Below are 72,089 nucleotides of genomic sequence, written 5' to 3' on the forward strand. Positions count from 1 at the left end.
GTCATGGCTGGACTGCTCTCAGCCTTTTGCTCGGTTTTCTTTGTGAGTTTCCCCTCTGCAAGCTCTCTCTTGTACTTCCTGCACTCGCTCTTTATGTGTCCCGGATTGCCACAATGAAAGTAAGTAATATATTTTCTCTGTTTTGACTTTGATCTCCCCCTGGGTTTGCTTTTGCCTTGCTAAAATCTTGTATTGCTGCATCCACAATTCTCATTCTTCCCATCGGTTTCAGCCACATACGCATCAGAAGAAGAGGCATCACCCTTTTCCTTCTTTCTGGCTTCTTCATTCAGCATACTGTTCTTCACCATCTCCAAAGTCAGCTTCCCATCCGGAGCTGAATTTCTAAGTGACACAACAAGCGTGTTCCAACTATCAGGCATGGAACTCAACAGCAACAATGCTTGCACCTCATCATCAAAGTTGATCTTCATGGCTGAAAGTTGATTTATATGGCATTGGAAGACATTTAAGTGCTCAATCACACTTGTGCCATCTTGGTACTCAAGCTTTGCAAGTCTTTTGATCACCAAGGCCTTGTTCATTGATGTCTTCCTCTCATACATAGACTCCAACTTCTGCCGCATCTCATAAGCATTTGTGTCATTTGCAACATGGTGGAAAATATTGTGGTTGATGTACAACCGAATCATACCTACTGCCTTTCTGTGCAACACTCTCCATTCTTCTTCCGTGACATCTGTGGGTATCTTGTCTTTCACAATTGGCTCATACAAATCCTTACAATAAAGGATGTCTTCCATCATGGGCTTCCATAATGAGTAATTGGAAGAATCAAGTTTTATCATGCCACTTGTAGTAGCGCTTTCTTCCAAAGCCATTGTGAGCAGCACTTCCAGCAACAATCAAGCAACTGGGATTTGCAACCTTCTAAGCAACCAAGGCTCTGATGCCACTCTGTTGGGAATTAGCACACAAATGCACTTGTGGTTAACTGAAAACTGCAGCGAAAATAAGTAATCTCAGCACCACATCATGTACTAATTCAACGATCGTTGCTTAGCACGGAAGGAAACATATGCAGCAGCATATATGGAGGCAGAAAATGTTACTCAGCAGGCAAGACACTCCTCAGCCTAGTGTCTTGTGGTAGGAGTAAGTTTCTGGACAGCACCAAGCATCAACAAGGGAGACACCAGATTTTTACGTGGAAAACCCCTCAACTTGAGGGGGAAAATCACGGGCCGAAGCCACCCAAATCCTCTTCCACTATTATCAAATGTGGGATACAACAAGTTCTTCTCTAGACAGCACTAGAGGATCTCATACATCAAGATTTCTGAATCTTGGATGAACACAACAAGATTTGGGGCTCAAGAACTAGGGGTTGGAACAATCTCACCAAAGATGGTGGAACGAAGCTTGAAGGAGACAAGGTAGTGGATCTGGACCATCACAACCTTGGGGAGGAGCTCCCTTGCTTCTTCCTTAAAGCTTCCTCTTCTTCCCTTGCTCTCTTGGTTTTCTCTCTTCTTCTCTCTTGGAGGATGAACTGATTTCCGTCACTCTTGGTGGTGGCTGCTAGATGGAGGGTAAAGCATCCTCATCCACACATGTGCAAAGTCCAAAATGACCCTAGGTCATAACCCTAATGGGTAGTGGGCTTATGCACCTCTTTGGGCTGCCTAAATGGCCTCAAATGGTCATCTCCTCACAGCCCACATGAGGAGGATATCCCAACAAAGCCCTTGTTCTATTAAAGAACTCTCTCTCTCTCTCTCTCTCTCTCTCTCGGCAAAAACTGAATGATCTGCACAACTTGAACAATCTTAGGAACATACAACTTGGGACAAACGACTTTAGCGGCCTAATACCAAATCAATTGTTCAACAACACGCCTCTGTTAGTTGTTCTTGGCTTTGGGAACAACAGCCTAACAGGTCCGATACCACACCCGGTATTGCCTCGTGTCCCATGCTTGAGTACCTCAACTTGCAAGCAAATCAACTATCTGTCTGGTACGTCTGATCATGCTCAACATGTCAAGATTACAGGTAACGAGCCTCGCGGCGAACTATTACTTGACGGGATCCTTCCCTGGGAACCAAAGCTTTAGTCTGCCCATGTTGCAAAAGTTCATTATTGGTGGCAACAATTTCACAGGTCGAATTCCAACAGGTCTTGCATCATGCAAACACCTCCAACAAGTTTCTCTGGCCATAAATTCCTTTGTGGACTTTATCCCAACATGGCTTGGTGAATTGCCACATCCCACTCTTCTTAGTTTAGGGGGAAATGACCTCTTTGGTTCAATTTCAAGCGAGCTCAGTAATCTTACTATGCTCAGTGTGCTTCACCTCTCATTTTGCAGTCTAAGTAGAAAGACTCCGGATGAGTTAGGAAAAATGAGTCAGCTCACGTTTTTACATCTTTCATTTAATCAAGAGAAAAGTATACTTTTCATCCCTCAACTCTTCGCTGAGTTTAGTTTTCGTCCCTCAACTCTAAAACCAGACAGAGTGCACCCCGAACTCTCGAAACCGGTCATTTTTCGTCCCTGCGACTGAGTCAATCCGGTTTTGATCACGTGTGAACAGTTGAGGATACTCAGGTGCGTCACGTGCATGCAAATTTTATGACATCGAAGATACTCAGGTGTGCCACGTGCATGCAAATTTTCGTCATGTTTGGAAGTTCGAGGAGCTCGCAGCAAAAAAACAAAAGTGAATCTACTCTGAAGTGAACAGTAAATTCAAAAAAATAGCAAAAAAACAAAAAATTCTGCAGTTTTTTGGTATCAAAGATGCTCGGGTGTGCAAGGTGCGTACATATTTTCGTGGTCAAATGACATCCGAGAAGGTCGTGCCAATAAAAACAAAATAGCATACGTGTGCATGCTGCTTCGGGACGTTTCCAAACCCTCGGATCTTATTTTACCACGGAAAATTTCCACGCACCTTCCCCCCCCCCCCCCCCGAGCATCTTCGATGCCAAAAAATTTCAAAAGTTTTTGGCTTGTTGTCTATTTTTTTTTGAATTTACTGTTCACTTCAGAGTAGATTACTTTTGCTTATTTTGCTGGGAGCTCCTCGAACTTCCAAACATGACAAAAGTTTGCACGCACGTGGCGTACCTGAGTATCTTCGATGTCATAAAATTTCAGATTTTTTTGTTTTTTTTCTATTTTTTCGAATTTACTGTTCATCGTTTCATGCGTGGTCAAAACTGGGTTGACTCAGTCGCAGGGACGAAAAATGATCGGTTTCGAGAGTTTGGGGTGCACTCTGTCCGGTTTTTGGAGTTGAGGGACGAAAAGTATACTTTTCTCTTTAATCAACTAACAAGGTCATTTCCAGCTTTTTTATTGGTAACCTATCCCAACTGTCTAGGCTATTACTAGAATCGAACCATTTTACTGGACCAGTCCCAAAAGCTATTGGAACCTTAGAGCCCCTGAGATGCTTAATATTGGAAGCAATCCTCTTGAGGGTACACTTGATTTCTTGGCCACTTTCTCCAACTGTAGACAAGTGTTCTTTCACAGGGACACTTGCACTCTGCAAATAGTGAACCACTGGGATTCATCAAGAGTCTGCACATTATGCTTGGCGTGTTAGAGGCAATGGAATATCTGCACCATCATCACGGTCAAATGGTCCTGCACTGCGACCTGAAGCCTAGCAATGTTTTATTCGATGAGGACATGACGGTGCATCTCACCGACTTCGGAATCGTCAAGTTACTTCTAGGCGATGACAGCTCCATGGTCTCGGCGAGTATGCCAGGGACTACACTGCCCCAGGTACTTGCTTTCTATGGCCATGCTTGAGCAAATGTTTTTGCCAATACATTAATTAGCTTCTACTTGAGTGTGGCGATAGAGCTCCCGGGCTCGCCTGCTCATGCTACGTGTTCCAATGGAAGAACGAGTAGTTGGTACAGGTATTGAATGCGATGGTAGATAGGAGAGGAAAAGCTACCTAGCGTCCAGCACTGTAGTGACTTCGCCGTCCGATATGACGACGCCGGTGCATAACGGCTCGCGGCCGTGAGGTTAGCTACACACTTTCTCGAAACAGAAAAGGTTAGGAACACACTTCGTAAAAAAATACTCCCTTCGTTTGGAATTACTTGTCACAAAAATGAATGTATCTACAACTAAAATACATCTAGATACATTTAATTCTTGGACGAGTAATTCCGAACGGAGGAATTACTAGTGGAGCGAACACTCTAGCATTGTTATTTTTCTTTTCTTTTCCGGTTTTATTTACATTTTAATTTCTTTTTTTCTTTTCGGTAAATACACATGCTAAAAAATAAAACATTCACACACATCAAAGAAATGTTCGTGGATATACAAAACTTTCAAGTGTACGTCAAAAATATTTTTATGTGTGTGTTAAAAAATATCCATCACGTTAAAAAAATCAACGCATATCTTTAAATAAATTCATGATGTATATTGCAAACTTGTTTGTCATGCAGTAAAAATTATTCATAGTGTAATTCATACATGTTCGTCGTGTAATCTCAAAATATTCATCGTGCGTTAACACGTTTTATAGTTACATCAACATTAAGAATCATGGTGTTTCCAAAATTGCTCATACTGTAATTCAAAACCATTAAACATATATTTGAAAGTGTTCATCGTGTACAAAAATATACTCAAATGTAATTAAAAAATATTCACCTTGTATTAGAAAATGTACATGGTATATCTTTTAAATACATCATTACTAAAAAAACCACTCTGCTTGCATATGTTTTGTTTGCATACATTAGAACATAGTCTACACAGGTGGGTACAGGACCCACAATGCCATGTTTCAAGAAACGTCGTTTGCTAGCACGGTTGAAATAAGAACCCTACACGGTTGAAATAAGTATACAATCCGGAAGGTGGCCCATATCCTGACGCGAACAAGTGCCCGCTGATTCCAGTTTTTTGTTTTTTCAAGAATTTGATATTTCATAATTAACACTGAAATTATTTGGTCTTATCGGTTCTTCTCTATTCAGTCTTCGGCTTCTATAGGGTGGTGTTCGGTCCCGACCAAATAGACCAAATGTCATACTACAACTAAAATTCATGTGCATTACAGTACATATGTATGCAAACAAAATTGAGATAATGGGTATGTGTAACAGGTATATGCAACCAAAATTTTAGAGTTGAAACAACGTGTGTGTAGTAGGTGTATTCAGCCGAACTGTGTCATAAACATCAAGAGATAACCACGGATTGTGCTAATTGTCCCATATACTTTCAGAGAATTGTGGTAATTCAATCTATCTGGTTTATGTGGTCATCCAGATAAGAAGCCCGATCCTGCCAAATTTTAATTGGGCCTTCAGTTTTGACGACCGATTTTAGTTCGGTCTTTTATACTTGGACCTTTATGGGTTTGGACTTAGTCTTTCCGGATTCGATCTTCGGTCTTCAATTTTTATGTCCGGGCTTAGGTCCAATAGTAAAAATCCTTAATAGAGGGCTGATAAAGTGATTAGGCGAGGATGGACGCTTCTATGAATTTTCGCATGGCGAAAGCTTTTGGGATCATACTAGCTTTGGCCTAAAAATACAGGGGTTCCTTCTTTGGAATGTTTACATTATTCTTGCTTGAACTGTAAAAAAAAGTTATTGCTTGATGCAAGGAAAATTTGCAAACATCAAATCTGCAGCTTTTTTGAGTAATAAACAAAAATTGTTCTTGCTTGATAGAAGGAAAAATTGCAAGTATCAAATCTGCAGCTTTTTTATACTCCCTCCATCCAAAAATACTTGTCATCAAAATGAATAGAAAAACATGTATCTAGAACTAAAATACATCTAGATACACTTCCTTTTATCCATTTTGATGACAAGTATTTCCGGACGGAGGGAGTCGTATAGTATATTCTAATCATGTATAGTGGATTCTTTTTGTAGTATGAGTATAATCTAATCACACCCCGCAAAAAAGAAATATAATGTAATCACGTAGTGACCCCACCTAGGTGCTGGCGTGCATACATATATCAATGTTACGTGCCGTTTTGCGTTCGAAGTCGCGTGCCGTTTTGACCCTGACGCCGTCGTTCCCTTAACGGCCGTCCAGCATGCACGTGGGACCAGCCATGTGCTATACGGATGAATTAACTGCTTCATGGCATATCCCGAGGAGAACGTGTGCTTGGCGATTCCGTAAGCAGGCGCGCTCGTGCACTCCTGTGGATATTCGGCTTCTACTTCCGTAAGTTAACTCGAGTGAAATTTTTTCTTTAGTAGAGCTTTCTTATATGGGGAAGGCGTCAAGGAAGAGCGACGTGTTCAGCTTCGGGATCATGCTGCTCGAAGTCTTTACCGGTAAGAGGCCCACAGACCCCCATGTTCATCGGGGAATCCAGCCTCAGGTAGTGGGTTTCCCAAGCATTTCGTGCAAGGCTTGCCGATGCCGTCGATGAGAAGCTGCTGCAGATTGAAGAGATAAGCAACTATGGCTTTGATCACCAGGTGAATGCCACTCCATCGGCATTGCCTCTCATCACCTGCAACACTGGCTTTCTCATGTCGACATTCGGGCTAGGTCTGGACTGTTCGAACGGCTCTCCTGACCAGAGGCCGTGCATGAGTGAGGTGGTTACGAGGCTGAATAACATCAACAAGGATTGCTCTGTTTCCATGGCAGCAAAGCAAGGGGCTAAGCAGCGTTGATCGATATATCGTTTTTTTACTCCATCCATAGCAAATGGAGCATCTATATTTTTACTGGAAGATTAGTTGTAAGAAAGCAATCAACAAATAGTCAGCAGCACCTAAAGGCTCTTGATTGCAGTCAGCTGTAATCAACAAACAGACATTCAGCAAGAATCTATTGACTTCTTGTAAGTGCAGTTCACACAGTTCATTGTCTTGGAAAACAGCAAGAGAAATCACTGTAGGTAGTACAATTCATGAGACCAACACTCATATCAAATGCATGCAGAATGATGTGGCTGGTGAAGTATATTTACTGGGACATAACTGCAGATAAATGCCTGGTCTATGGGATTTTAGCACTTATCCTCCAGCCATGAAACTGGCCGATGGTCCTAGATCAGTCACACCTTCAAAGTGACGGGGGAGGTTGAGCCAATGCACCACCCAAAGCGCTCTGGGGAGAAGAACCCATCCTCCAAGGTCAGGTATCTGACAAAACAAACTTTACCCCAAATGCTTCCCCATGTCTGATATCTCCAAATCTGTGCCCGTGAAACTGTAACCCCGTCGAGTATGATGATTGTGTGCTGCTAAATCTTTGAATCTTTCAAGAGCACCTGAATATTTCTTACTGAATTTAGTTGTAAGCAAGAGATGGTCAACCGGGTGGCAGACCCGGTTAGCAATGTCAAACCTTGATATATGCAAAAAAAAAAAGAAGAAGAAGCAAGAGATGGTCAGCACCGCCTGAATCCTTGTAATTGCAGTCAGCTTCTTGAAAACGAAAACAGACAGTGAGCGGCAGCAACCCTCATATGCATTGCAACTGTGAGCAGCAGCAGCAGCAACAACCCTCACAAAAAGTAGAGAGTAAGCAGACACCCTCGAGTTCTTGTAACTGTAGTTAGATATAATGGACACACCAGTGTATTGAGTTCTTTTAAATGCAGCGCACACAGTTCATAAGACAGTTCTCATTGTCTTGGGAAACAGCAATGCAAATCACTGTAAGTAATATCATTCATGAGACTAACACTCATGATGCAATGCCGGCATGGTGATGTGGCTGATGAAGTGCATATAGTGGGACATAGCAGTGCAGAAACATAAGAGCATACAAATGCCTGTCCTATGGGACTGTAGCACCTCCCTGTGCCATGAACACATGCCTAGCCTAGATCAATCACAATTTCAAAGTGCTGGCAGAGTTGGAGCCAATGCACTACCCAAAGCACGCTAGTGTGAATCAACCATCTGCAGTAAAGTATATATCCTGTTTGATATTGGGGAAAACAAACTTGATCCCCAATGCTCTTACCCCCTGTTTGATATTCAATAGCTATGCCCGTGAAAATATGCAAGTGATATTCTTTGCTAATAAATGTTGACAAAAAATGTTCAAGTAATAAGATGACATATTGCCCAATAATTCGCAAACATAAGAAAATATAATAATATCTGGTGTAGTTTCAACATCAACGTCCGAAAACAACTCAATATGAACGTGGAAAAATGACAATTGTGCAGTTTGGATGTTGGAACAGGAGCACGCAGACTGATTCAGCTGAGCCCTTGAGGCTATCCAGGGGCGGACTTACATATAGGCCAGTGGGGGCTATGCGCCTATGCCCCCACTCCATTTTCAAACTTCAGTAAAGTTTGCTTTTATTTCACTGAAAATTACTTCAGATATTGTTCAAGAAGTGATAAAACGCTGATTTGCCCCCCACTCCAATTTTTTTCTGGGTCCGCTCCTGAGGCTATCTATTTGTCCAGGTCCGCCCCTGAGGCTATCTTGTTTTCTGGGTCCGCCCCTGAGGCTATCTGTTTCTTGAGCTGACCAAATGACAGAATTACGTCAGTGGCTTCATTTCCAGGAGCAAAGATAGGTTTATTTAAGCTTCGACAACTACCTCTTACCTGTGCTCTTCGTAGCATATCGCGATACCGCATTAATGAATCTATCCTCTGCTGCTTCAACTGACCAAACAACACAATTAGGTGGTTTCTAGATAAATACAATCTTTGCAAAATTATTTGAATCCACAAAAGCAGGTGTACACAGTAAGCTGCTGGTACTACACTATCACTCTTTCGTTATGTAGGCAGGGAAAAAATTACAATTCGTTTATCATGCATGTTGTTCTTTCCTTCCCTGGGTGAGGTGAGACCCCTTGCATGCTTATAACAAAATGCAAATGACATGCGTGTTGTGACAATTCCCATATCGGCTAATTAAAATTTATCGGTTGCTAGGCAACTACTGTTACAATAGCAAGCCTCTACAATTAATTGAGAGGCTATGTTCAAGCTTTCAGGAAGTTTTTCTGGCACATATAAGGCTAGCCATGTACGATTAGCATTCTTCAATAATTAAGGAATTTCAAATATAAAAATAGAGCTAGCCATAAAAGGCCAACAAAAGCCTACTCTCCGTGCGTGGGGTTACAAGTGTTTTGCCCTGTATTTGATCAGAAAGACTTTATTTTGAATAGAAAAGCAGAAAAGCATCTTCTCCATTAGAATACAATATAACTGGCTTGATTTGGATGTAATGCTTTGAGAGGTTGTTGAGTTGTACCTGATCTCTGGCCTTATTGATGAAATCATCAGCTCGTGCCTATCATAAAAAAAAGAAACATTATAATGTTTTGTAGTGTCTATGTTTTAGTGTGATTAGCAGAAAACATTTCAGCATGCAATCAACAACATATCATGACAGTCTGGTTACGCATGTGTACTTGGTTACAGTAGATGTGTCAATCTTATGTGACAAGTAAGAACTTAACAAAGCTCTATGATACCCTTCATACCTCCTCAGGCGAATGATGAGCACTTAATCTTAATCATGCATTGATCCAGGACAATTTAGCCATGTAAGCACACAAAGTATAACATGTTTTAAAAAGAATGCAAACAAATTTAATTATGTCATCATAGTGTATATGAACGACTTCTCCGGTATCCCTTATATGCTATATCTAGAAATATGTTTTTCTTCACTTAAACGTAGACCAAGCTTCAATGGTACAGTGACTTTGGCAGGTCCCCAAGAGAGAAACACTGGGGACGCGTCATCTCAGTGGTATCCAATCTAGCAGCAGCGTGTCTCCGAGCTTGTGATTGTGCTTCAGGGACCAGATATCAGGCAATAACAGCAGATCGAGCCCACAGCCAAGCTGTCTTGAAATCCATGTCTAGTGGTTTTATTGTTGCATTGTGATCTCCCTATCTCGCATAGGTATCAATCATGGTTGTACTCATAACTGACAGGGATGTTCTAACAGTCGTGAAATCCGTCAGAGATAGAGGGTACTTCACCCATCACTAAAAGGTGTAAGTGTACCAGTGGTAATCACATGTTGCCTTAATATGCAGCAAAAAATGCACGATATAAGCATTATTTTATAAGTTATTTCCTTGTAACAAATCTCACGTAATAGAATTATTGTTTTTCTGTCTGATTAAAAAGAAAAATTTTGCGCAACAAAAACAAGTCAGAAAATAACTTCCTTGTTAGGACGATGTGCAAAGTCTAGTTAATAGTGAATAGGCTCTTATCCATAAGATATAACACTAGAATCATATTATCTCATTACAAAACATGTTATAGTGGGAATTTGCTAGTTGCTACCATATGGGCTTACAAAGGGTGGTCTGACTTCATTCTGGGTAGTTCACCACCCATTGTGCAACCAAGTCGATTCCAGTACAGTTTATTATTGTGGTATCATAGTGGATCACATATGATAAGAACAAATTGCATAGATAAAAAATAGAACACCAAGCTAAATTTATAGTGAACTTATAATGTAAATGATAGAAATATTAACTTATGAAAAAACACTAGATGACAATGTTTCAAATGCATAAATAAGTACCGTAATACAATAAAATTATGTAAGGTTAAAAAGAATAGAAGCAAGCGTATACTTCCACTAATTGCATATAAGGTTTAGAAATATACACAAATGTAAAGAAATATTTTACATGTTGTTCAAAAATGTGAACAACTATACTTACATATTCGTCACTGCCTGCTTCTGTGAATGTTAGTATGGGCATGTTTTGATTCATCTCGACCTCTTTCTGAATAGCATTTCTCACCTTTTGAGTCTCAGTGTCTTCTCCGTGGAAGGGTAGCTCAACAACAATATGCTCAAGCAAAGAGAGATTATTTAAACCAAATACAAGATCTCCAAGCTGAAGCATTGTGTCATGCACATTCTCTAAACCGAACAGGAGGGTATTTAGACTTTGCATGGTTCCTTGTGCAAACTTCAACTCCATGGTGTCACCCTTGACACTAAACCTCTTTAGACACCGAAATGGATAAGCATTGTCAATGACCAACCGTTTGTCTCTACCCTGTGTAGGTTTCTTCACTTGTATGTACAGTTCACTGAGAAATGGTACATTCCCAAGTACATGAAGGTCCTCCTCTCCAAGTGTTTCAAGTGTGATACTTAGAGAGAAGAGGAAAGACATGGAGCACATCCACCTAGGCACTGCACAAGAGATGCTATCAGGCATGCAGAATAACAACAGTTGTGTTAGTTGAATCAAGGTTGACGGCAGCTCTTCTTCTATTTCAGTGCACCTGATATCCAGCACTTGCAGAAATTGCAGATTTCCAATCTCTTTCGGGATCCGAGTGATACAAGTTCCCTTTAAACTCAAATATCTCAGGTGAAACAAATTGCAGATATCCTTCCAACTATTATTATCCACCTGCCAGCAGTCAGTTAAGTCCAACACACATAGGACTGGAAAACCCGACAGTGTTGGCAATAAACTAAAAGCTGGACTAGACACACTAAGTGACCTCACATGGGCCAAGCCCATGGTTGACAACTGATTAGCTACTTCTTGAATGCAGGGCTGGATGGACAGTCGGCGGATCTTACTTGGTAGATACTCTGATTGCGGACCACCTATTGTTGTTAGGAAATTTTCCTCATTTGACAAGGAAATGATGAGGTCACGCACCATATCGTGCACACGACAGGAGCGCACTTTATTTGCATTGTCAAATTTTACAGGTTGGACCAAACTTTTATTAATGAGCTCATCCAAATAATCCCCTCCTACTTCATACAAGCTCCTCCCCTGTTCTTTTTTCACAAAACCTTCACCCACCCATTTCCATATCAGTTGTTCTGTTGCAATCTTATAATCCTCTGGGTATAGACTAAGATGCAGTAAACAAGTCTTTAGGTGTGGAGGTAGGTTAGAGTAACTGACTGATAATATCCTTCTCATGTTCTTCACATCATTATGATTATTGTCTAGCCCTGAACTGATAGATTTCTGCACCTTGGACCAATACTCAAGTGTATGTGCTCTTCCCTTTTTGTTGCACAGCAAGCTACCTATTGTAAGGATAGCTAGCGGCACACCCCCACATCTTTTTAAAATGTTCTCAGATACTTCAACCAATTGACTAGGTGGTGACTTGTTCTCCATATCATATATTCTATGATAGAACAACTTTCTTGAGTCCACAACAGAAAGGGGATTCAGCCGATAGACACCACCAGCTTGCTGGGCAACATCAAGGATGCGAGTTGTTGTGATTACTCTACTTCCATATTCATTGTCAACCAACGCATATTTGATGTTTTCCCAGACGGACTTATCCCATACGTCGTCAATAACAATCAAGTACCTTCATTTAGTACCAAAACACACATATTATAAGGCTATTTAAGTTCTCATACATTAAGCAGAATTGAGATACATAATAAAGCTTAACTTTAATGGCAAAGCAAATAGAAAACTTGAGAGTTCTGCACTATTGTAGTTTTTATGCCGGCGACACATATGCACATACTTACCTCTTGTTTTCAAGAAATGTTCTTATTTCACGGATGAGTTGTTCTTCGCCCCACAATGCCTCATTGGTGTTCTGGATCCTATGCTTGTCAAGTTGATGGAGCAAGCTCTTGAAAATCTGCTCCATGTTAGGATTAAGAGACATGGAAATAAAAGCTGAACAATCGAATTGCATTTCTTGATTATCGTCTTGCACTTTCAGCTTCTCATAGACTGCATTAGCAAGGGTGGTCTTGCCTAATCCACCAAATCCAACAATAGAGACCACCTTCAGCTGTTTCTTGGAAACCTCGTCTCCCTCAGTCAGCATCTTGATTACCTCAACGCTCTTCTCGTCAGTCCCAACGAGCTCCGTGGCCTTTCTATACAAGGCTGATAGGCGAAGGGTATCAGTAGTTGGACCAACGGGCTTGGCAGCGGCCACACCGTCAACCTTGTACCTATCACGCCGCTCACTGACCTCCTTGATGCGGCTCTTGATGTCTTTGATATCAATGCCAATCTTGTGGCGAATCTTGCCCTTGGTCAGCAGGCTGAGGCTCTTATCAATGAAATCCCTGAAACCATGGGACTTCTCTGGCCGGCCATGGGTTTCAATGCGCACCATGAACTTGTCGATGCTATCTTCCAGATCGTATGACAAGTCTCTCACAGCCTTGGCCCAAAGCTTGACTTGGATGTCCGGTGGCTGGTCGATTGGCGCCTCAGAAATCCTGAGGAGAGCTGTCTCCATGCTCTCCATCTCGGCTTTGAGGAACATGATCTCGCCCCTGACACCCCTCTGAAGGTTGTACTCCTTGGTTATTAGGTCGGCCAGCTTGGGCAGGAGGGTACCCATCGCTCCAATCACGGCCTGGGCCATGCTCTGCTTGCGCTGTAGCTCGGCCTCTCAGCCTGCTGCAGGTGTTTGCGGAAGCAGCAGAAGGGAGCTTCGTCAGAGCAATCTGCTGCGTGGATGAAACTTCGTCTTGCACTACACCACCTAAAGAATCACAGCATGAGTAATCAGGACTAGCTAACAAGTCAAAAGTTCTGAATGAATTCAAACAGACCGACATCTTGCCTGAGAGAGGTGGAGAGTGAGTGCACTGATGGAAAAAAAAATTGGGGAATCTAAAGCTCGGCCTTAGATTCAGAGAAGAGATAGAGCAATCTGAAAGAAAAGAAAAAGGTTGCAACTGAATCGGTTGCGAAAGCAATGATTTCAAGACATTCATCATATGACAAACTAACAACACTTGGGATCTTTCCTGGGTAACATGATGGAACTTAACAGCATCCTGAACATGATTAAGCAGCAGCAGCAGCAGCAGTTTCTTAAGTTAACAAGCTACAATCATGCAACAAGAGCATATGCAAGGGCACCCAACTTAGTTTATCCTGAGAGTTTTTCTCAAAGGGAAGATTACCTAGAGAACCCTGCAGCGTGTGAGCTCGGAGATAAGAGAAGGGGCACTGTTAGAGGATGATGAAGCTGAGATCTGGATCTCGCGGGTAGCTCAGCCTCTCAGCCGGTTGCAGGTGCGTCAGAAAGTATCATTGGGAAGATGGCGTGTGGAAGAAGCGCGACCTTGGGGATGTACACCACACCACCTGAAGAATTGCGGCATAATCAATTGGTCAGCATGATAAATTAGTCAGGTTGGTAGCAACTAAGTCAAAACCTCTGTAAGAAATTCAGAACAAACGTCCCCCGATGGGGAAATTTTGGGGAACTTGCAGCAGATAGATACTCAGCAATCATTCTGTTTCTTTTTTTTTAATATATACTAGTTGGTAACTGAAAGAAAATTGTGAGAAAGCAGTGATACTAAAGACATTTTGCTTTGCTTACCACGCCTGATTGGCAACAATTTGGAACTTGACTGCATCCGAAATAGTAGCAACAGATCTGGAGGAAATTTTGCAAGGGGAAGAACAAGAAGAAGAAAAATGGTGCAATTACCTAGAGAAGGCCTGCTGCGTCTCTGTACTACAGGTACAGGTACAGCGCACCGCCTGAAGAATCGAATCGCAGCAGATTAACTTGTCAGGACTGTCGCCAGGCAAGTCAGAAGAACATGGATAAACTTGAGAAGGAACGTCAAGCAGATTAGGGGACCGACCACTCTTTGCCGCCATTGGATCGAGCGAGAGAAGCGCGCTGACCGGCGGCGGCGACCTCGAGGGGCAAGGAGAAGGAGGCGGACGGCGGCGGGGACGGAGACCTCCGCTGGATCTCGCACCGAGGAAGCGAGCTGGAGAGTGAAGCAGTGGCTGACTGGAAGTTGCAATGATTGATTGGGGGAAGAGCAGAGACTCTCTTCTTCCCTTATCTTTCACCTGTAGCTACAGTATCTGTGTGAGCTGTAGCAAAATCTGGTCTTGGTTGGTTGGCAAATCAATCGCCTGAGAAAGCTATGGTGTCTTCCATGACGGCAATCTGCGAGGAGAACGATTTCAGCTCTGCCGCCGCCGCCATTGCTCTCCGGCGCTTGAAGTGTCGGCACGCGGCTGTGCCTAGGCGGACGACGGACGTCGAGATTAATTTCCCTCTCCTCTCCTCTGGCTCTGTCTGGGCTCAATCTATCACTGATCCTCCAGACCACCTAAAACCAGCCCGGCCCAGTGCCATTGTGCCAACTCCACCTGCTTCCATCACACCAACGGAAGTGCTGCCTCAGATAAAAAAAGACAAAATTTACTACAGAAAGATAACAAAACAAAGACCAGCGTTTTTCCCTATGAAAAATGCACCCGGCTTATTGTTTTGGTTTCTGTTAAAAAAAAGCATGTGTTCGTTCTTCAAGTAAAAACTTCCGATCTATTCATCGATAGTTATGATAGTATAAAGAACATCAGAAGTAACAGAAATTACGTCGAGGTCTGTAGACTACCTAGCGACGGTTACAAGCCGAAGACACGTTGTCGTCATCGCCCCTTCCTTATTTATAGTAGATGGCCGGAAAGTCGCCGTACTAAGTCTCTACAGGACCAACACATCAAAACAGCAACCGCCGCTAGTGAAGAGAAGGGTAGATCAGAAATAACCAACATGTAGACATATGAACGCCGATAAACAAAGATCGGATGCAAATAGATTGAAGGCAGACACAGACCGAATCCTACCAGATCTTGCAGAGAAACGTTTCCGCACGTCCTTCAATGATGTTAAACATGTTGCTGGGACACGGGCTAGCCGTCTCCACTTGAGAGATAGCATGCCCATACGCATGGCTTCTTTGAATGATAACCTCGATATATGCATGCACTAGCTTGACGACATCTTGTCAATGCCATGGTATCGTATTGTTCAGCTACTTTAGCGCGGCCCAAGCGCTGTGAACAGGTCATGACTTTGATTTCTCATCTATAATTTATAATACCTAAATAGTTCATTTCCACTATATTATTTTTCTTGACATGCAGCCTATCCACCTCAGCACAATCGTCATATCAACATTTTTTGATTGACCTACATATAGGACCAACCACTACAACACCCCTATCACATAAGCATCAGTTACTTGCTAAGGACCCACCGCAACCAGCCGACAAATCCTGTTTATGGCCTGTGGAGAGGATTCCCCATCTCATCGTTTTTTTTCTGTATATAGTACAACTCCACTCAATTGATCCCGACGACAGTGGATTTCGTTTGCTCTTCACCTCCCCATCAAATCCCACTACTACTAATTTGCAACAGAGACTGATCGATTTCCTACTTTGACGATTCGGTTGCACTTCCGGTCGTAATTTCCGGGGTTCCTTTTGATGATCCAGCGTGATCGGAAAACTATAGCTCCGTCTGATAAATACTAGCAGTGCTGTTATATTAGATCCCATCTCACAGAAAAACACTATGAGATGTCTCCCGGCGTCCGTCCCCGCCCTGACACCGGCCTCCCCGGCGCAGGCGCCCTGGAAGAAGAGCGCCTCGCGGAGGATGCTGCCGCCGGCATCGCCCCCGTTACTCTTGGTGATTACCTTGCGGTCGAGCGCTGGGTGCCTTGGCAGAAGGCCGGGAAGGCTCCGTGCGGCGGCGGCGAACCCTGCTCGGAGCCGGCGCGTCCTCCGCTCATCTTCCCTATCCCGCAGCAGGCGGTAGCGTCTCGGCTGATTGCAGCCCGTGTTGGCGCTCCCGTCCCATGGGCCCTAGGCATGGCTCCCATCCACTATTGGCCTTCTTCTATGAATCCAGGTGGACGCCTTGACAAGAATGGCGAGGCTGTGAGGATGCCAAGGAGAGCATTGATCTGAGTCCGCATTGCAAAGGAATTCTGTCTAGACCTAACCAAGAATCCAGTACGGTGCTCATTTAATGATTTATACTTGATATTTCCAGGGCAAGAAATACAACGACTACTTAATTCGTTTACACATCAGACCAGTATAGTTTGATTTGATACTATGTACACACCTACAGTTTACTAAGCAGAAGCTAAGAGGAGACTGTGTCTGGTAGTAAACTTTAAAACATTGATATGGGATAGAGCATTATAGCTGGATAGTTTGATTGACTGTAGTCAATTTGCTTTATTATTGTAGCCTTAAACTCTGCTTCCACGTTTTATGAGATCATTGCGGTGTTCATGTACAAGGGATTTGTTCCTCTATTATTCATGTCAGCACCGTTGACATCCTACTTTGTACACAATATCTCATTTCTTTTCGGTTTGTTTCCTCCAATTAGGAAACGTTAGCATATCCTTTTCTAAAAAAGGAAACATCAGCATATACACCGCCGGCTATCTTACAATGATTTTTTGCACCTTTTCTGGACATCCATGAGGGGCGACTCCCGCCACATTTGAGCTGCCTAATATGCACAAAAGATGCAAAAGGTGTCTTGGTTTCCATCATGCTACAATTATGAGTAGTATGCAAATGATATGGCTCCACGCTTTGAATAGAAAACAAGCAAGATGGATATGACGATGCTAGCACACGCTCAGATGCATAATAACTTTCGCCATCTCATGATCTACATACACATACAGTTAGATGAAACAGTAAACATAGTTTAGGTTATACTTTAAGGTTCCTAAATGAAAATTTCTATGAAACTAGCTAATACCTTCTACACTCTATAGTATACCAAATGCTAGGTACAACAAGGCAGTATGCCACTTATGTACTCCCTCCGTTCCAAAATAGATGACCCAACTTTGTACTAACTTTGTATTAGTATAAAGTTGAGTCATCTATTTTGAAACGGAGGGAGTAGTAGTTGTGCCATATCAAATTGGGGGTGATTCAGTCCTCAAGCAGCATGTGTACCTTCACTTTATTATTGTCTTCCCTTGATTTACTTAGTGTTGGACATTGTTCCGGTAAAACAAGTGATCTGTTCCACAGTGTTTATGTTCTTTCTAAACCTATCTTAATATGGTAGTGACATTCTTATGCAAGTATGGGTTAGACGTTAGCCATATATTTTGTTTCTAAAACATCCAATACCATAATATTTAACTCCATAGTTTTACAGTTATATTCGTAACATCATGTCATAGAAAATTCACACAGCAACACGCGTGGCATTATCTAGTTTTCAATAAAATGAGGGCGGGGTGACCCCTTTTATTTAGAAATCATAAGTTTGGTAGGTAAATACTGTTTAGTACTAAATCAGGAAGACATTGCATTCACCATAGTAAAAATAGCGAAAAATTAGCTGAGAAGACAGAGCTCACATGCATCACCGGCTGGATATTTCAGTCAGGGATGCCTCGGCTAGGAAACGGTATGACATCACATGGTGTCGAGCGGCCATGCGAGCGCAACGGAGATGTGGAAGCCTTTTCCTGTTGGCCGGAGAGGATAGGGGAGGTGCTAATGGCGGACGGCAGCGGTGATGATAGCGAGGTCTCGGAGAGAATGGAGGTCGAAGTGTAGGTTTTTTTTTGTCTCGTGGTAGTAAATCACAAACCCACTGTAATTTACGGCTAATGTTGCACAACTAATTAAAACAGGCTTCAAGCATAGATTAGCGATTCTCGTACGTATGGATTAACTTTTGCTGAAATTTAAGAACCGAATAGGTGGCGATCATCCGCCACGGGGAGCAGCTCCCATCGAATGATTCGTTTGCCGCAGCTCCTAGTGATCATTTCTAACTGTTCGCTGAGGTGACGGGCCACGGGGAGCAGCTCCCATCGAATGATTACATTACAAGTTTATTTATACCCGTGCGTTGGTTCTGCCTAGAAAAAAAGGATGGTTTGATCTTCCCAACAAAAAAAAATGATTCAATCTTGCCACTAATAGAAAAAGGGTCAAATGTGAAGCACAATAATGCAAGTTTAAATTTGAGCCGGCACTAATGTGTACATTAGTGTCGGTTCGTGGCGGCGATCAATAGTACCGGTTTATGCCACGAACCAGTACTAAAGAGGCTGTGTCAGCCTGCGGTCAGGCTATGGCCCCACCATCACCATTTTAGTGCCGCTTCGTACCACGAACCGGAACTAATGAGGTTACGGCAAACTGTTTTTAGTCCCACCTTGCTCCCCTAACAAGCCTTTTACCACACCTTAAATATGTTATTTCTCAAACTATCACAAGCACTTGGTCTTTATTGAACTCTATGTGTAGAATTTGTGGCCGCAATATGAGTCTTCATCGGTTTATAAATCGTTGATGATTCATATGAACAATTCAGATTGTACACACAAAGATCATTGATGATCAAAGTATTTTTTTGATGTATAAGATCATATTGACAATTTAGACTGTAAAGAAATATAAGATCATGATCTAAATGCTCTTATATTTTTTGCGTTCAGTATGCACCATTGAAAGCGACGCCATCAACTTTCAACCGTTTATGCCTTCATTTGCTATTTTTCATGCATTTAATAATTTGTTTTGAGAACTAAATGACCTGGAAATTGAAAAGCACTATAAATGAACTTTGAAAAAGTTGAAACTTGGCATGGTATCATCATTTCATCCACATATCATGTTCAAAAAAGTAGAGAGGGTTACGGCAAAAACTGGATGCACTTCGTTTACAAACTGGACAATCTCTTTCGAAGTATTCGGGTTACTGACGAAATTAAACTCATATGTTACAAAGGCATTTCATTTTTTTAAATTTATTACAACTCCAGACTTTTTGTACATTCAGTATGCACCATTCAACTGCTAGGCGGGAGGAGCTCTTTAGTACCGGTTCCAACTGCTAGGCGGGAGGAGCTCTTTAGTACCGGTTCGTGGCGAACCTTTAGCACCGATTCGTGCCACGAACTGGTACTAATGAGGTTGTGTCAGGTAAGGCTGGGGCCCCACGAGCACCTTTAGTACCGGTTCATGGCATGAACTAGTACTACAGTTTCTTAGTAAGCTGTTTTTTAGTCCCACCTCGCGAAGAGAGAGGGACTAGGAGCGGTTTATAAGCCCTGAGTGCAGAGACGATGAAGAAGAGGCTCAATGCTCACGTTGCTTAGCTTCAAGCCTTCAGGAATATGGTAGACTGCACGGAGCTATGTGCAGTGCAGTTTACACTATTCCAAAAGGCTTGAAGCTAATTAACGAGCATTGCACCTCTTTTTTATTTTTAATAATTTATTACAACTTCGGACTTCTTCTGTTATGGCAAAAACTAGTTGCACGTTGGCATTTCATTTTTTTAAACTTTGGTTATAACTCCAGACTTTGACCATCAAGTTTTAACCATCAACTTGGCATGGTATACAAAAATAAATGAATAGAAAAAAATAAATAAATCAGAAAAGAAAAAAACTATAGCAGAAAAGAAAAAAACTATATAAAAACTACTCAGAAATAAATAGAAGAAAAATAAATATAGCAGAAAAGAAAAAACTACTCAGAAATAAATAGAAGAAAAAATAAAGCAGAAAAGAAAAAAAATTATTTTTGCTATTTTTCATTTGTTTACAAAATGACCGTAAAATTGAAAATCACTACAAAATAAACTCTGAAAATGTTGAATTTTGGCAAACTAGATGAAAAACAACTCACAAATAAATAGAAGAAAATAAATATAACAGAAAAGAAAAAAAACTATACAAAAAACTACGCAGAAATAAATAGAAGAAAATAAAGCAGAAAAGAAAAAAACTATAAAAAAATTGGGGCGTTGCCCTGTGGGCCTGCTAGGCCACGGGCGTGCAATTACAGGTCCTAAAGTCCCAGCAGACTCACAAGGCAGCGCGCAGAAGTTAGGCCCATAAGCCTGTTATATAGAGGAGTTCAAAGAGGCAGCCGCGACTGGGTTTATAAACCAGTGCGGCTGCCCTTCACCCGGTGAGGTGGGACTAAACTTTGCGCACTGCGGGGTGGCAGCGCGAAGCCTTTAGTACCGGTTGGAGTACCGGTTGGAGTACCGGTTGGTGGCCCCAACCGGTACTAAAGGCTCATCCTATATATACAGCACTTATGAAAATTTCAGTTACATCTCCCCACTTCGTCTCCAACCTCTCGCGACATAGCTGCGCGCCGCTCGATCCCGTCGTCGCCGCCCGTCGCCCGTCGTTCGTCGTCGTCATCACTGTCCCCGCCGCCGCCCGTCGTCGTTGTCGTCTCGCGCCGCCGCCCCGAAAGCCGTGCGCCGCCGTCCGTCGTCGTCGCGCTGCGGTCCAGTACGTCTCTCGCTCTCGCATACCCGCGCCGCGCGCGCACCCGGCCCGTACGTACGCCGCTGCCCCCGCCCCGTACGCCGGCGCCCCCGCTCGTACGTATGGGGCGGCGGCATACGGGGCCGCACTGCAGTGTATACATACACAGACACACACATACACACATACACACACACATACACACACACACACATTTTTTTTACTTATTTTCTGTTTTTCTGTTTTTTATAAAAGTTAATTAGATGATCGAATGTTAGATTAATGTCGAATGTTAGATGAATTAGCTAGATAGAAAAGTTAAATATATATTAATGTCAATTGTTAGAGATGAATATAGCTAGATATTAATTAGCTAGGTATATGAGATTTGAACTAGTTGAATAATTAATATAACTAGTTTATTTTTAGTAAGAAAATTGTCGAACTAGTTTATTTAGGTATATGAGATTTGAACTAGTTGAATAATTAATATAACTTGTTTATTTTTAGTACTCAAAACGTGCGATCAATGGTGATCGTATTGAACTACGGTCACATCTATAATCGAAAGATGGTAAATTTTTTACTATTTGTCCTTAATTAGTGCATCTTTTGCATACATTATTTTTGAAGCTAAACTTTCATTGCTAAGTATATTAATTACTATACGATGTTCTTCAACAGGGACTTCCGATGACAGTTGTGCCTCAGTGGATCGAGACAAAAGGTCGCATGTCAATGGTTAGCTTACGACCAAGATTTCCTACATTGCACATGAGTGCATTCAGGATTTTTGAAAGCGAAGAATGCTTAATAGTGAAAGATTGAAGCAAAATTGTTAACGATCGCAGAGAAGTACTAGGGGGCAACAAGGAGAAGCGCAATCCAAGATTAGGAGACAGATTCATCTGCATGCTCCAGTATGATGAATCGGGAGAGCTATACATGTTCTATGCTATTCTACCTGAGAGGGAGCAGCAGGAGTGATTTAGCTAGTTCATGCTCTTAGTACTTGGGGTGATTTGATAATTTGCCACCCCTTACTTCCCCCTTTCACAATTTGTCACCCATTGTCTCAATGACGGGCGGGCCCGGGCTCCACCTGTCATTCTCGGGGGGGGGGGGGCAAATTATGAAAGGGGGAGGTAAGGGGTGGCAAATTATCAAATTTGCCTAGTACTTGTCCTCTCTCATGTCCGTATAGTCCTGAACTTCGATGTTGGTGATGATTATGTTGAACTCGATGATATCTTTGCTTCTGTTACAAAGTGAATGTTTCTTCTTTAAGCTAGCCAGTGTTGGTGATGATTAGATAGCGGTAATGACTATGATGATTAAATAGTGGTAATTAATGACGACTACGATGATTTTTAGCTAGCTAGACTTTATTTATTTATTAATATGTGATGATGATGATGATGATGATGATGAGTTATTAATATTATATATATTATTTATGAAAGAAACCGCAAATTTGTTTGAACTGGATGGATCCTAGCTAAGTGATATATATATATATATATATGTGTGTGTGTGTGTGTGTGTGTGTGTGTGTGTGTGTGTGTGTGTGTGTGTGTGTGTGTGTGCCATATCCATATCCATATCAAGTATAACAACTCATTATAACGTAAAACAATCCTAAATTAAATTGATAATATAAATTTAAATGAAAAAGAAAAAATAAAACAAAACCCACAAACATTTAGTACTGATTGGTGTTACCAACCGGTACTAAAGGGCTCCCGGCCCCCGGAGCTGGCTCGTGCCACGTGGTTGCCCTTTAGCACCGGTTCGTGCTGAACCGGTACTAAGGGGGAGGACCTTTAGTGCCCACACTTTAGTGCCGGTTACGGAACCGGCACTAAAGGGCCTTACGAACCGGTGCTATTGCCCGGTTCTGCACTAGTGTACCAGTGAAAGAAAAAAACATGGTTCAGTCGGCGGTGTGCCTTCATCCCTTTTGGGACCAATCTCCCCGCCTGTATGACAAACCGACGTGATCCAGGCAAATCATGTGTGCTTGTAAATTGATTGCGGTATTACAGATCCAGGTAATTAACCATCAAGTAACAACTGTGATAGCTAGGTACAGTATATATATGATGAACAAAAATGTAGCAGCGCACAAAGCCTCATGCTTCACTTCGTATGGGAATAAGGAAAGAGGAAACTGGTGTACTACACACATACATAACACTGATATGTAGTAGGGCCGAACACATGCCAGTATCAATGACGAGGCTGCTGAGCTCCTCGTGCTGCTACCATGGAAGCAGAGTAATCCTTCTTGATATTCTTCAGCCTCACAACCACGTCGCTCATGCTTGCTCTCTGATCAGGGGAATCACTTGAACACTCAAGACCCAGCTCAAATATCGACACAAGGAAGTCCCCGTTGCAGGCAGTGGAGGACGATGCTGATTCAGCAGTATTTAGTTGGTGATGGAAAACATGACTACTTATCTCATCATCTTGCAGCAGCTTTGCGTCAATGATATCGACAAGCTTAGCCAGAAATGATAGTAAAACCCACTGCCTAAGGCTGGATTCTCTGATGAACATGTGGTCCGTGGGCCTCTTCCCGGTGAAGACTTCAAGCAGCATGATGCCAAAGCTGAACACGTCGCTCTTCCGTGATGCCTTCCCCATGTAAGCAAGCTCTGCTCAAAAGAAAAATTCAACAGTCAGATAACCAAACTACTAGCTAACCTCTTGGCAAAGGAATTACAAGAGCACGGTCGTAGCAAGTGCATACCTGGGGCCATGTACCCAATTGTCCCTGGCATACTCGCTGAAACCATGGAGTTGTCATCACCTAGAAGTAACTTTGCAATGCCAAAGTCTGCAACATGCACCGTCATGTCCTCGTCGAATAACACATTGCTAGGCTTTAGGTCGCAATGTAGGATAACTTGATGGTGACGGTGGTGGAGATATTCCATTGCCTCCGACACACCAAGCATAATGTCCATTCTCTTGATGAATCCTAGTGGTTCACTATTTCCAGTGTGCAAGTATGCTTCCAAGCTACCATTGGGCATGTATTGAAGCAGCAGTGCTCTGAAATCCAAATTGGAACAGGTATTCAATATCTGTATCAAGTTGCGATGCCGAGCCAACCGCAACACCTGACATTCAACATCAAAGCTCCTCACAGCTTGCTCAAATTGCATATTGAGCACTTTTATTGCAACCATCAAACCATCATCTAATTGGCCCTTGAAAACTTTGCCGAAACTTCCAACTCCAAGTAGGTTGTCCTCGTTGAAATTTCCAGTGGCACGAGCAATCTCATTGTAGGATACCAACCTATGGCTGATCGGATCAGCCATGTCAGTAGGAGTCATAACATTTGGTTGCTTCTTTTTCTTTCCCAACATTAGGTATAAAAAGGCAGCAAAGGCAACAACTGTTATGGTGACAGCAGGAAGTATAAACTTGAGGAAGTGTTGACCATGAGTCTCGTCTAGACATGGTGAGAACCCTAGATGAGGAGCACCACACAACCCAACATTCCCAATCAAAGATTGCAGTGTGAGGTTTGTGAAAACACCTCCATCTGGTATTTGCCCTTCTAATTTATTAAAGGATAGGTTCAGATAGGTAAGGTATGTGAAGTTGGCCAGGAACTTTGGTATTGAGCCTGAAAGATTGTTTGATGATAGGTCCAATGTGGCTAAGTTGGTTAAGTGTCTGAAAGAGTCTGGGACTAAATCCTCGAAAGAGTTGTATGAAAGATTTAGGTAGGTTAATGGAACTGCAGCTTGTCCAAATGAGCTTGGGAGCCTACCAGCTATGAGGTTACTAGAAAGATCTATTCGGTCCATACTTTGCATATGGCTAAGATCAGAAGGTAATGTACCGGTTAGTGAGTTATGGGACAGATCAAGTTCGATAAGTTTATTAAGGTAAAACAAGCTTGATGGTATGGTCGACGATAGTTGATTATAAGATAGATAAAGGTGCTCCAACATGGTCAGGTTGCCAATGCCATCTGGTATGGAGCCAGACAATCTATTGTCGTGCAGGGATAGCCATAAAATACTCCTTAACATGACAAATCGTGTCGGAATTGGGCCAATCAAGCTATTTCCATGGAGATCAAGGGCCTCGAGACTCTCCAACTCAGAGATGGATTCTGGGATTTCCTTGGTTAGATGGTTGTGTGCAAAGCTTAACAAAAAAATATTACTTAGATTTGATAGCGTAGCTGGAAGCCCTCCAGTCAACTGGATGTTGACTCCTTCAAATTGTAAGAGATTAGTAGAGAGGTTCCCAACGTAGTTGGGGAGACTCCCAGAGAAATGATTATCAGATATGGCAAGGGTTTGGAGTTGTTGGCAATTGCAAAGGTTGGCTAAGAAACTAAGATCCCCCTGGAGATTATTATCTCGAATATCAAGTTTAAAAAGAGGCATGTTATTTCCGAGTGTTGATGGTACTGGTCCAGTCAGCTGATTTGAACGCAAATTTATGTAAGACATTCCTGACAAATTTCCAAGAAAAGCTGGGAAGGGACCAGCTAGTTGATTTTTTGCAAGATGCAACTTAGTGAGCTGTGTCAGTTTCCCCAATTCCACCGGAATCTCTCCGCTTAGATTGGAGTATGAGATGTCAATAGTGTTCAGCATGGTGAGATTACTGAGCACAGCAGGGATTGGACCAACAATGGCGTTGCGACCCATAGAAATTCCCGTAAGCTGTGGTAGCTTAGCCAACCATGTCGGCACGACATCTGCAAAGAGGTTTCCCGCTATATTAAGTATCCGAAGGTGCTTGCATCTTGCAAGGCCCAATGGAATTTGACCCGTCAATTTGTTCTTGAAGACATCAAATTCTTCCAACATGGGGATACTAAAGCTTCCGTTGCTAGGTATAGGACCTATAAGATTATTGTGTCCTAGGCGCATCTCCACAAGCCTAGACATGTTGAAGATGGTAAGAGGTATTGGACCTGATAGCTGGTTATATTTCAAACCAAGAAACTGAAGCATGAGCAACGAGCCAATACCATCTGGTATTGGCCCAGACAGAGTGTTGTTCCCAATGTCTATGTGGCACAGTGAAGGTGTGGTGTCAAATGAGAAATTCGGTGTGAGGCCTGTCATGTAATTTTTTTTCATGGAGAGGTACCTAAGGCTACCTAGGTTGCGTAGCTCATCTGGGATTTGTCCAGAGAGTTGGTTGAAATCTAGGACGAGAAATTGGAGCCCTGAGAGGTTTCCAATTGAATGAGGGATGATATCTGATAAACTATTTTGGCCAAGATCTAGATATCTGAGGCGAGGTAATCTGCCAAGATCAGCTGGGATGGAGCCGGTGAGGGTTGTGTTGGTGAGGTTGAGCACATGGAGGAAAGAGAGGTTACCGAGGTGAGGGCTGAGCTCTCCTTGGAGGGGCACGTTCGGCAGCTCCAAAGCAGTGACACGCTGGTGGTGGCGGCGGCTGCATGAGACGCCGGTCCAGTGGCAGAAGGACACATCACTTGTCCAGTTATTTGCAAGGATGCTCAAAGGATCGGATAACTGGGATCTGAAAGCGAGCAGCGCGACAAGGTCAGTGTTGTTGGTCGGAGCCGGAGATGAAACAACCATGGACGGGATCAGCAACAAGCTGGTGGCCATCATCAGCATGACCAGAGTGTATGACGGGGCCGCCATTTCACTCGAGTGTCGCGTGTGTGCTAAGGTCATTTGTGTATGTTCGTTGGCTCAGTACGGGCGGCGTCGGTCTATTTATGCCATGCAGCAACGTCTGGAGCTGTGGCCAATATTAACCAGGACTGGTTCCTGCCCCTGCCCCTGGGTCACCGGCACAGGGACATCGCCATGCCTAACCTCAAGTGAGACAAGTGTATCTTTGTTTGGTTCTACCTGGACGCAAGACCTTGACCATGACCTTGATTTAAACTCAAGTGAGACAAGTATGTCTTTAATTTGCTTGGTGACTGTAGGCAGCACGCATCAGGAAATGGCAGCCACATGTCTGCTTGCCAACGTTCTTCCAGGGGCAAAGAATTTTCTACAGCGATAAGGGCCACCCAACGATGAGTTCTGTTTGGCCGGAATTTTCTTTTTCCACCATGATTCCAAATCACGCAGTAGGATATTTCATCGCCACTTTGCCATTAAAATGATGATTACAAAGTAAAGCAAAATGTGTTGTTAGATTTTAGTATCAAACTGATCTCAACTTTAAAACCAACTTCTAGAGACTAAAACTGAACCGACTACCAAAATGTGTTGTTAGATTTTACTAGTACCATACAGTAGGATATCACTCATATGCTTTCTATATATTTAGCATATGTCGGCCAGTGATATTCTACCTGTAACATAAGTATTCCGTAACCATTTAGCAACCACATCTTATGGCGTAGCTCTGCAAGTTTTGGCCCTGAGCCTGAATGCCGCTCTGTTTGAGAACCGACGTGAATTTTTAGAGCATCTGCACCCTGGCCCTGCTATCCTAACTCTCCAATATTGATTTAAGATCCATGCGACACAACTAACTTTCTATATACATTTTTTTCTTTTTTGTTTCTCTCGTATAAAACATATCTTGAAGTTTAAACCTTTGCAGCATGCTAAAGCTTTCTAACTAGAATTTAGGATAAATCTTTCAAATTTTTTTGTCCGACATAAATACTAAAAATATGATTTTTTTAATCATACAAAACATATTTTATATATTTATGTTTGACAGAAAAATTTGAAAGATTTATCCTAGATTCTACTTAGAAAGCTTTGCCACCCTTTATAGGTTTGAACTTCAAGATATGTTCTGTGTGGGAGAAACAAAAAAGAGAAATGTACTTGCACGAATCGCGATGCGAAAAATGGATGGCTAGATGGAAAAGGCCTGCTCTATTATATATTTTTCATTTGAGAACTTCAATGTTTTATGAATTCAGTAACTGAAAATCGATTTTGATAGAGGTTCAGGTGTTGACCACCCAAATATGTTCATAGAGACGATCACAAAACGATCCTAACCTCAAGCTTTTCGTCTCCTAGCGGTGAGGACGAGAAGGGGATCAGAGCTCAGAGGGAGAAGGATCATACCAGGAGATTGGACAGTCAGGCAGTCCCGACACTACATCGACATGAGGTGGTCGATACGTCGAGCGGCAGCAGCCCCATGATACCTCCACTTCATACTTAGGCCGAGACGAGGCGCGAGAGGGAGGAGATAGCTCCGCCGTCGCGGGTCCCTCCGTCCTCCTTTCCCCGGGTGTCGCTTCCTCGGCGGCCTCTGCACCGCACACCCAGCCGACAACGCACTCTTCAAGGGAAAATCCTATTGGCCGCTCATTGCGGCAAATTGCTGGCGCTTAGCACAGGGGCGAGCGCCGAGCGATGCTTTTGGGCCGGCCCACTTATGAACTGCCCACTCCGGTTTTATGAACCTTCAAGAAAGTTCCATGAATCGTTTTTTTCTTTTATTGGTTTTCCACTTTTCTGTTTATTTTCTTTTCATTTTTTCTTTTTTATTTTTCATTTTTTCGTTTTTTGTTTCCTTTTCTTTTTGAAGTTTATTTTTATTTTCCAGAACATGTTCGCAGTTTCACAAAATGTTTCGGATTTTCTTTTTTATTTATTTTTTCTTTTCTTCTCTTTTTAAAAAATCGAAAATTTCAGATTTTGTTCGTGTTTCCAAAAAATGTTCTCAAAATAAAAAATTGTTCTCGTCACAAAAAACAGTTCAAAACTTTCGGAATTCAGAAAATGTACTGGATTTCAATTTTTTGTTCACATATTCAACAAATGTCCGCGCTTCCAAATTTGTTCGGAATTTTTCAAAATTGTTCTCCATTTCAAAATTTGTTCTCAAGATTCAATATATATTCGTTCTTTAAAAAATTGTTCGCGCTTCCAAATTTGTTCGGAATTTTTCAAAATTTGTTCTCAAGATTCAAAAAATGTCCATGCTTTAAAAAATAGTTCACGCTTCCAAATTTGTTCTCAAGATTCAAAAAATTGTTTGTTTTCATAGAATTTGTTTGCATTTTTTGAAAGAAAAAAAACGTACGTTCATAAAATTACTCAAATTTGGAAAAAAATTGGGATATTGTCAAACTGTGTTCACAATTTTAAACAATGTTAATAATTTACACTGCTTCATGTTCAAATACGTTTGGTAGCTCAACCGGTAGAAGCGCATGATCCTTTGTTCGATCCTGTCGGAGGGCGCCTTTCTTTTTTATGCGCGCTGCCGATTTGTTTCCATCATGGGCGGGCCCAGGCAGAGAAACAGTGAAAATACGCACGTCGCGGCCCAGAAAGCCCGCCAATCAGCTGCTCTGTGCGAAGGGACCTCCTATTTGACGCCGGCCCATGGAGTTCTACTGCAGGACGCAAAAATACAGTAGGAGAATGAAACGCGCGTGACCCAGGGATCGAACCTCAGACCAGCTGCGTAAATGTAAAACAGTGCTGTTTCAATAAAGCAGTGCATAGCTTAAAGAACTAACCATAAATGTAAAACACAAACGGTATCCTGTAGCGAACTGGAACCAGTACTGTAGCAAATTAGCTATTGTAGCGAATCTGAATTAGTTACTGGGGTGAACGTTTTTTAATGTATATTTTGAAAAAGTATCGACATTTCTTGAATTCCTGAAGGAAAAAAAACGGAGACAGGAACATTTTCTGAATATGTGAACAAAAAAAATTGAAAAAGCTATGCACTGCTTTATTCAGTTTCCATGCGTGCTAATAATTCCAAGTTTTCAATTGTCCGATTTACAACACTAATATCTAAGAATAAAAACAGTGCCAGAACAAATCTTGGAAATTATGAACAATTTTAAGGTAAGTAATGTGCCAAAGTTTGAACATTTGTCAAACAACACGAACAAATTTTGAAACTCCAAACAAATATTTTGAATACGTGAACAATTTTAAAAACAGGAACATTTTTTAAAATTTCTGAACAAAAAGTTGAAAAGCTGACCATTTATTGAATCTGTGAACAATTTTTTGAAAATGCGAACAAATTTTTGAAAAACACGATTTTTTTGTGAAAAATGGGAACAAATGTGAAATCCAATAAAAATTAAAAAAATGAACAAATTTGGAAATGCGAACATTTTTTGAAAATCACGAACAAAATTTGAAACTACGAACAAATTTTGGAAACACAAACAAAATTTTGTACATTTTTTGAAAAGAATGATTTTTTTTTTGAAACCTGAAAAAAAAATTCGAACATCTTTTTTAAAACCGAACAAAGTATTGAATATACTAAACTTTTTTTAAAATTGAGATTTTTATAAAAAAATAAAGAAAGAAAGAAACAGAAAAACAAAACCGAAAAAACGCGAAAAAAAAGAAACAGATAATAGACGCCCTCTGGCATGGTATGACACTAGCGTTGTTAAGCTGCAGTGGCTAGCAACCCACCTCCACGAGTGGGGGGAGGTCTGAGGTTTGATTCCTCGCTCTCTTCGTTTTTTGGGGGATTTTCTCTATAGGAACCATCCGTCATGGGCCGGCCCACGAACGATCGATGGTGTGCGGCAGGTCGACACTTTGCCGCATAATGCGGCGAATAGGGATTTCCCTGTGCGAAGCCCCACCTACTTGACGCAGAATGCGTCACATAGGACGTCCCCTCTTCGAGGACGACGGCCGGTCCAAGAAAAGAGAAGGCTGGGCTACGTGCGATGGGCTCAGAAGATGACTGGGCCTGGACAATAACAAATGAGGCTAGTAGATGGGTTGTGCTTAACTAACAATAGGTTTCCCCTCGAGTTAGGGTGTTTCGTTCCTCTCAGGCGACAGCGGCGGCGGTCGTCTATCATAGAGATCTTACCTCCCCTTTGACCCCCTCCTCGCCGGTGAGAGTCGGGGCTCCTTAGTCTCGGCTGAGGGGCGGAGTAGGGGGTGGGATTGGGACTACACCGCCCGCGGATCGTCAACACTTTCGGGCGAGAGATATCATGGAGAAGACGGCGTCGAGTTCAGGGTTTGCAACCAGCGATCTCGAAGCCATGATGGATGAACTGGGTCTGAAGGAAGGGGACCTGCAGGATGTGATTGTTGAGGATGATGAGCTATTGGAGGAGGCAAATCGCTGGATGGCTATCGCTAGGGTTCACACGGATAAGGACTACAGCCAATATTGGTTCTATCGGACCATGAGGGTCGCGTGGGACTTGGCGAAGGAGGTAAAGATCCGGCCCCTTGAGGACAATCTTTACACGCTGCAGTTCTCGTGCTTGGGGGACTGGGAAAGAGTAATGGAAGAGGGGCCATGGAGTTTCAAGGGGAAAGCTGTGGTTCTGCGCCCTACGACGGTTTCACGAAGCCTTCGACGATAGAGCTCAAAAAACTTGAGATATGGATGCAGATCCATGACCTGCCAGATGGCTTTTTCAATAAGATAAAAGCGTTGTCAGCAACAGTAGGCGAATTCATCTATGCCGAACCAAAATCTCAGGACTTTGAGGGAAACTTTGCCCGTGTCCGGGTGAGGATTGATGTAACCAAGCCGCTAAAGAACGCTGTGTCACTAGTTGTCAAGAAAAAGGAGAAACTCGAGAGGGTCATCTTCAGAGCAAATATGAAAGGTTGCCTGACTGGTGTGCTGTTTGTGGCAATCTAGGCCATCTGTTCAAAGAGTGCGGCGACGGGGTTCATCCTCCCAAGGCACTTGTGTTCAAAGATTTAAAGGCAAGCTGGTTTAGAGGGCCTGGCAGCGGACCGAGAGCAGGAAGCGGGACTAGAGGAGGACGCGGCAGAGGCCGGTCAGGTAGAGGAGGTGGACGGGCTAATGCACAACACCACACGGATGACAGCCAGGCCTTTGAGGACCCAGGAAGCAATGTGATTGATGTTGTGATGGAGGATGCAGAAAGGAACAGAAAAAGGGTAGCCACTGTTGTGGCTGTTGCCGACCCCACGACAGGCAAGGGTGGCGTTGGAAATACAAACCAACCCTTGTTGCTACCCCCACCGGTTACTCCACCTAGCCCAACATCTAAACAAGAGCCGAAAAGGAATAAACCAAGCACTTCTGCTAATGATGCAACTCTGGCAATGACTACAGTACCAAGAAAAAACCCTGATGCGCGTTTGGCGGGCCCCAATGGTGGGTCGCGCCTAGCGCAATGAGTCTCCTGTGTTGGAACTGCCGCGGAGTTGGCAAGGCCGCGACAGTTCGAGAGCTTCGCGATTTGGCGAGGCAGTTTGCCCCCTCTATTCTTTGCATTTTAGAAACACAAATTGAGGGTACGAGGGTTGAAAGATTGGTAGAGACTCTAGGTTTTAATAAAAGTTTCGCTGTAAGCAGTACTGGTAGAAGTGGTGGTCTCGGAATTTTTTGGAACGATGAAATAAAAGTTGAGGTTATTGGCTATTCGAAGTATCATATTGATGTTCTAGTTGATGAATTGGTTGATTTTCAGTTCAGAGTTACCTTTGTATATGGGGAAGCACAGGTTCCAGAGAGGTACAAACCCTGGGATACTCTCCGAGGGATAGCAGAAACACAAATCAGGCCATGGGCTGTTTTGGGCGACTTCAATGAAGTGTTGCACATCCATGAACATGATGGAATCGGGAACCGAAGTCAAGCCCAGATAGATGCGTTCCGAGACGCGATTGACATCTGCGGTCTATCTGGTATAGGGTATTCAGGTACGGACTGGACATTCGAGAAAAGAGTTGCAGGGGGCACTTATACACGGGTGAGGCTAGACAGATGCCTAGTTAATCCGGAGTGGTCCATGTCGATGCCATTTGCAGCTCTAAGTCACAAAAACGCAGCAGGTTCAGATCATATCCCTATACTACTCACACTACGTGAGATGCATGCATGCAAAGCGGGGCCCAGGCCTTTTAAATATGAAACAATGTGGGAGAGGGAAGATTCTCTTTTTACGACATTGAGCAACAGGTGGAGCATGCAGGAAACAAATACTGTCGCTGGTTTGAGCGCCAAACTGGGCGACCTGACGGGGGACTTGACACACTGGGACCGCACCCAGTTTGGTTCAGTTAAAGCGGAGATCCGCCAGTTGAAAATGGCGCTGGAGCACCTGCGCTCTGTCCCGGGCAGATCAGGGCCAATGCGGGAGGAGACGAAAATTGCAGATAGATTAATCGAACTCTTTCATCGAGAGGAAATGCTCTGGTGTCAGAGGGCGCGCCTGAACTGGTTAGTCCATGGAGACAAAAATACTTATTTTTTTCATCTGAGAGCAAGCCGCCGTCGCCGTAAAAACCAAATTAAATCTCTTCAGCGGGAGGATGGGCAGATCACAGAGGATAATAATGAGATGGAGGCTATGGCGACAGAATTTTATAAAAGCTTGTACACCTCTGAAGGGACCAATGACATGGACCAAGTTCTGGATACGGTGCCAACGAAAGTAACTCCGGCTATGAATAATATCCTCAACGCAACGTATACTCAGCAAGAGGTCAAGAAGCATTGTTTCAGATGTTTCCCATCAAGGCCCCGGGTCCGGACGGCTTCCCAGCCCATTTTTTCTAGCGACATTGGGATGTTTGTGGGGATGATGTGACGAACGTGGTTCTTAAAATTGTAGATGGAACGGAATCAGCAGTTTGCATAAATAATACCATTCTAGTTCTAATTCCAAAGGTAAAGAATCCCACACTGCTTTCACAGTTCCGTCCAATTAGTTTGTGCAATGTACTCTATAAGATTGCCTCGAAAGTCATCTCCAACAGACTGAAACAAATACTGCCAGATATAATTTCTGAGGAGCAGTCAGCTTTTGTCCCAGACAGATTAATTACTGATAACATAATTACTGCTTATGAATGTTTACATTTCATGAAGAGGAACAGGGCAAAAAAGCATCAATCCTGTGCCTTGAAGCTGGACATGACTAAGGCATATGACAGGGTTGAGTGGACGTACCTCCAGGCCATAATGCTTAAATTGGGGTTCAATAGCAGATGGGTGGATATTGTGATGGGCCTGATTACTTCGGTACAATTCTCAGTCATGTTTAATGGGAAAAAGCTTCAGCAGTTCTCTCCTTCACGTGGTATACGACAAGGGGACCCGCTATCTCCATACTTGTTCTTGTTAGCAGCAGAGGGCCTTTCGTGCCTCCTAAAATCAAAAAGTGAGTCATCCAACTTGAGTGGAGTACAGGTGGCACCTATGGCACCACAAGTGAACCATCTCCTATTCGCTGATGACAGCCTGCTGTTTTTCAAGGCAAACGGTGTGGGTGCTACCGAGGTGAATCAACTGTTAGAGGTTTATAGCCAGGCGACAGGTCAGCGCATTAATTATGAAAAATCTTCCATATTTTTCAGCAAAGGGGTTCCTGACAATATTAGGGTCGAGATAAAAGGCATCCTCAATGTCCCGAACGAAACTTTAAGTGAGAAATATTTGGGTATCCCATCTGACGTTGGAAGCTCAAAAAATGGTGCATTCGGATACTTGAAAGACAGGTTGTGGAGCAAAATCCAGGGCTGGATAGAGAGGACTATGTCAACAGCAGGGAAGGAAGTTCTTGTCAAATCAGTAGCGCAGGCCGTTCCGGTGTTTTCCATGTCTTGCTTTAAGCTACCCAGGGGTCTTTGTGAACACCTAAATATGCTTATAAGAAAATTTTGGTGGGGGAGCACAAATGGGCAACGTAAGCCACATTGGGTGTCGTGGAAGGCAATGACACAGCCCAAGAGTATGGGAGGACTGGGATTCAAAGATTTCGAGCTTTTTAATTTGGCAATGTTGGCTAGACAAGCATGGCGCTTGCTACAGGATCCAGGTTCGCTGAGTGCAAGAATATTGAAAAGTGTTTATTTCCCAGACACATCAATCTTGTTGGCGACGTTAGGTAATCACCCAAGCCAGATTTGGAGGTCCATCATTGAAGGTCGGGACACTTTGAAACAAGGGTTGATCGCCTCAAGGTAATGCCATTCAACTCTATCGTAGGCCTTCATGATGTCTAATTTGACAGCGCACGAGTAGTTCTTTACCTTCTTCCTTCGTCTCATTGTGTGAACACTTTCAAATTCCACCACCACGTTATCAGTGATCAGACAACCAGGGACAAAAGCACTCTGTTCCTGGCTAACAATTGTGTCCATTAACTCTTTGAAACAGTTAGTTATCATCTTGGCAGCAATCTTATAGGGTACAGGACACAGAGAAATCGGCCGGTATTGAGTGATGGACTGAGGATTTCGTACCTTAGGTATAAGTGTGATAGACGTATCATTAAAGCCATAAGGTAGGTCACCCCCATTCAAAAAACCAAGAATCACCGGCACTAGATCATCCTTGCTGAGATTCCAGTGTCGCTGAAAGAACCCTGCGGTAAACCCATCAACGCCCGGTGCTTTGGATGGAGACATCTGAAAGAGGGCATCGCGAACCTCATCCGGCTCGAAGGGTTTATCCAAGGCGATATTCATGTCCTCGATCACACGTGACGGGAAAAATTGAAGCAACTCATTCATGTCATTATAACCTTGCGAAGAATACATGTTCTGGTAGAATGATTGCACCTATGCCTTGTCTTTAGCCTCGGTCGCGCATGTGGAACCGTCCGAGCGTTGAAGATGGGCAATGCGGTTCACCCGCTTCCGCTGCGCTGCTAGGGCGTGATAATATGCCGTGTTACGATCACCTTTCCGTAGCCATGGCACGCGTGAGCGTTGCCGAATCCAAACCTCCTCCTGCCGCAGTGCTTCCCGCAATTGCAGCACGATTGTTTTTTCTTCGTCAGAAGGCCCTAGCCTAACGGATCTCCTCCTCAAGGATTCAAGTTTCCTTTGTAACTTCCGAACCCTCTTAGTGAGGAAACCGAACTCTTTCGCACCCCACGCCCCAAGCTCAACTTGGAGTCATTGCAGTGTGTGTTGAATAGCGGTAAGATCTTGGCCAACATGATTCCGTCGCCACGCTTCCGCAACAATATGATCATACTCAGCATGAGACTGCCAAACATATTCATATCGAAACTACTTTGGTCCTCTCATGTATTGCAAATCTTGTGACTCAACCAAAACAAAACAGTGTCCGACTCCACCAAGCTAATATGTCTCACCCGTGCGATTTTGAAGCTCTGAAGAAAAGCTTCATTGGCCACCCCTCTGTCCAGACGGGCTTTCACGTTCATCTCGCCGGCTGACCATTATCCCATGTGTATGGCACCCCTGAGAACCCAAGCTCCTGCAGGGAGCAATCATCCAGAGCATCCCGAAACGCACGCATCTGCCACTCCGCCCTCTGAGCTCTGCTGAAGTGTTCTGTGGCATGCAACGTTTCGTTGAAATCACCAAGACATAGCCATGCTTGATGCGGTATTTCATGTAACCATCTCAAGCAGTTCCAGCTGTGGTATCGATCCTCGCTCCTCGGTGCTCCGTAGAACCCCGTGAATCTCCATTCGTGCGAGGGGGAACCAACTTTCCGAGCCATCACATCGATATGGCCGGAACTATAACTCTTAAGATCAGAAATATCACTTGACCAAAACAAGCCGAGACCGCCACTAAGCCCCGCACTGTCAACAGCAAAACAACCCGAAAAGCCGAGTGTATGCTTCAGAATTTCAACTCTCTTTGCCCTAATCTTCGTTTCCATCACAAAGAGTAGGCTGGGCCCTTCCCGCTTCGCAATTTTATGAAGCTCGCGAACTGCCTCGGGGTTCCCAAGGCCCCGGCAGTTCCAACTAAGGTGTTTCATTGCTCTTCGCGGGGCTGACTGGCAGCTGCCGCCGATGTGTTCTCCGATGAAGGTGGGGTAGGTTTCTTCTTCTTTGGGTTTGGCTCCGAGGTCTCACCCTCCTCCTTCCCATTGCCATCAACAGAGTCCTTGTTTGCCTGAGCTTTGAATACCACCATATCCGTAGCAGCACCACTGCCCTCCACCATTGCATTGCTGGTGATGGCCAAAGGATCCACTCTATGGTATACTTTCTCCATCTGAGGCCGCCCCTTCCTCTTGGGTTGATTCCTTCTCTTCGGTGGAGAGTTTACCTCAGCTGTGGCGGCCGCGTTCGTATTGGAAGAAGAGGCATCTTTCCTACTGGCCGCCGTCTTCTAAGGTCCTCTGGATGAGTCGTCACTGGACACCACTCCCTTGCGTTCATCAGGTGCACGCATGGTAGTGTTGAAAGGAAGGTCTCCGTGCTCATCCCTTGTGCCCGGAGTGGGACAAAACAGATCAAAGTGACCTAGACGGCCACACGAGAAACAAAAGTTGGGAACTTGTTCATATTGGATATCGTACCAATCCCTGGACTTCCTCTTGGCAGAGTCAATTAAGATCCACCGCCGTAAGGGTTTACTCACATCTAGGGTAACCCTAGCTCTTAGAAATCCTCCCACAGGATCAAACTGGACGGTGGAGGCCTCTTTATCAATCTGTTTGGCAATTGCTTTTCCGCAAGTTTCGTTTCGCAGATTGAAAGGCAGATTTAGAACCCTAGCCCATAGCTGAATTTTATCAAACTTCAGCTCCGACGGTCTCATGCAGTCTTCGAATTCTGATAGGATCACTGCATGCCGGCTCACGTGCCGCGGAGAACCAGCTCGCATGCGATCACGATCACGACGATTCTCGAACTCCGCCACGAATATGTTCTCTCCCCCCGGCTTGAAGGACAAGCCTCTAGGGTTTCCCCATGCCAGCCTCACACTACTAGGAAAAGGGCTATAGATAGGATTGACACTAATGGCGCACCAGGGAAGTAGTGCGCCACTACTATATACTAATGGCCCACCAGTTGGTGATGCGCCATTAGTGTGGAAGACACTAATGGCGCACCAAAAAACTGGTGTGCCACTAGTGATATTTTTTTTTCATTTTTACATACATACTAATGGCACATCCTATCTCTGGTGCGCCATTGGCGCACCAGACATGGAGTGCCAGTACTGAATTTTTTTATATTTTTTTTGCAAAACTACTAATGGCGCACCGCCTCATAGTGCGCCATTACTAGTTTAAACTACTAATAGCGCACCCTATAGAAGTGCGCCATTAGTATATATTTTCATATCATGAATATTTTTAAATATCATGGGCACTTTTTGATATTATGAATATTTTTAAATTTCATGGGCACTTTTTGAATTCATGAATATTTTTTCAAATTTAATGATATTTTTTCATATTCAATATGATAAAATATTGAATATTCATGAGGACACTCGATCTCGATCCCCCTCCATCTCGATCTTGATTCCCCCTCCATCTCGATCTCGATCCCACCCGCGCCTCCTCTCCCCTCTTCATTTAAAAAAAAATAATGTGTAGACTACAATTGTTGTTAAACAACAATTATTACTGTTTTTATAAAAAATATTACTGTTTCATATTCATATTCATTTGATAAAAAAACAAATTATTAGATGCAACAAGAAATAATGAAAAAAAGAAGTTACTAATGGCGCACCAGAGGAGGGTGCGCCATTGCTATCAGAAAAAAAGTTACTAATGGTGCACCAGAGAATGGTGCGCCATTGCTATGAGTGTTTTTATGGCGCACCCCACGACGGTGCGCCATTACTAACATTCCCCCCTCTATAGCTGGATACCCGGCCCTTCGCCCGATACCTCCTTCCCTCTCCCTCGCCAGATCCCCTTCCATCCCTCGCCACACCCGCTCCGGCTCCCCCACGCCGCCGCCCCCGCTCCCCCGCGCCACCGCCCCCGCGCCCCCGACCCGCGAAGCACGTGGCCGCCGGCCTCCCCACGACCAACCGAGGCGCCCAGGAGGACCGCCGTCGTCTTCCTCGTCGACTACGAGGACCCGGACAAGCTCGGACGCCCTCGAGCCACCCCTTCGATGCCGCCGCCGACCCCGACCCCGACCCCTCCGGCGACTGGCCATGCCCGCCCAGGTACCTCTCCTCCTTCCTCCCTCTCCACCCTTCCTCCCCATTCCCTCCCTCCCTGGTTCTTCTTGCTGTATGGATCAGAACATATGGAGCATTACTATTGCTATATGGAGCATTACTATTGTTCTTCTCTGAACCATTACCATTCCCTCCCTCCCTAGTTCTTCCTCCCCATTAATTTGCAGGATCAGAACAAGTTTGTAACATGATGCTCTACAATGTTGATTAGGTGCATTACTATTGCTATATGGAGCAGCAATTTACTATTGCTATATGCTCTAGTTTGTATCAATGTGATTGTAGTTTTTCTTGTCATCAAGTTTAGTTGATGTTTATTTAAATATAGCTTATATGATCAGCCACTCTATGTATGATTGTGGCTTGAAGGTTCTGGAAGAACGTTTTTCCTTCAAATTCTATCTGGTGGCATTGTCCTAGACTCCCTAGTTGTGTTGTTAATTGTGCTTCTATTAAAAGAATTGGGAGTTACTCACTGTACTAGAACTCTGTAGGTTGAATTTTGGTTAACTAATACTGACATTGTGAGAATGTAAGCACCTATTATTGCTACTGATATCATTGGCTCATTGCTGCCTTTGTGCAATGCAGAACTGTTAAGAGTGATTTGGAGGATTCAAGATTCTGTGAAGCTCTTTTGACATTTAAAACTCAGAACTGAAGGTACTTAATAAACTCAAAAGCATTGATGATAACTCTTGTTGCCTAGAAATAGAGGTAGTTTACATATTGCATTGCTGGTGTTTGTTTATGCTCAGAGTTTAAGCATGTGTAGTGTAGTGTAGTGAGCTTGTTCTAGTGTAGTGAGGTCTGAACCATTGCACGATGTAGTGTAGTGTAGTGAGCTCTGAACCATGTTTAGTGTTGAGTACTTCAAGTTTACTGAACCTATTCATTTTTGTGGACTTAGTGAACATGATAAGACAAGCCAGATGCTCTATTTTTAATTAACAGTAATCCATGATCAGCAACAGTTTCTTTCACTAATTTTCAGTTAACAGCAATCCATGATTTTTTTTCAGCTAAAACTATTCATGATTTTTTGTTGGGTGACCTATTAGATCTGGAATGGAAGCTCACATAAGTTGAGCTGATTTTTGTCCATATGAAAGCAGAGGACCATATGGTCTGTGGCCTTTTCATCCATATGAAAGTAGAGGCACATTGTGGTGCTAGTTTGCTGGGTTTTGTCTCCGACCATCGTGTCGTGATGATTTTGCAGGTACCCTGAGAGGCCCTTGAGTTTGCCGGAATGTCGATTAACTTCCGTTCCGGAAACTTCGAGTACTCCATATGTCTTATTTTCAGCAAAGGTCATGCTGAAATTTTCCGTGAATTTTAGCATGACTTTGCTAAAAATCGGACATATGGGGTACTTGCTACTAATGCATGGGCCGGGGTATCTTAGTACTTAATTAAGTAGGATCAACTGCCCCGCCATTCTTGCTGCATTAAACCATAGGTGGCAATAGAGCCAAGTGATTAGGCCCAACTTAGAATTCTCGTTAGCATCGATAAACCCTAGATGATAAACCCAACATAGGTGGCAATAGAGCCAAGTGATTAGGCCCAACCTAGGGTGCCTCGGCATCGATAAACCCTAAATGATGAAAACTTAACTTGGCTTCTATAGGGTGCCTCGGTGTCGATGAGAACCTAAATGATGTACGCTTAGGCTTTTAGGGTGCCTCGACGTCGACAAACCCTAAATGATAAAACCTTGGCTTTTAGGGTGCCTCGGTGTCGATAAGAACCTAAATGATGAAAGCTTAGGCTTTTAGGATGCCTCGGTGTCGACAAACCCTAAATGATAAAAGCTTAGCTTTTAGGATGCCTCGGTGTCGACAAACCCTAAATGATGTAGTTTTGAATTATGAACGTAGGATATGTCGTCATCATCATCGGACGACGAAAGTCTCCCGGCGGAGTGCGGCTGGTGCCACGACGATCGAGGTTTGTGCGACATGCCTCACCTGGACGATGATCGGCGATTCAGCATTAAGCTCGAGGAGACCTTCGAAGTTGAAACGATACACAACGACGACAAGTGTTATTTTCATAATTAAGCATGACTTCAACTATTTCAACGTGTAATTTTCATCTTTTACAATTCGAGTATAGCTTATCCCATGCCATGCAAGACGCTATGTCTTGGAGATGATGGATTTTTGAAGACCATGAAATTTCTGAAACAAAGAAAATTCACCTAAGGACTCATCATGATGTGGACTTTGAAGTAAATCTATATAATTCTGAGAGCGTAACCCATTTTGGTTGCAAAAATTGGGAAGCATTTTGCAAGATGTATGGTTTTGATGAGGGTATGCTTATCACCATGGATCTTGGTAATCCTGACATCAACCAAGACAATATGGACATTTGGGTCCTTGTTGATACGCCTCCAGTTCTACCGCTATGTGAGTTTCTCAAACATAGTTATTAGCTAATTTATATTGTTTATTTTAAAATAGTTGACAGCTTATTTCCATTGACAGCTTATTTTTATTGTTCAAAGAATGTGCGGGAGATGGTAGACAAAACCCACTACACCGATGGCTCCGAATTAACAACTTACAAGGAGAAAAATCATCTGGTCGGATTTTGTACTGACATTGAGAATTACACTATCCACAATCAAACTCCTCAATATTATGGTAAATACGTGCCACTAGTGCATGTGTTCAACTACGGTAACTATCATGGAGATACCCTGGTAAGATTTTTACTATTACGACATCCGTGCATCTTTTGCATACTTCTAAAACTAGTACATCATTGCTAACTATGAAGTTATTACTATGTTTTTCAACAGATAATCCGAGAGAATTGTGTGCCTCATATGATGTATCTGAAAGGTAGTGTTAATGTTTTGAACATACAGCCAGGTCGTCCTACGAATCTCAACTGTCCATACGAAATTTTTAAAAGAAGTGGAGACATGAAAATCAAAGGATGGAAAAAATGTATGAACAGTCGTAAGGAGCTTCTTGGAAGCAAAAGGGAGCGAAGCGCAAGAATTGGAGACAGGATGTTCTCCATTCTCCATAATGGAGAGTCGGGGTCTATATTGTTTTATGCTATTTTAGCTTAAATAGGGTATTTAGGTCCTGCCTAATACTGATGATCATGTGCTAAGAACAATTAAGTAGGGTTGGTTCGATGACTATCAAGATGATGATCGTATGACTTGTTATGAATAACGAGTAGAAGTTGTATGATGATGATTAGTAGGACTTGTTAGGATTAGTATTACTTCCGACAAACTCGATACTCGCGGACTTGTAATGTTTTATCTTTGTTCGGTCTTTTGAATTCGGAGACTAATATGATGAATTGTATTCGAGGACTAATCTTTTATTGTATTCGATGAATCTGTTGTTGCTGTGTGCTACTGTCTATATTCTGTCAAATAATATATTTTGTAACATGTGCAAAAATCAGAAAAGTAAAAAAAATAAAACCTAATATTCATACTAATGGCGCATCACTACAGAGTGCGCCATTAGTATGCCAAGTATACTAATGGCGCATCCATCCGCAGTGCGCCATTAGTGTGCCAAAGCACATGGTTAAATATGGCCCCTGGGAGGCACACTAATGGCGCATGGTGTTATATACTAATGGCGCACTGGATGGTGCACCATTAGTAAAAATTACTAGTGGCGTGCTACTAATGGCGCACCAGTGATGCGCCATTAGTAGGCAAAACTGGTGCGCCATTAGTAGGCCTTTTCCTAGTAGTGTCAACGCGTTAGCAATGGTCTGGATATGTAGGATTTTGCGATAAAGAACCTTGCCCGCGATCAGCCACTTCTCTTGGACTCCTTCTTCCAGATCATCGATCACCAAGGGGGTAGCCTCCTCCTCGGTGAGATCTAACTTGCCCATGGCCTCTTCCAGCCGCGCCCTTGCCGCACGAGGCGACAGCGGCTCGCGTGGGCTCGCGTTGTGCGCCATGGGAGACGACGCGGACGCCATCCATCCCCTTCGCAGATCGGATCGCCCCGCCGACGAGATGTCAACGGGCGCTAGTCACCACCGAAACCCTAATCGCCTTCAGTGGAGGGCTCCTGGTTTTTCGGGGAACCCTTCCTACGCCACCTGGTTCCACACTTGACCTGAAGGATTTACACGGGATCTCTTCTGTACACACGTCATCCAGTAAAAATATTGTAAAAATGTTTACAGTATTCTCTAAAACGATTTTAGAGATGCTGTAACCCACGCATTAGGGGGGCGATTAGCGAGCGCACCGGAAGGGAAGCGGCACCGCTACGTAGCAGGGTCCACGAATACTCCCTCCATTCCAAAATATAATGTGCCCGTGCTACCTGAGGTCCAACTTTGATCATAAATTTAACCAACGAGACCAACTGCGGCGGAAGAAAAAAATTATATAATTGAAAACTTCTTTCAAATACGAATTCACTGATATAATTTTTGCTCCCGCCGCAATCAGTCTTGATAGTTAAATTTATGGTCAAAGTTGAAGCATGTGGATAAAAAAAGCACTACATTATGGAATGAAGGGAGTACTTTCCTGCTAAGAAAACACTAGCCATATATTTCCTGGGTCTTGGGCGGCCGCTCTCCGTCGCGCTAACTCCACCGCCGCCGTAGTGCTGCCAGTCATCTTCCCTTCGCAGGACTGATTCTGGTGCACCGGTGTGACGGAGAGGCGAGGCGGCGCAGGGCAGGGTGTGGATTGAATCTGGCGCCATCGTCCGTCCCCGATTCGCCCTGACCGCGGGCAGGGCAGGTACACAGATCCCTTTCCTTCCGTGATTGCTACTACGTAGATGCGAATTGATTTGGGTAGGTGTTCACCACCGATCTCGTCTGATCTGGCCGTCGTCTCCGTCACACCACCAGATTGCTAACCGTTTTCGGAATCCAACTCCTCCCCTCCCTCCAATTCCGATTCTAACACTGAGATTTTGCAGGGCGGCAGGGGCGCAGGGCCATCATATAATAAATTCAAGGCTCGATCTTTCTGCCGAAACTCTTCAAGGACGCTTGATTGGTGAACACAGAGTTGCAGCAGGAGGAGGGTTAGATAGATTAGTCTGTTATTACTATTAGGTCTTCTGTCAAATCGCAGTGGGGATGTCTAATAAGCGCCGGGGATATGCCGGCGACGGCGGTGAAAAGAGGTCGCGGCGGATCAAGCATCTGTACCTCGTGTTGGATGACTGGACCAAGGGGTACAGCATCCACAAGATCCAAGCCGACAGCTTCGACTCCAACTCTGACTCTGACGACCAGCACAGCAGCGCTGCCCGGCACCTCCCGGAGCCTCCGACCCTGCGGTTAGAGTGCCCGGTTGGCACTGTACCCCATCCCGGCATGTCGTTCTCTGCCTTGGGCACCAAGATCTTCACCTTCATGAACCAGCGATGCAGCCTCATCTACGACACCAAGACGGCCGCAATGACGATTGGCGCCCATGCCCCTGCTGACATGGTCTGTGGCTTCGGCATCACCGTGGTCGTTGATGAGATGCTCTATGCATTATCTTACCACTTCCGCGTGAAACAACACTCCTTTGGGGTCATGTCATGGGGGTCCACCGCCCCGGATGTGCTGCAACATCCAACCGAGGGCTGGTCCTGGAAGACTCTGCCGCCACCACCGCCAACGTTCCACCGCCGAGTCAACTCCTATGCACTACACCCGGATGGATGCACCATCTTCATGTCCACAGCTAACTTCATGACGGCACCTAGCAAAGGTTGCATGTGCACCTACTCATTCAACACCAAGGATTCTGTGTGGAGATGGCATGGGGAGTGGGCCTTGCCATTCACCGGCCAAGCTCACTTTGACAGGGAGCTCAACGCTTGGGTTGGCCTTGGGTGGGATGGCTACATCTCTGCTTGCCAAGTTGCCTCCCCCAGCTGCCACAGCACGACTCCAACGTTGCAGCTGGACTGCCAGACAACCAAGGAGAAGTTGTTCTGCAAGGACCGGAAGCCGCACATGGGAGCCTCTCTCACCTACATGGGCACGAGCAAGTTCTGCCTCGTCGAGTGCGTGAAACGGGAGGAAGTGGAGGAGGAACAGGATCTCGGAGACCATGATGGCTGTGTGCTCCATATCACCATATTTGGGCTCAAGTTCAATCACAAGGGAGAGCTGCGGATCACAGATCACCGCTCCACGCGCTCCTTCATAGTGTCTAGTCATAAAGATCACTTTATGCCTGTAGCATTTTGGATGTAGAAACCCGTTTGGCTTGTTCCAAAATCCTTGCTTGACTGTCACTGGTTCATGTTGTGCTTTGTCCTCCTAGAAAGTGGAATCAATAAAAAGTTCTGTTTGCTTGGAAGTTGTGCGATACTTGATCCGTGTATTCTATTTTTTGGTATGCTAGTTATTGATGTACTCCCTCCGTCCAAAAAATAAGTGACTCGGTTTTGAGTCACTTATTTTGGGACGGAGGGAGTATTGTCACTAGATCTCTTGCTGAAACATATATATGTGGGAAGATGGCCATGGTCCTATGGTTGAACAAAACTAACTAGATCTCATATTGAACCTTATTAATCATTGATCCTAGTGCACCTAACAGTGGATAATGTTGTACAGGTATGTGTGGCTGGGCCATCGATCTATTGGGCGCTCATGCGAGGAGCGGTTGAAGGATGTGCAAGGGAGGGAGGGAGGGTGGAAGCGCATGCAGAAAACACGACAACGGCAAAACGCTGGAAGCTGCGCCTGCAAAGGAGCCTGTTGCTGTTGCTAGAGTATATCAAAGGGCAAAAACAAGAGAGAAGAACATGCAAGAAACGTGAGGTGCTTGTAGATGGCAGGTTGTATATGTAGGGGGGATCACAAGCAAACGAGTCCGTGGTCAGACTACTACTGACTATTCATCTTGCAAAATTCGCCTATAGCATGTACAGTTTCAACTAGCAATATTCACAAGCGAACGAATATGAATATGAATCAGTTGGCTAAACACTATAAATCCTGCCGTGAGCCGGAGATTCTATGCATTTCTTCCCTTTGGAGGTCGCCATGATCTTCTCAAGAGTTCCTGCGAGCGCAGATTAGCCCATGCATTATGGCCTCAAGGTTGAAAAGGTGCAGTAGCCCAGCCCTAAACAAGGTGTGCTGATGGCGTGCCACGAGCCCAGGGAAGTCGAACTCTATGATGAGCACCATGAACCGCTCCATGAACCTGGACGCGTGCTGGGAGTTGTTCCTGCACAGTGTCAGAACTCAGAACCCCCGTGACGTCGGGCTCAAAGACAGTGGGCTGTCCGGTTTGCCGGTCGATAAAACCCCGGGTCTGGGTCAGGAGGGTGTTTAGGCAGTAGCTGTCGTAGTCCCAGTCACCCATGTAATCATGCACCCTAGGGATGAAGTTGAAGTTCAGTGGATCGCTATTGTCAACAAGGTAGACTTAGTGAAGGTAACGGTCTTTTAAGGGTTTAGTCCTGTGAACCTTGATGTACAGTGTGTAAGGTCTCTTGTTCTGTCTTAAGCTTTCGTGAGGCAGTGGCTGTAATGGCAGTAAGAAGTTTTTTCTTCCAGGGTTTTTCGCATGATAGTACTCCACTGGTTAATGGAGGCATCCTGCAAGTGTAGGTACCCTCAGCATGTCGTTATAGTCGTAAGCTCCTCAAAGTATCAGTCACGTAATTAACCATATCGTCTATGAAATAATAGTGACAGAACCCCTAAGAAACTTGTTTGCCCAGAAGACAACTTTAATTCTATCGATTATATATATATATATATATTATACAAATTCGGAAGGGTTGGATAAACTTTTTTTAATAAAATCCCTAAAAAAGAAGTTTTACCTCTCATTTGTATTTTTGGATTTATCCTTTGATGGGTGGGGGTCATAATGGCAAAAATTACCTAGGAAAGGACAGTCCTGTTGTTTTTATTAAAAATTCTTATTCTAGAATTTTCTATTCACAAAGCCTAATCATAATCTAGACATCGCTGTCAGGATATTTTTCGAGACCATAAATTCATACCAGAAATGTATAAACTCTATTTATGCAAGTATCATCAATGAATCCATGAAAACATTCAAGACTGTATTTTTTTGTTCTTATTTTCTCTCATATATGGGATTGGATTTAAATCTTTAAGGTGTAATGTGTCAAAACTATCTAATGTCACTTATATTACAAACACAATTAAATTGTGCACAGTGGATGCATATTTTAAACGACGAACAATACAAATGTAACATGGGTTTGTTATTATGTTTAACAACGTTATCACATCATGTTGTCATAAGTTATTAAAACTATATTAGCTCTGAATGTGATATGATAAAATGAGTTAAAAATAAGCATAAAGGTTTAGTATAAACATGTTCAAATTGTGGCTCCTCAACCTCACAAACCATTTTTATAGATCTCTGTCAAGACGGAGTTCTGGGCGTACAAAGCCATGTCCATGTTCTAGACTTGGCTGTGGAGGGAGTGGATGAAGTCCTGGGATGTCGCCGAGGAAAAAAACAAAATAAGAAGAGGGTTTTTAGTGCTGCAATGCATCACAAAGAATAGCCAAGAACAACTCCGAATAATAAACAGACAACAAGACCAGGTGCTCGTGCATGCCGCTCACCTCGCCAAAGCACCTCACCGCCGCTGATTGGATGGCCCGGGATGACCGGCCAATCACTCGCGAGGAGGTGCCGTGGCAAGGTGCACGGCGTGTGCAAGCACCGGCCGTGAGGTGGTCACGCCCTTCCACAAATTTCCCCAAACTTTCATGGTCGACCTCGTGCGGAAGTCCAAATTGCTGCAGCAAATAACTCAACTCACCTGAATGCCCGGGTCGAGGGTGACTCCGTATGCGCCCTTCGGATCTTGGGCGGCCATCGGGAAGGAGGCGCAAGGAAGTCCAAGAACACGGCGGCGTGTCAAAGTAAGAGCCTCCAAGAAGACGGCGGCGGGGAAGAGCAGACGCCTCCAAGAACACGGCGGAGCGGAGCAAAAGCCCACGAAGAAACCAGCGGGTCGAAGAAGGCGGACTCCAAGAAACCTGGCGGGGCAAAGAAGTGCCCGCCAAGAAACCGGCTGGTCAGAGATGGCGCCCTCCAAGAAACAATGGTGGCGGAGATGTTGTCGGCCGCGGAGCCTGCGGGGTGGACCAAGAACCCTCCGGGCGGGAGGATTCGTCAGCGAGCACGTAGTGAGCGGGGAAATGAATGGCGGGCTACGACAGGTACTCGCAGGGCGCGTGAGCGGCGAACTGGATGGAAGGCGAAGGCAAGGACTCGGTTTCCAAACGAAAGGGAGGATTCGATCGGTTTCGAAGCGAGGAATATATATACACTTTCCTTTTGGTTCCGCCCAACGGCTAGGCTGGCTAGCCGACCTTGGCTTCCTACTGCTAATTACATCGCCAGTACATTTTGATACACTAAATGCCACAAATTGATTGCTCCGCAATGCAAATTGACTCTGCATTAGCCAAGTGGGATGCCTGCCACATCGGCTCGAGGCACTTGGCCGTCACTCCAACATTTTCGGAAAACCCTCCGATGCATGCTGAAATTACTTCACACGGTCCCTAACGTTGGAAAAACAAACCTTCCATTTCTCCAACGCCCGAAATCCCTAACCATGTTGCGGGATGCCACATCGGCTCGCGGCACTTGGCCGTCACCCAAACATTTGCGGGAAACCCTCCGATCAAGGACTTCCTCGTCCAGCAAGTCCTTTATCGTACGAGGCTATGGGGGAGCAAGACCAGATTTGGTCGGCGCCCTTACCTCCACGGGGATGGGAATGACTGGCGGCGAGGTCGCAGAGGCACACTGGGGTGGCGGGGTAAGGGCACGGTGAGTTAGGCAAGGTCAGGGATGGGCTTCGGCGAGGCAGCTAGCTCGGGTGCTCAGAGCGGGCATACGCAGGAGAGAAAGAGAGGAATGTTTTTTGAACCGGGCACTGCCAAACGCCTTAATGCTCTCACTATTGTGAATGTTTTTTGTTTTCTTGTCATTCCGGCGCCAATTTGTTTGTAATTCATTCACACACATAATAACTACTGTTCTTGGAACATCTCATCTTTCTTTCTAACGTCCAAACCTTCCCTGGAGTTCATCGGCATGGGCAACCTCTCCTCTCTTATTTCACCGTCTGAATGACAAGTTACATGCTATGAATGACAAGTACTACATGCTAGGTAGCGTTCACAAGCAAGCAAATCCATTTATTTCGGGTCAATAGCTCATGTGCGACATCTTTGAGATGAATTGGATGAGGAGCGACATAGTTGACGAAAATATCTCTGGTGCGACCTATTTGGGGCCAACAATAGCTCCAACGTGACATGGCCCTGTTTAACCATGAAATGCAAAACACAAGGGGTTAGTGGTTTGAGTTATGATACACAGGACCCATCAGTTATCCACATGAATGTGGGACCCACTACTTACTCACATGCGTGCAGGACCCACAACTTATCCACATAAGCATGCTCATGCTCATCAGCGTGCCCCGACCCGAGCCATCCACGAGCCCGAGCCAGCCCACCCCCCATTGCCTGCCCTTCCCCTTTCCCCTTTCCCCTTTTCCCCACCTTATTCTTCCTCTTCTCCGGCAACGAAGCGCGCCGCCGACGAGTGATGTCTAGCTCAACTTCGGCCTCCCGCCAATCATGGCCGCAATACGGTCCAGTGCCGTTGACAAGATGCCCCGATTGCCCGTGCATGGAGCCTCTGAAGCATTTGACTTGTGTGAAGGAGGAAAATGGAAACCGTGGGCGCGAGTTCGTCAAATGCTTGAGTAGGCCATAGCCGAGGCAAGTTAGATCCGTGTACCGCACCAAGCAGCTTATCTAAATTCTCCCTATTTCTTTATTTTTCTGTTGAATTTGGGCGGTAGATCTGATCTAGGGTTCATGCCGCCATCGACCCCTGTTTACCCTGTTTATCAGGTTCTGAAGAAATGTGGGCATTTCGAGTGGATCGATGAGTACGTTGAGAGGTTGAAAATGCAGGCTTCAACACAAGATCTCAATTTCAATTTTTGGGGGGCAGCTTGGTGTGGAAGACGCCTCACATTTGGTGGACAGAGCCGATCCGATGATGGACAGTGCTGAAGTGAAGTGTGAATTGAAGAAAATGGGCACACAACTAAAGCAGCTGATCAATTTGAAGCAACAAGCAAATATGATGGCTGGAGCATTTTATTGTTGTGTCATTGCTATGGGTTTCTTTTACTTGATGTTCATCACTCGCTAGAAATTTTTACTGTTTCATTTTGTGTTTCAAGCTAGTTTCAGAGTCAGGGGTCCCTGGTTTCAGTTACTGTTAGCTGAATTTGAATTTGTGTGGAGCAAATCCTAAATTCTGGTAATGATATTCAGACCCAATGATATTCTCAGTTAACAGAGTGCATGTGTGAAGCAATTGATGAATGAAATGTAGCAATTCATATAATGCAGCAATTCTGGTAATTCATAAAACGCATCAAAAAATGCAGTAATTCTTCAGTTAACAGAGTGCATGTGTAGAGTTCATGGTAAAAAAACGTTATTGGGCCGTGGGCTGATGAGTACTGTGACAAAAAGCAGGCCCAAATAGAAAACAAACCCACCCGCTTGGTGCAGCAAATGTAGCAATTCATAAAATGGCTGCATGAACACATGCATGTATTGTAACTTTTTTGTTTTGCTTTATATATTTGTTGCTTGTCTACGGTTCCATGAAACCCAAATTAAACGGGGATATGTGAAAGCCTCATAAATCATTTTTGGAATATTTATTTGGGCATTTGAGTTAATCCAATAATTATTTGCACAAATAAAATTGCACCCTACACCTACTAGCTAGGGTGGCTCTAATAGCCAGGGCCTAGATACATGCATGCCCACATGCAGCACACCAATATAAGATTTTTTTTTCTTTTTGCAAAAACAATTGAGTACCCATACACTTGCATGTCCATAGTGGAATCCTCCTTGTATTAGTAACATAAGTCTGAAACATTTGAAAAGTTCAAAGAATTTTAGAGTGAAGTGGAAAATCATCGTAACAAGAAAATAAAGTTTCTACGATCTGATCGTAGAGGCGAATATTTGAGTTACGAGTTTGGTCTTCATTTAAAACAATGTGGAATAGTTTCACAACTCACGCCACCCGGAACACCACAGCGTAATGGTGTGTCCGAACGTCATAACCGTACTTTCACTGGTGGAAAAAGGGCCTTTGGTCGCGGTTCGCAACTGCCATTAGTCGCGGTTGCGCAACCGCGACCAAATAGGCGCGACTAAAGGACCCCCACTTTAGTCGCGGTTGCTTAAGAACCGCGACTAAAGGCCCGTCCACGTGGGCGCCAGGCGGCCGTCGGGGCGGAGGACCTTTAGTCGCGGTTCTTCTGGCCAACCGCGACTAAAGGCCGCCACAGGTTTAGGGTTTTAGCCCCCCCCCCCTAAACCTGTTTTCTGTTTAATTTGTATTGTTTTATTTCTTTTGTGCTTTATTTTAATTTTGAAGGAGTTTCACATATTCTACGGTACTACATACATGCATATGAATGTACAATTTCAAACAAATTTGAAATTAGAACCAAAAAGAATTCAAGAGGAATATACAATATATATTCAATATCATCGGATGACCATATACAATTTTGAACAAGTTTCCATACATAATTTAATGCATATAAAGTTCTACGTCCTCGTAATGGTGTTCTCCTTTAGAATGGAGGACTTCCCTGCTGAACCATCCAGCTAGTTCCTCTTGAAGTGGTCGGAAGCGAGCTTCTGGACTAAGCATCATCCGGAGGTTATTTCTCTGAGCATTGGTATCACTCGGAACCCGCTCAGAGGTGTATCTCCGGATCATCTCACAGACATAGTATCCACATAGATTGGTCCCCGCTGGCTGAATATCCCCAGCATTCTTAGCCTTTGACCTTTTGAATTCTAGCTCTTTTTTGAATTCACTGACCTTTGTATCTACGAACCGTCTCCAAACCCTACGAGGCAAAGAAAATTAAATGAACAAGAGAGTTATTAGTTACTTGATATTAGGAAATGAACGAAATAGGCCAATCGATATAGAGCGCAAATGAATGAAAATAATTACTTCTGCAGCATTCTTCTCATGCCGCCCCAAAGCTTTGGATCCATATTCAGAGAGTCGTGGACGAGACATTCTGAGGTGTCAACTTTAATTACTAGCAGAATCCAGTGGAACCTGCGGACACGATACATGCACAGTACGTCATGCATAACTCATCGATTAGCCGGCCACATACCATGCATGGAGTAAACAAAAGAGAATGTGCTCAAGACAGAAACACTCACCCAAAATGGTAAGGAAATAGAATATCACTTTTGAGTTCCTGCTTTGTAAGAAACTGCCACAGGTCTGCCTCCATGTCGGTGGGGTGATGCTCCAACACATATCCATTAACGATGTGTGGGTCAATGAACCCAACATCATGGATGTTCCTTACTCTGCATTCCTTAATCTTCATTCTGCATGTATAATAGCGGACACAACAATATAGTTAGGACATATATATAGTGCAGGCAATATGAACGAGATGAGGTAGAAATAAATCACTTACAGAACGTAGCAACTGATGATAGATTTGTCGAGCTCGCGCAGATTGAAAAGCTGGAACAATTCACTCAGATGAATTTGTACATAGTAATGTTTGAAGTGATGCTCATATCTAACTTCCGCATAAATATATTCTTTGGCGTTTTTATTTTTTATGTAACCCTTGTACCATTTCAGCAGACCTTTCATTTGTGGAGGTAGATCCTTTTCCTGCGCAGGCTCGATGAGAGGCCCATTCTTCACATATGTAATTACTACCTCCTTCACTGGCGCCTCATCAAGGCCTAACAGTTCACGAAGAGTAATACCTAAGTTGGCCGCTTGTTCTCTGGCACTCGTTACAGTCAATCCATGTGCTGCCGCAGCTGCTATGATATCGGGGTCATCCGGACCGGCGGCTTTCACTATAAGCGGGGTCATCCGGACCTCCTCCAAGGCTTTGTTCTCCTGGTTCTCCGCCCGCTCTCTCTTCTCCTTCAACATGAGTGCCTGCCTACGAAGTTCACGTGCATAGTCGTCAGGCAGATTCTTCGCGGCTTGGGACGGTGTGCTCAAAAATGACTTAGCCCACTTCTTTTGCTCATCAGAAAATACTGGCTTGGGCTCGGGCTCTCTTTTCTTCTTGCAGTCCGCCTTCCATTTGTCATGATCAGCAGCCGCGGCCGCGGCAGTTTCCTCGGCACTACGTTCCCAAGGCCTTGTGGGGAGAGGCTTCAGTGATGGCTCCGGTACCTTTGTGGTCTTAGGTACATAAGGGTCCGGGATAATAATCCAGGACTGCTTCTGCTTCTTTGCCGGAGGTGGATTGGGGGGCGGCGTCTGATCACCCGCCGGACGAGGACTGGGGGGCGGCGTCTGATCACCCGCCGGACGTTGTGGACTGGGGGGCGTCGGCTGATCACCCGCCGGACGAGGACTGGGGGGCGGCGTCTGATCACCCGCCGGACGAGGACTGGGGGGCGGCGTCTGATCACCCGCCGGACGTTGTGGACTGAGGGGCGTCGGCTGACGTGATGGAGGTGTAGGTGAACCGCCACCACCACCACCACCGCAACCGCCACCGCCACCACCACCACCGTAGGGGGGTGGACTTGTTGTCCTTGGCGCCTCGCCTGGAAACTTGATAAACTTCTTTTGCCATAGAATGAAATGGCGCTTGACATCTCCAAGTCTTTTCTCCCCTTCAGGTGTAGCAATGTCAATCTCCAGGTCCTCAAACCCTTGGACTATGTCCTCCACCGTGACACGAGCATAGCCATCTTGAATGGGGTTGTTGTGGTGGAGTGCTCCAGGTAAACATGGTAAAGCACTGCCGATGGCTACCTTCATGGACATGTTCCCGATAGGATAATACAGATGACATTCTTTCATCTCCTTTATATCGTCCACGGGGTAGCGAGGAGGCTCCGGTGCAGTAATTTCGACCACCAGAGGCTCCGGTGCAGTAATTTCGATCGTCGATGCATCTGCACCAGCCGGTGGGGCCTCCGTGGAAGCCACGCTGCTTCTCCGCTGCTGGCTTCCGAGATCCGCTGGATGATCTTCATGCTGCGCCCGAGCTGCATCTCTTTCGGCTACTAGTACACTCACGGTTTTCTTCATCACATCCATTTCCGATGCCAACCGCGCCACAACATCTGCTTCCCGATCCATCTTTCGCTTACGGCTTCTGTAACCATACGGGTCATCGTTCTGGGGGAACCCTATTTTCCACGGAATGTGCCCCATGCCTCGTACATGTCCTCCGTGTTCAGGATTCCCGAGGGCTTTTGTCAGCGCGTCGTTCTCTCTGTTGAACTTGATCTTCCCCTCTTGAGCATCCCTCATTGCGTCAATAAGGGCTTGGGTGGGTTTAATTATTTTGCCCCGGTAAACACACTCCCCTGTCTCCGGGTTCAGCGTTCCCCCATGCCCGTACCACCAGCTTTTGGCCCTTGGGTCCCATCCCTCCGTACCTGGACGGATTCCTCGCGCCCTCAGCTCGTTCTCCATCTTCTCCAACCTAGGCACCCAAAGGCGATACCCTCCTGGCCCCATAATATGATTGTACTCCTTCTTAGCCGCATTTTCCTTATTTTTTTCGATATTTCAATGAACTGCTCCGATTTCTTTTGCTTCACAAATTCTGGCCAATCATGTTTCAGTTTCTCATATTGTCCTTTGAAATCCGGAGTCTTGTTCTGCTTGACAAAGTCACGGGCTAGATTTTGCTTGAATTTCCGGAATGCGTCGGCCATCTTATGAAGAGCGAACTGTTTGACTAGCCTCCTCCTCTCCTTGTTTTCCTCAATCTTGTTACCCTCCTCATCGAATTTGTTGTATTCCGGAGGTAGAACGAAATGTTCCATAAGCTTCTTGAAGCAATCTTTTTTTGTTCTCTTATCGACAAAAGTGAAACCAGCAATTCGTGCCTTCTTTGGCTTATTCCACTCCTGGACGGTGATCGAGACGTTGTCTCTAACAACGGCTCCGCATTGGTTGACAAACTTGGTGGCGTTCTTGCGGGGCTCCAGCGGCCTGCCGGTTGCACTGTCGACAACCTCGATGGTGCATGTTTCTCCTTGTTTCATCGTCTTGGTTGCGCCACGCTTTGACGACGTACTCGATTGTTTCGACGATCCGGCCGAGGGCTAAAATAAGAAAGAGAGTCGCGCGCGTTAGTACACACTTTTTCAAAATCTTAAAAATACAAATAATATATCAAAAAATTCAGAAAAATAAAACTAATTCAATTCAATATGTTAAAAACACAAATATTATATCAAAAAAATCAGAAAAATAAAACTAATTCAATTCAATATGTTAAAAATACAAATAATATATCAAAAAATTAAGAAAAATAAAACTAATTCAATTCAAAATGTTAAAAATACAAATAATATATCAAAAAATTCAGAAAAATAAAACTAATTCAATTCAAAATCTTAAAAACACAAATATTATATCAAAAAATTCAGAAAAATAAAACTAATTCAATTCAAAATTCTAAAAATACAAATAATATATCAACAAATTAAGAAAAATAAAACTAATTCAATTCAAAATGTTAAAAATACAAATAATATATCAAAAAATTAAGAAAAATAAAACTAATTCAATTCAAAATGTTAAAAATACAAATAATATATCAAAAAATTCAGAAAAATAAAACTAATTCAATTCAAAATCTTAAAAATACAAATAATATATCAAAAAATTCAGAAAAATAAAACTAATTCAATTCAAAATCTTAAAAATACAAATAATATATCAAAAAATTAAGAAAAATAGAACTAATTCATTTCAAAATTCTAAAAATACAAATAATATATCAAAAAATTCAGAGAAGTTCTTCCCGGCCGCCTCTGTCTTCCCACAAGTTCTTCCCGGCCAGTCTTCCCGCCAGTTCTTTCCCGCCTATGTCTTTCCGCCATTTCTTCACGCCTCTATCTTCCCGCGTATCGATGCTCCTTTTATAGGCACGGCGCCGCTTCTACTTTGTCTTGTTCCTCCGACAGGGCGTCGTGCGCTACCCACGCGTCCTTATCCTGCCGACAGCTTTAGTCACGGTTGCACCCTCCAGCCGGGACTAAAGCTTACCCAAACGTCCTTATCCCACCGACAGTTTTCTTAGATGACACAAAAACCACATTTAGTCCCGGTTGCACCAACCAGCCGGGACTAAAGGTTAGATGACCAGCTCTGGATTCCTCTTCTTCCCGCCATTTCTTCCCTGTCTTCCCGCCTCTTTCTTCCCGCCACTTTCTTCCCGCCTCCTGTCTTCCCGCTCCCATTTTTCCCGCCATTTCTCACTACATATATGTAGCCCGGCTTGCCCAGCATTATCACATCTCTACAATCTCTCATCACTCTCTCATGGCTTCCACCGCACCCACTCTAACCTACCAGCAGGTGGAGGAGCTTTGCGCCTCGAACTACCCTTGTCCACCGGGCTACCGCGTCCCCACCGGCTGGAGCCTAAGCGCCGGCGGCGTGCCAGTCCCTCCCGTCCCTCAGGGTACTGCGCGCCGGGCGGCCATCACAAACCACTACTACCTCGACCTCACGCCGGAGCAGCGGATGAATCCCCGCTGGCATCCCGATAACCAGCATACTTGGGACGCCTTCTTCATCAATCGGCGTGAGAGGGCGCTCACCAGGTATGAGGAGGACGGTCTGCCTCCTGGGAACTTCCACGAGGCCGGCCGTCGGCTATGGTGGTACGGCCGGACTCTGCAGAGCGTCATGGACTACATCACGGCCGGCAATATCCCCCGTCTGCGCTACCCTCAGTTCGAGCCACGAGCGCCGCCCGACGACAGCGACGACAGCAGCGACGACGACGGCGGCAACTTAGAAGGCGACGACAGCAGCGACGACGATGGCGGCTATGAAGACTACGAGTATGCATATTATACGCCTAGGCAGGAGTATGACTAAATCACTCCAAATTTCATGTATCATCAGTGGTATCTCGAATCATTCGAAAATGGACACCAAACACATCACGGGTAATATAATTCACATGATCCATTCAACAAAGTTTGGTACAATAAATTATTACACATCATGTCTTCCCTTGTGTCCCTGCTTGCTTACGATTGTGCCGTATCCATGGAGCATCCTCATCATTTAACTTAATGCTTGGGTCGGTGTTCACTTTGAAGGGCGGAATTTCAGCGAACATATTATAATCTTCTGACATGTCTGTCTTGTCCTCCACTCCCACGATGTTTCTTTTCCCTGAAAGAACAATGTGGCGCTTTGGATCATCGCATGATGTACTGATCGTTTTCTTATCTTTCCGTTTCCTCGGTTTGCTACTCATGTCCTTCACATAGAAAACCTGAGCGACATCTTTCGCTAGGACGAATGGTTCGTCAAGGTAACCAAGTGTTGAAATCCACCATTGTCATTCCGTATTGCTGGTCCACCTTTACCCCACCTGCTGTTAGCTTGAACCATTTGCACTGGAACAAAGGGACCTTAAAGGAGGGTCCATAGTCAAGTTCCCATATCTCCTCTATGTAACCATAATATGTGACCTTTTGCCCATTCTCGGTTGCTGCATCAAAGCGGACACCACTGTTTTGGTTGGTGCTCTTTTTATCTTGGGCGATCGTGTAAAATGTATTCCCATTTATCTTGTACCCTTGGAAAGTCGTTATAGTCGAAGATGGTGTCTTGGCCAACATGTACAGCTGATCTACAACATCATTGTCATTCATTAAATGTTTTCTCAACCAACTGCCGAAAGTCTCCATGTGGGCCTTCCTAATCCAGGATTCAGGCTTCCCCGGGTTGTCCGAGCGTAAAATATTCTTGTGTTTCTCAAAGTACGGAGCCACCAAGCTGGAATTGGTCAGTACAGTGTGGTGTGCTTCAGTCAGAGAATGGCCGTCCATACATATCGTTGATTTCCTTCCGATCGTGCCTTTTCCACTTAGTCTCCCCTCGTGCCGCGATCGAGGAAGACCAATCGGCTTAAGGTCGGGAACAAAGTCAACACAAAACTCAATTACCTCCTCATTTCCATAGCCCTTGGCGATGCTTCCTTCTGGCCTAGCACGGTTACGAACATATTTCTTTAATACTCCCATGAACCTCTCGAAGGGGAACATATTGTGTAGAAATACAGGACCGAGAATTAAAATCTCTTCGACTAGGTGAACCAGGAGGTGCGTCATAATATTGAAGAAGGATGGCGGGAACACCAACTCGAAACTGACAAGACATTGGATCACATCGTTCTGTAACCGTGGTAGAACTTCTGGATTGATTACCTTCTGAGAGATTGCATTGAGGAATGCACATAGCTTCACAATGGCTACTCGAACATTTTCCGGCAGGAGCCCCCTCAAAGCAATCGGAAGCAATTGCGTCATAATCACGTGGCAGTCGTGAGACTTCAGGTTTTGGAACTTTTTCTCCGCCATGTTTATTATTCCCTTTATATTGGACGAGAATCCAGACGGGACCTTCATACTGCTCAGGCATTCAAAAAAGATGACCTTCTCTTCTTTGGTCAGAGCGTAGCTGGCACGACCTTGAAACCATTCCGGATGCCGGTCATCAGGGTCTTTCAAACGTTGCTGGTCCTGCCGTGCTTCCTTTGTATCATTTGTCTTCCCATACACGCCCAAGAAGCTTAGGAGGTTCACGCAAATATTCTTCGTAACGTGCATCACGTCGATTGCAGAGCGGACTTCTAGGACTTTCCAATATTCTAGCTCCCAGAATATAGATTTCTTCTTCCACATGGCTGCGTGCCCGTCAGCTCCCTTCGGAATTGATTGTCCGCCAGGACCCTTTCCAAAGATGACTTTCAAATCCTTGACCATATCAAATACCTCAGCACCAGTGCGTTCCGCAGGCTTCGGCCGGTGATCTGCCTTGCCGTTGTAATGCTTGCCTTTCTTTCTTACTGGATGAATTTTCGGAAGAAATCGACGATGCCCAAGGTACACGTTCTTCTTACAATTTGGCAAATGTACACTTTCAGTCTCATGTAAGCAGTGCGTGCATGCATTGTATCCCTTATTTGACAGTCCTGAAAGGTTACTAAGAGCAGGCCAATCATTGATGGTTACGAAAAGCAACGCTCGTAGGTCAAATTCCTCTTCTTTGTGCTCATCCCAGACACGGACACCAGGTCTGCCCCACAGCTGTAAAAGTTCATCAACTAATGGCCTTAGGTACACATCGATGTCGTTGTCGGGTTGCTTCGGACCTTGGATGAGCACTGGCATCATAATGAACTTTCGCTTCATGCACAACCAAGGACGAAGGTTGTAGATGCATAGAGTCACGGGCCAGGTGCTATGGCTGGAGCTCTGCTCGCCAAAAGGATTCATGCCATCTGTACTTAGACCAAATCTTATGTTCCTTGCGTCAGCTGCAAAATCTTTGAACTCTCTGTCGATCTTTCTCCATTGTGTTCCATCTGCGGTGTGTCTCAACTCCCCGTCCGACTTACGGTCCTCTTTGTGCCATCGCAACAACTTGGCATGCTCTTTGTTCCTGAACAGACGTTTCAACCGTGGTATTATAGGAGCATACCACATCACCTTCGCGGGAACCCTCTTCCTGGGTTTCTCGCCCTCAACATCGTCACCAGGGTCATCGCCTCTGATCTTATAACGCAATGCTGTGCATACCGGGCATTCATTCAAATTCTCGTATTCACCGCGGTAGAGGATGCAGTCATTGATGCATGCATGTATCTTCAGAACCTCTAATCCTAGAGGGCAGACAACCTTCTTTGCTTCGTACGTACTGGCGGGCAACTCGTTATTCTTTGGAAACTCGTTATTCTTTGGAAACTCGTTATTCAAATGCCGAGTCAGCTACACCTGCCTGTGCCTTCCATTTCAGCAAATCCAGTGTGCAGCCCAGCTTTTTCAGACCATCATCGCATCCGGGGTACAACGACTTTCTGTGATCCTCTAACATGCGATCCAAATTCTCCCTCTCCTTTTCAGTTTCGTAGCGTCTCCGTGCATCAGCAATGGTCCGACCAAGATCATCAACGGTCTCATCACGTGCCTCTTCTTCACCTTCACCTTCCCCTTCACCTTCAGCATCCTCCATGAAAGTATCACCGAAATGAGCAAGATAGCTTTCATTGATGAAATCATCCCCTTCTTCATCTTCTTCCATTATAACCCCTCTTTCTCCATGCTTGGTCCAACAATTATAGCTTGGCATGAAACCGTGCCGAAGCAGGTGCAGGTGAACTTCTCTTGAGGAAGAGTAACCCTTCTGATTCTTACAGTCAACACATGGACAGATAACAAAACCCTTCTGCTTGTTCGCATTAGCCACTACGAGGAAATCTTTCAAACCCGTAGTGAACTCGCGGGAGAGTCGGTTACCGTACATCCATTGCCGATTCATCTGCATTATTATAATATAAAATATATAATTAACCATCATGCATTTTTTAAACTAACTAGCTATAAACAATAGAAATTAAACAATGAACAACACACATGCATATTTTATCAATGACACACATGCATGAAAGGTTCAAGTTGCTAACCGCGATCGAGGAGGAAAAAATAAATGAGGAACCTCAAGTGTGGCTCCAACACTTCATATCATGTTTGTTTCACGCTCTTGGGGCATTTCATCAAACACCTTGTGTGCATAAGAGGAACCAAAAGCAAACCTACACCCCCTTGTGAAGCTTGCAAAGAGAAGTGGCACCAAATGGCTAAGTGAGTGTGCTGAACTGGTATATATAGGGGAGGAGCTTTAGTCGCGGTTGGCCTGGCCAACCGCGACTAAAGCCCCTCACGTGCACCAGCTGGCCACCGAGCGCCCTGGGCCCAGGCATTTGGTCGCGGTTCGTCTGCCGAACCGCGACTAAAGACTTCATTAATCGCGGTTCCTACAGTTTCGCGACTAATGGGGTTGGACGGAAGCCTCTTTTTCTACCAGTGTTTATTGGATATAGTGCAATCTATGATGTCTCTTACCGATTTACCACTATAGTTTTTGGGGTTATGCATTAGAGACTGCTACATTCATATTAAATATGGCACCATCTAAATTCGTTAAGATGACACCTTATGAATTATGGTTTGGCAAGAAACCCAAGTTGTTGTTTCTTAAAGTTTGGGGTTGCAATGCTTATGTGAAAAAGTTTCAACCTGATAAGCTCGAACCCAAATCGGAGAAATGCGTCTTCATATGATACCCAAACAAGACTGTTGGGTACGCCTTCTATCACAGATCTGAAGGCAAGATCTTTGTTGCTAAGAATGGATTCTTTTTAGAGAAGGAGTTTCTCTCGAAATAAGTGAGTGGGAGGGAAGTAGAACTTGATGAGATAATTGTACCTTCTCCCGAATTGGAAAGTAGTTCATCACAGAAATCAGTTTTAGTGATTCTTACACCAATTAGTGAAGAAGCTAATGATGATGATCATGAAACTTCAGATCAAGTTACTACCGAACCTCATAGGTCAACTAGAGTACGGTCCGCACCAGAGTGGTATGGTAATCCTGTTCTGAAAGTCATGTTACTAAACCATGATGAACCTAGGAACTATGAGGAAGCGATGATGAGCCCAGATTCCGCAAAATGGCTTGAGGCCATGAAATCTGAGATGGGATCCATATATGAGAACAAAGTATGGACTTTGATTGACTTGCCCGATGATTGGCAAGCCATAGAAAATAAATGGATCTTTAAGAGGAAGACGGACGCGGACAGTAGTGTTACTATCTACAAAGCTAGACTTGTCGAAAAAGGGTTTTGACAAAGTTCAAGGTGTTGACTACGATGAGATTTTCTCACTCGTAGAGATGCTTAAGTCTGTCCGAATCATGTTAGCAAATTGTCATATTTTATGAAATCTGGCAAATGCATGTCAAAACTACATTCCTTAATAGATTTCTTAAAGAAGAGTTATATATGATGCAACCAGAAGGTTTTGTCGATCCTAAAGGTGCTAACAAAATGTGCAAGCTCCAGCGATCCATCTATGGACTGGTGCAAGCATCTCAGAGTTGGAATATACGCTTTGATGAGTTGATCAAAGCATATTGTTTTATACAGACTTGCGATGAAGCCTGTATTTACAAGAAAGTGAGTGGGAGCACTACAGTATTTCTGATAAATATATGTGAATAACATATTGTTGATCAGAAATAATGTAGAATTTTCTGGAAAGCATAAAGGAGTTTTTCAAAGAAAGACCTCGGTGAAGCTGCTTACATATTGAGCATCAAGATCTATAGAGATAGATCAAGATGCTTGATAAGTTTTTTCAAATGAATACATACCTTGATAAGATTTTGAAGTAGTTCAAAATGGAACAGTCAAAGAAAGAGTTCTTTCCTATATGACAAGGTGTGAAATTGAGTAAGCCTCAAAGCCCGACCACGGTAGAAGATAGAAAGAGAATGAAAGTCATTCCCTATGCCTCAACCATAGGTTCTATAAAGTATGCCATGTTGTGTACTAGATCTATTGTATACCCTACACTGAGTTTGGCAAGGGAGTACAATAGTGATCTAGGAGTAGATCACTGAACAACAGTTAGAATTATCCTTAGTGGAATAAGGATATGTTTCTCGATTATGGAGGTGACAAAAGGTTCGTCGTAAAGGGTTACGTCGATGCAAGTTTTAACACTGATCCAGATGACTCTAAGTCTCGATCTGCATACATATTAAAATTGGGAGCAATTAGCAAAAGTAGCTCCGTGCATTGTAGACATAGAAATTTGGCAGACCCGTTGACTAAACTTCTCTCACAAGCAAAACATGATCACACATTAGTACTCTTTGGGTGTTAATCACATGGCGATGTGAACTAGATTACTGACTCTAGTAAACCCTTTGAGTGTTGGCCACATGGCGATGTGAACTATGGATATTAATCACATGGTGATGTGAACTATTGGTGTTAAATCACATGGCGATGTGAACTAGATTATTGACTCTAGTGCAAGTGGGAGACTGAAGGAAATATGCCCTAGAGGCAATAATAAAGTTGTTATTTATATTTCCTTATATGATGATAAATGTTTATTATTCATGCTAGAATTGTATTAACCGGAAACGTAGTACATGTGTGAATACATAGACAAACAGAGTGTCGCTAGTATGCCTCTACTTGACTAGCTCGTTGAATCAAAGGTGGTTAAGTTTCCTAGCCATAGACATGAGTTGTCATTTTTATTAACGGGGTCATATCATTAGAAAATGATGTGATTGACTTGACCCATCCGTTAGCTTAGTATTTGATCGTTTAGTATATTGCAATTGCTTTCTTCATGACTTATACATGTTCCTATGACTATGAGATTATGCAACTCCCGAATACGGAGGAACACTTTGTGTTCTACCAAACATCACAACGTAACTGGGTGATTATAAAGGTGCTCTACAGGCGTCTCCGAAGGTACTTGTTGAGTTGGCGTATTTCGAGATTAGGATTTGTCACTCCGATTGTCGGAGAGGTATCTCTCGGCCCTCTCGGTAATGCACATCACTATAAGCCTTGCAAGCAATGTGACTAATGAGTTAGTTGCGGGATGATGCATTACGTAACAAGTAAAGAGACTTGTCGGTAACGAGATTGAACTAGGTATTGAGATACCGACGATCGAATCTCGGGCAAGTAACATACCGATGACAAAGGGAACAACGTATGTTGTTATGCGGTTTGACCGATAAAGATCTTCATAGAATATGTGGGAGCCAATATGAGCATCCAGGTTCCGCTATTGGTTATTGACCGGAGACGTGTCTCGGTCATGTCTACATAGTTCTCGAACCCGTAGGGTCCGCACGCTTAACGTTCGGTGACTATGAGTTTATGTGTTTTGATGTACCAAAGGTAGTTCGGAGTCCCGGATATGATCACGGACATGACGGGGATTCTCGAAATGGTTGAGACATAAAGATCGATATATTGGAAGCCTATATTTGGGCATCGGAATAGTTCCGGGTGAAATCGGGATTTTACCGGAGTACGGGGAGGTTACCGGAACCCCCCGGTAAGTGTATGGGCCTTATTGGGCCATAGTGGAGAGAGAGAGAGAGGAGACCAGGGCAGGCCGCGCGCCCCCTCTCCCTCTGGTCCGAATTGGACTAGGAGGGGGTGATGACCCACAAGTATAGGGGATCTATCGTAGTCCTTTCGATAAGTAAGAGTGTCGAACCCAACGAGGAGCAGAAGGAAATGATCAGCGGTTTTCAGCAAGGTATTCTCTGCAAGCAGTGAAATTATAGGTAACAGATATTTTTGTGATAGGATAATTTGTAACGAGCAACAAGTAACAAAAGTAAATAAAGTGCAGCAAGGTGGCCCAATCCTTTTTGTAGCAAAGGACAAGTTTGGACATACTCTTATATAGAGAAAAGCGCTCCCGAGGAAACATGGGAATTATCGTCAAGCTAGTTTTCATCATGTTCATATGATTCACGTTCGGTACTGTGATAATTTGATATGTGGGTGGACCGGTGCTTGGGTGTTGTTCTTACTTGAACAAGCATCCCACTTATGATTAACCCCTATTGCAAGCATCCGCAACTACAAAAGAAGTATTAAGGTGAACCTAACCATAGCATGAAACATATGGATCCAAATCAGCCCCTTACGAAGCAACGCATAAACTAGGGTTTAAGCTTCTACCACTCTAGCAACCCATCATCTACTTATTACTTCTCAATGCCTTCCTCTAGGCCCAAATAATGGTGAAGTGTCATGTAGTCGACATTCACATAAAACCACTAGAGGAGAGACAACATACATCTCATCAAAATATTGAACGAATACAAAATTCACATGACTACTAATAGCAAGACTTCTCCCATGTCCTCAGGAACAAACGTAACTACTCACAAAGCATATTCATGTTCATAATTAGAGGAGTATTAATATGCATAAAGGATCTGAACATATGATCTTCCACCAAATAAACCAGCTAGCATCAACTACAAGGAGTAATCAACACTACTAGCGACCTACAAGTACCAATCCCAGACTTAGAGACAAGAATTGGATACAAGAGATGAACTAGGGTTTGAGAGGAAATGGTTCTGGTGAAGATGTTGATGGAGATTGGTCCCCTCCCGATGAGAGGAGCATTGGTGATGATGATGGCGATGATTTCCCCCTCCCGGAGAGAAGTGTCCCCGGCATAACAGCTCTGCCGGAGCCCTAGATTGGTTCCGCCAAGGTTTCGCCTCGTGGCGGCGGAGTCTCGTCCCGAAAGCTTACTTATGATTTTTCTTCGGACGAAAGACTTCATATAGCAGAAGATGGGCACCAGAAGGCTAACAGGGGGCCCACGAGGCAGGGGGCGTGCCCAAGGGGGTAGGGCGCGCCCGCCACCCTCGTGGCCAGGGTGTGGGCCCCCTCTCATATTTCTTCCACTCAGTATTTTTTATTATTTTCAAAAACAATTTCGTGGAGTTTCAGGACTTTTGGAGTTGTGCAGAATAGGTCTCTAATATTTGCTCCTTTCCATCCCAGAATTCCAGCTGTTGGCATTCTCCCTCATTATGTAAACCTTGTGAAATAAGAGAGAATAGGCATAAGTATTGTGACATAATGTGTAATAATAGCCCATAATGCAATAAATATCGATATAAAAGCATGATGCAAAATGGACGTATCAGGGGGCGGCGTCCCCCTTTCCTTCCTCTCTCTCTCCCCCTTCCTTCTCTCCTAGTCCAACTAGGGAAGGTGGGGATCCTACTCCCGATGGGAGTAGGACTCCTCCAGCGCGTGCCATAGAGGGCCTGCCCTCCCCCCTCCTCCACTCCTTTATATACGGGGAGGGGGACACCCCATAGACACACAAGTTGATCATTGATCTCTTAGCCGTGTGCGGTGCCCCCCTCCACCATAATACACCTCGGTCATATCGTCATAGTGCTTAGGCGAAGCCCTGCGCCGGTAGCTTCATCATCACCGTCATCACGCCGTCGTGCTGACGAAGCTCTCCCTCGAAGCTCTGCTAGATCGTGAGGTCGTGGGACGTCACCGAGCTGAATGTGTGCAGATCGCGGAGGAGCCGTATGTTCGGTACTAGGATCGATCGATCGTGAAGACGTACGACTACATCAACCGCATTGTCATAACGCTTCCACTTTCGGTCTACGAGGGTACGTGGACAACAATCTCCCCTCTCGTTGCTATGCATCACCGTGATCTTGCGTGTGCGTAGGATTTTTTTTGAAATTACTACGTTCCCCAACAATTTACAGTACTTCTAGCACTTATATTGTTCCATTTGAGTTTTCCCCTAATGAGTAATGAACAATTAAGTCAGTCTTCATGTCAAAAAATGACTATTTCCAGTATTTACCCTAATAAGAAGAAAACACATTGATGCATGACCATCAATTTTGTTGATCCATTGGAAACTCCTGAAGAAATGGCAACAGGAAGATATGTATACAAGTGATTAAATGATCCAACTTAATCATTATAACATGGTCATGGTTAATAAATTGCCTTATCTGACACCAACTATTGACATTATTGCATAACTTATGTAAGTCATGATTGCTGAGAAGAGGAACTCTCATATTTGTAGTAAAAGCTATGTAACATCCCAAATTTCAAATTTGGATGTTAATCATTAGGTTATCATATGCATACATACTTTGAGCATTTTGAATTTGGTTTATTTGGACATTTTGATCCTAAAGACCTTAAGTAACTCAAGGACCATTTGAGCGAGTTGGAGGTTTTCATAAAATTCCATTTTTGAATTTTCAAAATTGGTAAATTGGATCAAGGTGATTTTTATTCGAAATTGTTTTTCCAATTATTTAAAAATAAATAAAATAATGAGAGAAGATAATATGACTTCTTTAAAACAGAGAAAATAATGGAAATTTGATTTTGAATAAAAATATATTTTTATTTGAATTTTTATTTGGGATTTTATTCCATTAAATTAGGAGAAATTGCATTTTTAAAAATTGTGTTTTAGCCCAGAAAAATGTTCATGTTATCCTAAATATTAGAAGAGGACCGTGAAAATTATTTCTGGAATTTTAGGATTATTATTTTTTTCTTTTGGATTTTTCTTCTCTGAGGAAAAATTATTTTTAAAAAAAGTTTTCGGACCGAACTGGGCCGAAGGCCCAGCCGGCCCGAGCCGCCGCCGCCTTCCCTACCGTGCGGCAACCGGACTCGCCGGAGTCCGGGAGCGAACCGCCGCGCCGCCCGACCCCCTCCCCAAGTCGGCCTCGCCCCCCTCCTTATAAGCCGCCACCCCGTCCCTCTCATCAGCCGCCGCCGCCGCCCCGCGCCGCAGCAACAGCAGCCAGTCGCCGCCGCCGCCTCCTGCCGCGCCGCCTCCCGCCGACGCAGCCGCCTCGCCTCGCCGCCCGCGCCGTGTAGCCCCGCCGTCGCCGGAGCCGCCGTCTCGCCTCGCCGCTGCCGCGGTCCGATCCGCCGGAGCCCGATCCGCCGCCGCTGGTTTTTCTCACCGAACCGGTATAACCGCCAAAAAACCTGTCCAGGTTTTTTAAGTTTTGGTTTCGTTTAGATCGGTTAATTTGTTAGGTTAGTTAAATTAGCGAATGTTCGCTCGTTTAGATCTGTTAGTGAACGCTTTCGTTCGTTAGGTTCTGTTAGCGAACGTTCGTTCATTAGATTTTCTTTTTAGTTTTATTTTGTCGGCCAGGAACCTATCCGCGAATAGTTTTCTTACAGATTAGTCCTTGATCTCTAAAACCTCACAACTTGTTGCTCGTTTATCCAAATCTAGTGAAACCAATGCCAAATTCTTCGTTACAATCCCCTCTGTTCAGATAAACAACTTGGAAATGATTTTGAAAATTTTAAAATTTGGTTTCAAGAAGATTTGATTTCGAATTTCTTTTGATCATAGTTCGAGTTTCGTAATTCCGATTTGATCGATTTTTTTTGCAAATCGAAGTTCTTCACTTGTACTTTTTTTAGATCATTTATTTTGGTTTTTCCTTTGCATCTTATGCTTGAGTGCTTATGTATGCTATTGTTTGTTCACGATAGTGTTTGCGGAGTGCGAAGCTTGCTACTACGAATCTCTAGGGTTTTCCGATCGTTGGCAAGGCAAGTAACACTTTGATTATATCCCTTTATTACCCAGATTTTATGCATTAGTTTCAACCCTCAAACATTGCATGAGTAGGATTTGATAACATGTGGGTACTGGGAAGTAGTTGATGAGGTAGGAATCTATTGTCTTATATTCAAACCCTTGGGTGTTACTATGTTATGCTTATACTGCTATGCTATGCTCGTATACGTGGTTTGGTTTGAGAGAATTCATGAAAGATGTGAGAGATATTGTTAATTAAGGGTTTAACTTAAGGTGGCTACTTTAATACACATCTGGGTGGATTGGTTGTGGGCACCTGGAGCAATCCAGTGTTGTCCTAGGATATCCCGGAGTACCCGTGTGATCATCCTATGGTTTGACACCCAGACTCAAAGGGATCATTAGATTATTCATGCTAGAAACTTCCGTGTGCAGCCACAAGCCATTATGGGCTCTGGCATAGTTGAGTATGTTGTTTGACCTTTTTCAGTGGTAGGCTAGCAGATGTAGGAGAAGTAGGTGGTACTGTCTACCCAGAGTAAAGAGTTAATGCTTCAAAAAGACTGTCTCGATCATCCGTTTCTCAAAAATTATGTAGTGCGAGAAATCCAACGGAGGAGATCGAGTCTTGTGAGGAAAAGTGTGCAAACCTCTACAGAGTGTACAAACTAATCATGATTAGCCGTGTCCCCGGTTATGTACAATCTTGAGTATCTGGTACTTGAATTATTTATTTGATCTCATCACTTTACCTAATAAAATTGTTGTGTTGTAATTATTATTTTGGGATTGAGTTGGAGGAACCTTCTCAATATTTCAACAAACTTTGTAGTTAAATAAAATATATTCCTTTGTCGTAGGGAAAAATTGGCTTTATGCAAAAGATAACCTTAGAGCCTCCACCAGCCATATTTGCATGTAGTGATAGCTGCTATTTGTTCATTACTCTATAGTGTTATCTTGCCAGCATATTCCATGTGCTGACCTACACAGCTACAATGTATCATGTTGCAGAATTTTCAGACAAAGAGTAAGGTGTGCTAGGTCATTGTCGTGCACTCAGTATTGCCGTGGAGTTGGATGGACTCATTTATCTTCGATGCTTCCGCGGTTATCTTATTTAGATGGCCTTCAGCCATATTATTGTAAAAGTACTCTTTTTGAGACACTCGATATAATAAATGTGTGATTGAACTCTGTTATAAATCCTCGAGTACTTTGTGTGTCAGCAATACCGATCCAGGGATGACACTTAAGCACAAAGACTTGACCGTCTAAGGTCGGGTCGCTACAAGCTACCTTGTGCAAGTACACTATTTAAATAGTTCCATATATGTTCAAACTGACATCGCTACTCCAAGTGTAGATGCAAGAAAGATAAAATTATACTTAGATAAATTTAGGAAGCAAATGGCTGACATATGGCACCAGACACAAGTTAAAGATATGGTCAATCAATGTCACAAGTGTTTTTAAAAATGAAAGCATTTTCAACATCATCTTCTATCAATTAAAAATAATTATTAGCAAAACATCATTGAGTAACGTTCTTCGGTGGAATGATGATGAGAATTTACGAGACAAAGTCTAAACAGCAAAACGTACCTTCCAACTCCCAAACAAGACTCTTACTAACTTTCATATGCATAATCACATGGCCATTTTCTGTGTGTATATGACTATCCGATGGGTGTGGCGGTGCCCTGTTTAAACTATGGGGCCGGTTGATCCTGAAAGTTACTATTCACAAGGCAACTAATGGCACATGGTGCTACTCTTAAAGAGCACTGAACTAAGGGGAGGGGGTTCTTTTCTTTTCACAATCACATCCAAGCAAATGTTTCAGCGTAGCTCAGAATGGGGAGGAGTTTGGGAGTAGAGCCCTAACCTGATATCGTGGAGTAAATTGCAAAAAACCACCACAATTGGGGACCCTAATTCAGAAAACCACCACCTTTCATTTTTTTTCTTTCAAAAAACCACCACGTTTGTGCTGACAGTTTTCAAATGATGCTGCTTCGCTCGTTTGCTGCGTCTGAGTGCAAACCTTATCGGTTGGGCCTGCTGTCAGGGGCCACGTGGACAGGAGGCGACGGCGCGCGTGACGGGCGCCGTTAGACGGCGTCGCACAAGACCTAGCTGTTGGAAATATGCCCTAGAGGCAATAATAAAATGGTTATTATTATATTTCTTTGTTCATGATAATTGTCTATTGTTCATGCTATAATTGTGTTATCCGGAAATCGTAATACATGTGTGAACACATAGACCACAACACGTCCCTAGTGAGCCTCTAGTTGACTAGCTCGTTGATCAAAAGATAGTCATGGTTTCCTGACTATGGACGATGTCATTGATAACGGGATCATATCATTAGGAGAATGATGTGATGGACAAGACCCAATCCTAAGCTTAGCTCAAAGATCGTGTAGTTTGTTTGCTGTAGCTTTTCTGAATGTCAAGTATCATTTCCTTAGACCTTGAGATTGTGCAACTCCCGGATACCGTAGGAGTGCTTTGGGTGTGCCAAACGTCACAACGTAACTGGGTGACTATAAAGGTACATTACATGTATCTCCGAAAGTGTCTGTTGGGTTGGCACGAATCGAGACTGGGATTTGTCACTCCATATGACGGAGAGGTATCTCTGGGCCCACTCAGTAATGCATCATCATAATGAGCTCAATGTGATCAAGTGGTTGATCACGGGATCATGCATTACGGTACGAGTAAGGTGACTTGCCGGTAACGAGACTGAACAAGGTATTGGGATACCGACGATCGAGTCTCGGGCAAGTAACGTACCGATTGACAAAGGGAATTGTATACGGATTGATTGAATCCTCGACATCGTGGTTCATACGATGAGATCATCATGGAGCATGTGGGAGCCAACATGGGTATCCAGATCCCGCTATTGGTTATTGACCGGAGAGGCTTCTCGGTCATGTCTGCATGTCTCCCGAACCCGTAGGGTCTACACACTTAAGGTTCGGTGACGCTAGGGTTGTAGAGATATTAGCACACGGTAACCCGAAAGTTGTTCGGAGTCCCGGATGAGATCCCAGACGTCACGAGGAGTTCCGGAATGGTCCGGAGGTAAAGATTTATATATAGGAAGTCCAGTTTCGGCCATCGGGAAGGTTTCGGGGGTCACCGGTATTGTACCGGGACCACCGGAAGGGTCCCGAGGGTCCACCGGGTGGGGCCACCTATCCCGGAGGGCCCCATGGGCTGAAGTGGGAGGGTAACCAGCCCCTATTGGGCTGGTGCGCCCCCCTTGGGCCTCTCCTGCGCCTAGGGTTAGAAACCCTAGGGGTGGGGGCGCCACCCTTGCCTTGGGGGGCAAGGCACCCCCCTTGGCCGCCGCCCCCCCTATGATATTGGATCTCCTAGGGCCGGCCCCCCTAGGCACCCTATATATAGTGGGGGGAGGGAGGGCTACGCACCCAAGCCCCTGGCCTCTCCCTCTCCCTCCCGTGACACTCCTCCATCTCCCTTGCGCTTGGCGAAGCCCTGCCGAGATCACCGTTGCTTCCACCACCACACCGTCGTGCTGCTGGATCTTCATCAACCTCTCCTTCCCCCTTGCTGGATCAAGTTGGAGGAGACGTCTCCCCAACCGTACGTGTGTTGAATGCGGAGGTGCTGTCCGTTCGGCACTTGGTCATCGGTGATTTGAATCACGTCAAGTACGACTCCATCAACCCCGTTCTCTTGAACGCTTCCGCTCGTGATCTACAAGGGTATGTAGATGCACTCCTCTTTCCCTCGTTGATAGATGACTCCATAGATTGATCTTGGTGATGCGTAGAAAATTTTAAAATTCTGCTACGTTCCCCAATGGTGGCATCATGAGCTAGGTCTATGCGTAGTTACTATGCACGAGTAGAACACAAAGTAGTTGTGGGCGTCGATATTGTCAATTATCTTGCCGCTACTAGTCTTATCTTGATTCGGTGGCATCATGGGATGAAGCGGCCCGGACCAACCTTACACGTACGCTTAGGTGAGACCAGTTCCACCGACTGACATGCACTAGTTGCATAAGGTGGCTGGCGGGTGTCTGTCTCTCCCACTTTAGTCGGAT

At 44.2% G+C, this 72,089-nt stretch overlaps 2 protein-coding genes across 2 annotated transcripts; both read right to left on the reverse strand.

Moving 5' to 3' along the window:
- Positions 1-8,212: 8,212 nt before the first annotated feature.
- LOC125540385 (disease resistance protein RGA5-like) lies at positions 8,213-14,246 on the reverse strand. Its single transcript, XM_048703995.1, has 6 exons — positions 13,891-14,246; positions 12,484-13,463; positions 10,670-12,314; positions 9,228-9,266; positions 8,567-8,626; positions 8,213-8,482 (listed from the first exon to the last, which is right to left on the reverse strand). The coding sequence occupies exons 2-6, from the start codon at positions 13,341-13,343 to the stop codon at positions 8,411-8,413; spliced, it is 2,676 nt and encodes an 891-aa protein (XP_048559952.1). The 5' UTR covers positions 13,344-13,463; positions 13,891-14,246; the 3' UTR covers positions 8,213-8,410.
- An 8,825-nt stretch (positions 14,247-23,071) lies between these two features.
- LOC125534566 (probable LRR receptor-like serine/threonine-protein kinase At3g47570) lies at positions 23,072-26,721 on the reverse strand. Its single transcript, XM_048697757.1, has 2 exons — positions 23,795-26,721; positions 23,072-23,699 (listed from the first exon to the last, which is right to left on the reverse strand). Exons 1-2 carry the CDS (start codon positions 26,697-26,699, stop codon positions 23,269-23,271), a joined length of 3,336 nt encoding a protein of 1,111 aa, XP_048553714.1. The 5' UTR covers positions 26,700-26,721; the 3' UTR covers positions 23,072-23,268.
- Positions 26,722-72,089: the final 45,368 nt, after the last annotated feature.

This window comes from Triticum urartu, chromosome 2 (genome assembly GCF_003073215.2).
Source record: "Triticum urartu cultivar G1812 chromosome 2, Tu2.1, whole genome shotgun sequence".
Classification (NCBI taxonomy): Eukaryota; Viridiplantae; Streptophyta; class Magnoliopsida; order Poales; family Poaceae; genus Triticum; species Triticum urartu.

Excerpts from the sequence above, each read along its gene's own strand:
- LOC125540385 (XM_048703995.1), bottom strand. The coding sequence starts at position 13,343 with ATGGCCCAGGCCGTGATTGGAGCGATGGGTACCCTCCTGCCCAAGCTG. Across the intron at positions 12,315-12,483 it reads ACATTTCTTGAAAACAAGAG|GTACTTGATTGTTATTGACG; the intron begins GTAAGTATGTGC and ends TACTAAATGAAG. Across the intron at positions 9,267-10,669 it reads AAGCAGGCAGTGACGAATAT|GCACGAGCTGATGATTTCAT; the intron begins GTAAGTATAGTT and ends TTTTTATGATAG.
- LOC125534566 (XM_048697757.1), bottom strand. The coding sequence starts at position 26,699 with ATGGCGGCCCCGTCATACACTCTGGTCATGCTGATGATGGCCACCAGC. Across the intron at positions 23,700-23,794 it reads AATTGGGTACATGGCCCCAG|AGCTTGCTTACATGGGGAAG; the intron begins GTATGCACTTGC and ends TCTTTTGAGCAG.